This window comes from Calypte anna, chromosome 7 (assembly GCF_003957555.1).
Source record: "Calypte anna isolate BGI_N300 chromosome 7, bCalAnn1_v1.p, whole genome shotgun sequence".
Classification (NCBI taxonomy): Eukaryota; Metazoa; Chordata; class Aves; order Apodiformes; family Trochilidae; genus Calypte; species Calypte anna.
This window is the reverse complement of record NC_044253.1, coordinates 22,099,402-22,170,165: the sequence shown is the minus strand read 5'-3', so window position 1 is coordinate 22,170,165 and position 70,764 is coordinate 22,099,402. Positions and strand designations below refer to the sequence as shown.

The window sequence follows — 70,764 nt, the reverse complement described above, 5'->3', positions numbered from 1 at the left end:
CATAATAAGAATGTCTTCCAATGACAGAGGAAGGCCAGTTTAATTTTCTTATCCTGAAAGATAAGGTAGAAAATATCTTATGATTGAGTGGAAATTTTTTCAGCCTAGAGAGTGAACACTTCAAAGCTATAAATCAATAAAAGCAAAATGTAATGAATACACTTGTGTAACTTGGCAATAATTACTAATCCTTCTACTATCCCACTGAACTGCTATGACAGGTGTCTTGTTGCAAATTCTCAGGTCTGTCCTTGCCAGGAAGTTTTTTACTGCCACCTAGAGGAAGATGCTCAGAATTCCTTAGAACTCTGTAGCTGGAAGACAGGCTCTTTGGACCGATAGAATTATGGGTGTTTTGATATACAAGGTTAAAAATGCAGTCACAGAACTGAGATTGATTTGGTTGATTGTCTGATCTGGAGCTCTGCAAGTGCTGAGATACAGAGTAAAAACGTTAGAGCTGATGAAAATAAGTTTAAAGTTGGCTCTGAGTAATGGCTATTTTTTAATTGAGTCTTGATGTGTTTTCTAATGTTAACCACAACTTAAGTTTGCGTGCAATATTTGAAAGAAGAGTTGCAAAAAGTTTAATTCATTTTAGGAGCTTATGGAAACTGCTGTTTCATTTGAGAAGAGATATCTGAACATTTTATTGTCAAAGCTAATATTAAACTGTGTGTGTGACTTCAGTACAGGTATTTACAAGGTAATTTGACTCAGCAAATTACATTAACATGGTTGCTCATGGAGTTCATAATTTAGGAGCCTGATGAAAAATTCTGGTTTGTTTTTCAGCTGATCAGTGTGTGAATCATTGCAGTGCTCAAACCTGTGTATTGGCTCAGGAAGAACAGATTCTACAGACCAGAGACAAGCAGCTGGCCAGACATGTGCTGCTGTGCTTACTTCTTATTGTTGGCCTGTTTGCTGTAAGTATTTTTTTCTCTCCCTGTTGTTTAACTCATAGAGACAGAATGATTTTTATGAAAACTATGTGGACAGTCTAGTAAAGATCTTCTAATCCCTCATAATAAAAAAAAGTTTCATTTTGGTTCTTTACTGAAAAGAAGGCTTCATAAAATTAATATTTTCTGTGCCATATCATAAATTAAAGGCACATTAAGATTGATGATGTTAGGATCAAGACATACTGGGAAGCCCTAGAGGGGAAAAAAAAGAATTTTATCATCTAGTAATTAATTCATTACTACTCACATTTTTGTCAAGAGCCAGTGTTCTTACCTAGAGAATAATCAATGAAAAATATGAAGTGAATTCTGCATCTGAAGGGGACTGCACAAAAATTGTTCCATATGATTGTTCTTGTATTTTGAACCTGGATTTCTCTGAGGTGCTTTAATAATGAAGAATAGTGTCAGGCTTTATTTGAAATGGGGAAATACAATTTTATTGCTTTTAGCAGTGGTTTGGAGGCAACATAGGTAAGTTGGTGTTGCCAAGCAGTGTTATTGAATAGACAAGCTGTGAAGGTGGCTGCTTCTGTGTTAAAGTGTGAAATACTACAATGTAGTGCATTAGGGAGAAAATGTGAATTTTTAGCTGTGATGAAGATGTGAGACAACTCTCTGAGTGTTATGCTTAAAGTTGAGCTTCTTGTGGATGACAATTAGGGTGGGAGTATTTTTGTTTGAAAAGGAAAGTACTTGGGTACAAATATGTAATACTGCAAAAAAAGGGCAGTGTAGCACAGTTATGTAGTGTAGTAGCCATTACTGTTTCTTCTCAGGGTCATAAAAAATGGAAGTTTTCCCTCTTGCAAATTTCCTGTGTCAACTGCTCCATACTTTTTTATTATTATTATTATTTTAAATCTTCTCCATTTAAGAGATGTCCCCAAATGGTATCCTCTATTTCAGTTGTATCTAAATGATTACATAGTTACAATGAAATGAGACCAGTGAAATTAACTACAGCCTTTACACCCAAGGGTTTTTCTCTTTGAAAGTGTTTTCCTTCTGTTAGGCAAATAGCTGAAGTGGTATGTGCTTCAGCTTAATGCAATCTTAACTATGCAGAAAATATGTAGAAAGCACTGGTCTCAGTTAAGCTTAAAGACAAATACTGCAAATCTGTCTGGGCTAATATTGTCTGTGTTAAGTTGAATACCTAAGTAAATTCCTTACCTAAACATGTAAAGGGGCAGGACCTCTACATTGGTATGTTTTGCATTATTTTTTAAAAAAGAAAAAAGCTCCCTGACTATTACACTTAACTGAACCAATATTGTAAGTTGTTTTTTCTCTGTTATTTGTCTTTATCTAAATCATTTAATACAGTGAAAATTGTGCAATCATCTATTAGTATGTGGAAAGCAAGAAAGTGCTTTTGATTTTTAAGTCAGGTTAAATTTGTCATTTCTATTGTGTTTGGTTTTGGTTTTTTTTAACAGAATCTTTCCAGTTGTTTATGGTGGCTGTTCAACCAAGAGCCTGGAAGGCTGTATGTGGAATTGCAGTTCTTCTGTGCAGCATTTAATTTTGGTCAGGTACTTACCAATGTTTGTTCTGAAAATGACTGTTAGTGGGTGTTGTAGCAGATGCTGTTACAAGCACTCTAAGATGAAATCCTCAAAAAATTCTGAAGTCTCCAGTTCCTTCTGTTGTTTTGCCTTTATTGCTCAAGCTTTTTCTTATTCTTTAATAGTTTTCTTCTCGTAATGCATGTCTTTTATGTGAACTTTTTAATGTTTTTGTATATGAACTGAATGCCAAATGCTTGTTGAAGTTGAGTAGGATTTTATCCTTATTTATACCAAAAGCTTCACCAGCAGTGCTTCTGTGGAATTACACCAGTATAACTAAATAGCTGCAAGATGGCTACATGGATACTTTCACTATGAGACTTCAAGTTATTATCTCTTAGGTTTCAATTACAGCACCACTAATTAATAGCTGACAGTTAGGTGTATTTTCCAGCCTATTTCAGTGCAAAGTGGCACAAGGTAGCTCTGGTATCTGAAGGTGAAAGCAAGGCAGTTCTAGCACACACACTAGAAGAATGTACAGTGCAGTAGCAAGTAAGGATAATAGTTTTGGTACAAAAGCAACCCAGTAAAATGAATTTACTTGAGAGTATTCTAGTGTTCAAATCACAGTAAGATTATTCTTTTTTTGACATTAACAAAGACAGATTTAAATAACTGGCTATCTAGGGTTAGCCATTTATCCTGCTAGTTTCAGATGGCATATCACAGCATTAGGTTTGCTAAATTGTTTCTTGAAGAGTTTCTTTGTTGGAGTGGTATATGTTAATCTGTCTTTCTAAGGCCTGAATGAAAAATGAAAGCAGAAACATGATGCATTTTGAATGGTATCCAGAGAAAAGTGATACTTTTCACATGTGATTTGGCAACAAGTTTTTAACATTTTATGTCTGTTCTTTAGAAACCAAATATTTTGCTTAATGTTGCTTTTTCTGTATTTTTTTTTCTCCAGGGCTTCATTTGCTTTGGTATTTTTGGCTTAGATAAGCATTTAATCATTCTACCATTCAAGAGAAGGTAAATAGAATCTTTAAACTTACACCTAAGAACTTAATAATTAAAGATAATAGTTTTTAAAGGGCATTGAGTGCTTAATGCCATTGAATTCCATTTCCTATTTTTTTTTCAATCTTATATATTTCTTTTCTCTCCAAGTCATGGAGAGCTAATTCCAGTTCACTGTGTGTCAGTTTTTACTGCTGTCCTAATGACATTCCCAAAGGCAAAAATCCTATGGGCTCCCTGTATTGAAAAATCTTTGGCAGATGATGGTGAAGTATGTGACTGGATCAGTAAGATGATGGATCTTCAGAAATAATTCCAGCTGATAAATTAAAACTTAGATCTGAGCACTCAGGCAGGTTCTGTCATCACTGTTTTAGAGTCCTGTATTTGTAACTTCATTAAAGTGCCTTGTGTGGGTAGACACTGTTGTTGTGGAGGTGTAAGTTGAACAAAGACATCTTTAACTTGGGGCCAGCTGGCTGTGGTGTGAATCCAGGAGCTAAAGCTGTCTCCCAGCTCCCCTCTCCTTCCTTCTGCCTGAGCCTACAGTAAAGCCTCTTGGTGCTCAAAGGTGATACAAGTATATTAGGAAGATTGTATATAAACTAATGTGCACAAAACAGTAGAACAGTTGTGAAAAGCTTCCTCTATGAGTTCTATTCTATTGTATGCAATTTCCTTTCAAAATGCTTCTGGGTGATTCACCGTTTTCCTTTTTTTTCTTTTTTCTTTTTCTTTATTTTTTCTTTAAGACTTGAATTTTTATGGGGAGGAAGAGAAGCTGCAGGGCATACAGATCCCTCTGTACCCGAGGAAATCAGGATGACCTGTCAACAGTTTGTTCGTTATCACAGAGATCACTGTGTCAAAAGTATTGTCAGAGGCAGAAGGTAAGGATCTTCTCTACACATAGAACCTGTTACAAAGGTCATAGCTCGCCGTTTGGAAACAAAAAAATTCAGTTTAATCTGTCCATGGGCAATTCCTGTTGTGGCATTTATCCGAACCTCCAGGTGACAGTTAGGAACACAGCAGTAACAGGGAAATACTTCTGGTGTCACTCTGAAATACTGAGATACAAGTCAATACATTATCTGATCTAGGTTTTGTATGAATTATTAAAAAAAAAATTATATCTTCAAAGCATTACCCTAGTTTTTGCTTTTTGCTGGAATTAAGGAGAAAAAATTGTTCTGAGAAAATTTACAGAATAATGCTTGTAATGGAGTGTGTATGTCTGAGTTTTGCCAAACCAGACACTTTTTGCTTTGAGATTAAGAAGATGTAGGTATTTATATGACTGAATGTTTACTAATAAGGAGCTTTTACAGGAGGCAAAACTGTTGCAACAATGTCAGTATATATTCAGAGGCCACTCAGTATGTGAGATGATAGTGGTGTCAGCACCTTTAAACTTTTTAAGTTCATAAAATTTCTTTTGTTCATTCTTATATGGAGACCTAAACCCCAATTTATGACATCAGTAAAGCTTTCAGAGGCAAATGATGATGCTCAAATCAGGTATTATGTATTCAGGTATGTGTAGGTGGTTGAGGTGGAGTACAGACAAAAGCAGCAGAAACAAGAAAAAGATTCTATGTTTATTTAAATATTCAGTGTATTAAAAGGAGGCATAAATTGTTCTTACACGACACTTCTACTTTTCTTATCATGTGAGCTTTCAAGTAGGACCATTTGGTGGATGGCATGGCCTTTCAGTGGTCAGTCTGAAACCCTCTCCCACAACTTTTTGACAGCATCATGGTTTCATTCAGTTTCCTCAGAAGTCAGTACTGTTCCATGAGCAATAGTATAATTTCCCATTTGTGAAAAAAGAACTATGGCAGTTCAAGGAATTGCTTCTTTCATGACAGACAGAAAAGATGTATCACAAATGTTTGTTTTGAAATAGGAGAAGTTTTTCAGCTGCTTCCTGTGCTTCTGTTGCTATTGTGGTTTCCTGGGCCTTGGGCTGTTTGTTTGGGTTTTGTGGTTTTTATTAGTCATGAGATTGAGATGAGAATGCATCAAAATCTGACATTTATAGCTTCATTGTTTTAATACTAGCTTTGTGTGGAACTAGTTTTATGTCTTCTCCTTGCAAGGTAAAGCACTTCTCATATTAAATGTTCATCTAACTTGATCTTACTCTCTTTGATGTAAACATACTTTAAGACCTTGTAAGCATGGGTTTTTATTTATTTTAATTTTTGCTTCACTGATAACAGACATTAACACTTGCTCTATGTTACTGATGCTTTTAACTTTAAAAAATATAGAGAAAGAAGTTTGCGTTTTGCTCTCTTATGTAGCTGTTAATCATCTTCAGAAACCCTGCACTTGGGTTCCATAGAGCAGATTTTAGATAACCAGACACATTCTTTCCCGCAGGTAAACTTTTTGAACTGTTATTTTTTACTGCAACTAGGGAGATGGGCATTGCCTCATAAATAAGTAAAAGAAAATTAGTTTAGTCTTGTTGTAAAGGCTTTGCTTATTCATAGCACTGCCTGTGTGGTAAATATTACCACTTGCAGATACGCAAGTTAAGTGGTTTCTGTTTACAATATATGTAAACAGCGTCCCTTTAAAGCTCTAAGTCATAAAGCGGAGTTAAAAGTGCAGATTGAGTCTCTTACTGTGGGCATGTGGCAAGCAAATCAGATGCTTTGTTGCACAAATTGTCATGCTAATAAGTACATGGAAAGTAAGTATCCAATAAATAGCATAACATTAAGTGTTCTTTAGCGAAGTACTAAGTTGCTACTTACTTTTACTGAAGTTTATTTGTACAAGCCTTAAATAACTTTGTTCAGCCATTTTGATTCTCATTGAAGCTCTATAGGAGAATGTAGTGAGTGAACATTGGCATGTCCCTAATATAGAAAACTTGCAGATTCTCTTCTAACATGCTCTTAACTGTCATGATGTCTTTCCTTGTTTCCTGCTATTTTTCCTTGCCTTTCCCCGTCGTGCAGTGGTGATACCAGATTTACAGAACATGTGGGTGAATCATTCCTTTGACATACAGGTGTGGTGCCAAGATCTCCACTGGCATCTTCTTTGGCTGTGACCTGGTGAACTGGCTCATGCAAGTTGGCCTTGCCTCTGACCGTGGTGAAGCTGTGATGTATGGAGACAGACTGATGAAAGGAGGCATCATCCAGCACATCACGAATGAATTTGAATTCCGGGATGAATATTTGTATTACCGCTTCATTCCCAAGAGAGCAGCGGCAGCTGAGAGCCACTGACAGCAGCACTGTAGGCAGAGGGCAGGCAGCCAGGGGTGAATGTGACCACCTCCTCCACTGAAACTGGAAGTATTTCTTTCTCAGGACTCTCAGAGAATTGTTATTCTCTCTGCTAAAGTTTAAGAGATGTGGTTCTGCTTCTGTCTGTTCTGAAGGAAATTATATTTAGTGAGCATTCCAAGCCGAATGCAACTTGAACAAGACAAGGTGCTCTGGATTTAGAGCATTTTTTCCATTTTGAGCAAAACAAATAGTAAAATAATACATGTAACTGTGGTATTATAGAGCCATTATAAAAGCAGTTTTAGTGACTGGTGCCACAATGAAAAAAATACAGTGAATGGGAGGTACTTTTCATGTTAAGGTATGTTTTCCATATTTTAGTGTGATGAAATACTGATTACTGTTTAAGGTCAGGCTTCTACCTGACATCACAGAAGTAGGTTTTCTTCTTTTGTACCCCTTTTTTACCACTCTGCTCTTGTCCAACACCAGGAACTTTTTCTAGCTGTTTACAACTCAGATCAGGTGGTTTTCTCCCTTAAAGATAAGTTCCTCTGTTTTTAGAAGTAGAACTGTTGTGAAGTTTATTTCAGTATCAGAGGATTAAAGGTGAGGAAGTACTGAGTGGAATAAGTAATAGGTTTGTACAAATTTACCAAATCTTTGAACATATATAAAAATACCCACCACCTTGCCAAAGTAGGAAATGATCCAGTGTCTTGTAAACAATTGGTTCTGAAGTGTTGCCTTATGGTGGTAGTAACAGCTTTGTCAAGTGTAGAGTTTTTAATCTTTTGGAATGAGCCTTTCCAGTATAATTCAGAAGTGCCAGCCTCAAATAAAGATGTTATTTTATCAAATCAAATTTTAAAATATGATTACTTTTAAATCTTATTATATAAAGAATCCTAACTGAACATCCAAGTTAGGGTTTACAGTACCTAAAGATCATAAAATTATAGCATTGGTTGCCTAAGGCAGGTTTCTAATAAGCCTCAGGTTCCCTCCTACGACCTTTAAATAGTTACTTTGGTATCATTCAGATTCCTGTGCACTGAAGGCAGAACCTGAGAATCTGCGTGTCCTACTGCAGTATTTTGAAACTGTTAAAAACAAACTGTGGTATCCAATAGCCATTATGCTGCCCTTTTAACCCTGCAAGAACAAAACTTGTAAGTCTATATAAAGATTTTATACAGTGTGTGAAAGGAAACCAACTATTTAAAAAAAATATTTGCTCAAGCATATGAATAACTCTTCTCAATCTTTTTTTAAGTCTTTTTTTTTAGTAGATTTTTATTTTAGCTACTTATGCATCTACTTTGTATGAATGATTAAAAAGTATTTTATCAGCATAAACTACTATTCAAGAAACAGCAAGTTTATAGTAGCTGTAAGACCACTTGAGACTTACATTGGAAAAATAATTCCTTTTACTGCACTTCTGCATTATGCACATAACTGCATCTTAATGCATATGTATGGCATACAAACTGACATACTTTAATGTCTCCCAGCAACAAGATAACTGACATTTGTATCTGCCTGTGACCACAAAGGAAAACAAAAGCATATTTCCCTTTCAACTACTGATGACAGCTACACCAAATGTTTTCGAATAATTAAATATCTGTGACTTAAAAAGAGAAGCCATGAGTATGTCTGCCTTCTAAATTCTGTAACTTGTCAATAAATCTGCTAATTGATTTCAGAGTTGTGTGATATGTGGGGGGGCTATGTGTGCACGTCAAAAATTATGATGAATTTTTTCGGAGTGGCTCTTGGGTTTCAGATTTGGTGTTTTATAAATCTGCTGTTGATTCTTTTAAAGTAGGCAGATGACTTGTTAAGGGGTGTTCACACAAAGATATGAGTTTCTTTAACATCCTAAGCAGATCTTTAGAAACATTTCACTTTATCATCTACTACCAAACATTTTTTTTTTCTTTTTTCAGGAGGGGGTTTGGAGGGGTGGGAATTCTTCAAGTATTCAAGAAGTTGATCTTAGGGCAGCCTTATGATTATATGCATAGTGACAGTTCTTGCACTCCTGTCTTTCTCACTTTCACCATGAAGTCCTGCCCTCGTCTCCTGTTAATAATGGCTCTTCAATTCCCTACATTTTAACACAATGGTTCTGTTTAAAGTAAGAAGCTGCTCAGAATTTCTGATTTGGAAAGGCTCCCTGTCACAAACCTGATGAAAAGAACACCTTTAACAACTGACACCAAGTTCTGTTAGATTGACTGTTACAGCTTTGTGACTGCTGGTACCATACACAGTACTCCAATGAGAGTCTGTGATAGTTAATAAATAAATTAAAGAAATTAGGAATGAAATATGAGAAAATAATCTATTTCTATTCTATATTCTATTTCTAAGTCACTGGTAGTTCTGGAAGGTAAGAATAGACTTGGAATATCTTTAGAAGGTTAAGTAAATCTTTATCAGATAAATATTTGCTTCTGCCAAGGAGAAGTGGCAAGTTTTAAAATTGTTGACAACTTAGTGTGTATCAGTAGTTGTTATACTGAAGTGTGAATTTTTGGTGGTCAGTGGTGCAATGTATTTGGGATGAATCTCAGTTAACTCTGAAGTTAGTTCCATGAAAACATCCACTGAGCAAATAATTTCAGAGAAGACTGAAGTGAAACATGGGATTTTTTTTCTAGCACTAATCTCAGAATAATTGTGATAATGGAAAGAGATGGATATAAAACTTCTTGTTTTCTACATAGCAATTGTAGTACTTTTTTTTTTTTTTTTAACAACGATCCTTCTTAAGCTGTAGACCTTTAAAAATAACAGTGTAAGATGTGTTCCTAGATGAAATATATGTAAAGGTTGCCCTCTAGAGGACTTTCTGATTATTTTTTTTTTAGTGTATGGTTGTGGGAGTGAGGGTTATTTATTCCAGCTGATCTCATCTTTATTTCTATTTTTACACTGTATGTGTTTCTAGGGTGAAATCCCAGGGAACAAAAGAGACCAAAATGTCCTGTATGCTGTTGGCCATTACTTCATCTATATGTAACAGTGTTTTTACTTTGTATCCTATATTCCATTACGGATAGCCAGCAGAAACTAGAGGAACAGTTGGAATCTATCTGCCTGTGTTACACACACTTGTAACAAGTGTGTTATGAGCTCAACCTGGTTTGTTGCCATCCCATTGTGGCCAAGTTCACTCTAACACCTGCTAAACCACCTGCTCTGTTTTCATTCCCCTGTAACCTCACTGCATTTGCATTGCAGTATAAAATTGTTTCTTTTGCTTTGCTATACTGCCTGTAAACTTGACTCACACCTTGGTTTCCAGCACAGTTTAAGTGGTATTTATTGATGCTTTGAAGTTATCAAAAAGCTAGTGTGGAACAGCTGACGACTGAAAAAAGGACAAAGATGCACATGACTGCCAGACCTCCATGAGGAAACCAGGTAAACAGAGCAAAAATCAATGAAATACATTAATGAACAGTACTACTGAACTTCTAAGAAATTTTGTTGGCAACACAAAAAAGCACAAGAGGTTCCCAGTCACCTCAAGCTTACTTTCAATCTAAGCTGCTGCTCAGTCTCACTTGCTACTGCCACTTGGTACATGTAGGATCACTAGAACTAGAAGCACAGGAACTTTTCCTGACCTGTTTGTTTCTTGCTGTCAATCTGAACACAGTATCCCAAATTAACTTCTACTTTAACATTAGGATTAGGAAGAAGAAGTTCTGCCAAGCTCTTAATTTTCCTACTCATTTTGCAAACTTAATAGTATATCTGTTTCTTCTGTTTGCCTATACTTACCTTTTTTACCAGCAAGGGGGACAGAATAGTTTACAAAATGAGAGAACTGCACGTGTGTAGCCCCATCTTTAGCATGAGATGATTCTAGAAACTCAACAGAGGAAAATCATCAAAGTCTTTCTGTGGGGGTGCTGTGTTACATATTGCTACTTTGGCTCTAATGCTCCGTTTCATGTTAAATGCTCTCTTCTGAAGGTTTGCAGAAGTGCTCATTGTTGGCTTTTTTTTTTTTTTTCCTTTTTTTCCTCCCATACTTTTTATGCTGTTTGATCATAGAGTAAAGCCAGAATCTTCTCTGTTGTTTGCTCTGTTGCTTGCCACAGATAATAAGTGGTGCCACATATTGATTGTTACTTTTAAATGGTATCAGTGAGAAAGAGTTCCTGGCAGGGCAAAAACCTTGATTACATTAACTCCCCTGTCTAGTCATTTTAGCAAGGCAAGTCATAGTTAAAACGCATTATTTGAAGTGAAAAAAATTTAGAAGTCCCTGTTATAAAATGTATTGCAGAATTAACTGGACAATAATCATATTGTATGTAAATAAATTAATTTATTTTTCAGTATTAGGGTGGGGAAAATAGACAAGGAAGTGAAAATTATGTGGTAACTTGCAGGATGCTTGCCCTGAATTTCATATGGCCAGTTTTCACAACAAATCATGGTAAACTTGTAGCTTTGATTTATGTTTGTCTACCTTGAACTCTTAGCCTCATTTTACATTGACGGAGTAGAAGGTTCATACATGAAATGTATCTTAGAATGGTCTTATCAAACAGCTGAATATCAGTCTTACTAGACTTGTGTATCACTTGCTTTTTATTCAGTGCAAGTCGTGGTATCTACATTTTACAGAGTCCTTCAGCATGGCCATTTCAATTCAGGCAATGTGAAACTCTGTTACATTTATCTTTACTTTAAAAGCTGTGTGTGTGTGTGTACACTACTACAAAGTTCCCCAAATCTGCATTTGTGTTCTTCATTCAGAGACAGTGTTTTTTAGCAGTGGAATCAAGCCATTACATCCTCATTGCATCTGTTTGTCAGCAAAATCAATCTCTGCTAAAAGCTTTATGCCTTACAGACAAAGCCACTGCCAAGCTCTTAAGAGCCTTTTCAGCATTGCTTCATACAACTAAAAGCTGTTTGGCCTCAATATGAATCCAAATCTTTAAAACTATCCATATAAACTGGAATATTGAAAATAAGATGTAATCTGTAGAGCCACTTCATTAGAAAAGTTAATCATTAAAATTACCTTTTCCAGATTCAACTACTACTTTTAGCTATATATTTTGAGTTCTTCTTCTACAGACTGTGAAAAAAGGTTAACCATTTGGTTAATGTCAAGACATCCATTTTGCAGGATTGATTCAGTTTCACTTATCTTCTGTTTCTCCAACTTCTGTATCTCTTTCAGCATCTCTTTACCTTTGCCCTGCAGAAAAAAAAATCTGTATTTCACTAAAAACTGTACAGAGTAAGCAGTGTCCAAACTAACAAAATTCTGTTCTATTGTCCTTATTTTAACCTCTCAAGAGTTTCTAGGGTACAAGTCTGTGTTGGTAGATTTAGGTTTCCTTAGCTGTCTTTATCTTACACTCACTTTATCTCCCTTCATACTTGTCCAATAGCCTGAAAATAAAATTAAAGCTGCTCTAGTTATTTATGCTACCAACCTTAAGTATGTGTATGCCTTGTTTTTTTACAACACATACGTGGAAATAAGAGACACTACTGTTAAAAGTTAAGCAACTACTTGCCTGTTTCCCCTTTGTGCCCACTTATCTTTGTGATCTTATTCCCTTTCTTGTCCATACCAAGCAATGATGAAAGGCATCATCACCCTCCTCACTGCCTGAGACCAGGGCCTGAAGAGTTTTAAGTACTCCTAGCAGGAACTGTGTAGTTGCCCGTGGCTGATCAAGCATTTCCCCAGTATCTGACTGGCACAGGAGTACGTGTGGCCTGCTGCTCTGCAAGGTGAGCAGTACAGATGCTTCTCTGGGGCTAGGCCTGGGAGTACAGTAAAGTTCTAGTTGCAGTCCTCAGTGTTTCAAACGTATGCCTGCCAGACACCAAGGTGATGGGCTTCTGGTGCACTGCAACATTCTTCACAATCCTTCACAGGGCATTAAATATTATCACATTAACAAAGTGTGAGCAAGGAGCTTATATAAACCACCTGCTTGGATTGAAACCTTGTTTAGGCCGCATACCTCCATAGTTTCCATAACTACAGCAGCATGTTCATGTTTCTTATAAAGCTCATGTCTCCGATCTGGCTTATTCTGGAAACGTGGTTGCTTCTTAACTGGATCATCCTGGCCAAATGTAGGGGAGCTAGTTTTTAATAACTGAGTGATATTGGGCACAAAAATGAAAGGCTTGAATACAGACCTAGAAAAAGAAAACGTTAACAGAGACACGTTACTGATACAGTTTTGTTAAATTTGTCAGTAAACTGCAGTATTTCCCCCCCCATTCTTCTAGTTCCTTATTTTAAAAAAGAAATCTTAAAAAAAAAAAAAAATAGAATCTCCTGATGACTGATGTTTAAATCAGTGTCATAGCAGTGTTTCACTAGGTAGGCTGGTAGATGGCATTAATGCACATAATGTACAGTACGTTCCTCCTACTTTTTGATTGTGATATTTTCTGGGGGGAGGAGGTACAAAAAAAAAAACCAACAAACCTCACACAAAGTGAAATATAACTAGACAAACTTTTCATTTAGATATTTGCAAGTTTTTATCATAATTGCTTGCTGCTACATCACCTCGCAGGATCTGGAGTTCCTGTAAAGAAGTGGATACATGGGAGATCAGCCTGCTGAGGCAGGACAGACACCATGCTTCCAGTTGTCATAAATCCACCTTCCATATTAATGCCACTCTCTTTGTCACGAAGAATTTCCATCATTATTTCAGAAGTGATAGATCCTATTTAAGATACAATACAATTATTTGCAAACAGCGCTACTTGTAAGACCAGCTAAATAGCATGTTTAATATTGCATATTTTCCACTAGACTTTTTTATTATTTTGTATTGCCTGATTTTTAAAATATAAATAATGTTCATCTAAAAATGATCTTTATGTGGTAGGCAGCCTGTAATGCCACGGAGATAAACTGGGAAGGGCAGATGAAACCAGTGATTTTAGTGATGCTGTAAACCAAATAGCTTTTAGTTAGGGCACCTATTTAAAATAAATCTCAACAAACTGAAACCATATGAGGTTGATAACCTGAACACCTAGTGTGATTTTTAAAATGACTCAGGTAAATGCCTGAAAATGGGGATTTATAATGAAAACACCTATAGACTCTCAGCATTGTTATAATACAAGTAAATACAGGTATTATGAAAATTCTTTCAGTATTCAGAACCTGCAATTCCCAAAAAGAATGTAGGATTTACATGAGCAGGATAGCAAAAGGTAATTCATTCTGACACACTAAATAAATGCTAAACCCAGTCTGGCAGAGCTCAGCCAAATAAATAAAAAAACACAGGGGTGCAATGCAATTTTGGTTCAGATTAATTACTTCAAAGGAGCAAGTGAATACAGATGCAGCAAAAAACTGGCAGGTGGATGCAGTTAAAAGAGAAGTAATAGTTTCTTTTTATAAAGGTCTGAAAAATAAATGAATAAGTTGATGATTAGGAACACCTGCTTATGGTACAGAAAATAATTTTATTCTGCTATGTTTTATTACACTACACAAGGTTAGAGTAGCAGTTATAGTGAAACTACAAAGATTTTAAAAACAATCTCAAAAAACAAATGCAAGATATATGCACCTGAATGCTGTGCTGTTGTCTTAGGTCTATATGAATGGTACAAGACTGAAGTTGTGCATAAGGTTCTGGTTTTGGCTGCAAACTACTGGGAGTCTGTTTTAGCCTCTGATTTATTTTTTTTTTTAGAGATATAGTAATAACACACAGCCTATCAAATTGTTTCAGAGATAGGTTCTATGGAGCACGTAGTGGTATGGTCATAATGTGACCTCTCAGTGTGTAGCTGCATGTGTTTGAAATATATAAGAAATGATACCTTTGTGTTTGTTCAGAAGTTTGTAGCCTTCACAATATCGGCCTCTGGATGTGGTCATTCTGGCAGTGTTTACGTAAGAATATGTGGCAGCAAAATCAAATTCCTTTTTCCCATCCCACCAACCCTGGCTTTTGGCATAGTTCTTCAATTCTGGGTGTTCTCTGTCAATCTTGGTTGTGATAGAGAGCTGGTTGGAAATATTCCGTACACCTCCTGTTTGTAAGGTGATGAAAAAATAATTTTAATACATTGAATGCTTTTTCTTCTTTGTCTTGTTTTTGTTTACATGTAGCTTACTAAAGCAATTTGTGCACTGAAGAGTTTCCCCCAAGATCTGAGTCCCTGTGGTTTATTTTTGGTCCTCTCTCCCTGGCTGTACGTATCCTTGGTAATTCCATTGCCACTCAGTTCTGATTCTTTTCTTTCTATTTACGGTACCATATTTCAGGTTCTGCCCTGATTATTTCCAATTTACATTCTTCTTAGACCTCCAAAAACAAAGCTTGTCCTAAGTCCACTGGAGGAATCAGCCTCTCCAGGGTTCACTGCACTAACCCTGTCAGTATCACCCCCTATCCAAATGGAATTGTCATCAATTGCCACCAGTCTTAAAACCACACATACTCCTGTCATTCTCATGCTGACCTTAGAATCATACAATAATTTTGGTAGGAAGGAACTTCTAAAGGTCATCTAGTCCAACCCCTCTGCAGAAAGTAGGGACATCCTTAACTATATCACGTTGTTCAGAGCCTTGTCAAGCCTCACCTTGAATATCTCCAGTGATGAGGCCTCAGCTGGGTAATCTGTTCCATTTTTCCACTGCCCTCATGGTAAAGAACTTTTTTCTAACATCCAGTCTAAATCTTCTCTAGCATGAAAGCATTCCTATCACTATAGGCCTTTGTAAACAGTCCATTTCCAGCATTCAGATACTGGAAGGTCACTATTAGGTCTCCCAGGAGCCTTCTTTTCTTCAGGCTGAACAACCTCAGCACCCTCAGCCTGTCTTTGTATGATAGGTGTTCCAGTCCCCTGATCATTCCAAGTGCAAAAGTGGTCATCTCTGACTCTGAAAAGGCTCCCTGTGACTCAGATCCCATGTGAAACTGCTACTCACTCGACACTGATGCCCTAGGAAGCAACTCCTGTTCTTTACAGGTATGTTTATATACCTGGAGGTTAGTCTGATGCCTTCATGAAATGATAAATGAAAAGTGGGTAACTGCTAATTGTCATTGCATTTAACATGTTTAAAGCATAGAGCACCATCCATACCTTCTATTTTTTCTGCTGCCCAGTATTTTCCTGATGTCTCCAGCACCCATGCTTCCTTTCTGTCGGCTATCAGAAAACTGTTATGGTATGTAAATGCCATTTGGCTCTCCATACAGTTTCCTCCCTGTCCATATTTTTCTAGCAAATCAACTATGACGGTAAGAGCCTTCTCAGCTGTGTCTGCCCTCTCAAGTCCAAGCCTAAAACAAAAGGAAGGTATTATTTTGGGGGCCATAAACTTTCCATGCAATTATTCAGCCTGAGTATTACAAGTGAATTGGAATGCTGTTTCTGTATGTACCTGATGCTTGTATGATCTGGTAAGAGAAAGAAGCAAGTAATTTAAAGGGCTTGTTTGAAGTAGGTCCTTTATGTCCTTGACATGGGGAAAACCAACCAGAAATACAGAAAGACAGGAAGCGGGCTCCTAGGAAATGCTTCCAGGTCCTGTGGTGTGTTAGACTAGGAGAAAAGAGTACCAATATACTGACTGCTGTAGGTTTATCAGTTACATGGGCACCCCATAAGGCAGCCAAAATAAGCTGTCATTATTTACATGGAACATATGGCTAAGACTGCAACTTAAAAAAAAAAAATATGCATGGAAAAGATGGGGAAAATGGGAAATGAGAACCAACCCTAGAAAAAGGCTAATGCTAGTTCTTGAAGCACCACTGTGCTCTAGTGAAGAGTCTTGGTTTAGTTCAGTATAAACTTTGTAGAGAGAGAGAAATACTGATGATTTCTCCGACAGATTCTGTTCTAGCACTGGATACCTCTCACAGGCTCCTGGCAGAGACCTAATGCCTGTGGTGAGAAATACATATTATTAACCAGGGACAGACCAGCAGAAGAGACAGACATGTCTTTCGAAAGTGAAAGGAAGCATTTCCCCATATAACTCAACCCAATTTTTAAAAAAATTACGTTCCAAATTCAGTAGCATTTACCAAAATAGCCTGTGCAAACCTGACGAGGTCCATGCCGAGGAGAGCTTCACCGTCGCAGATCTCCTCTCTCCCCCAGACGGCTTCGTTCCCGATGCAGACGCCGTGCTCGTTGGCGCCCATCTCTGCCCCCCAGAGCCAGGCGGGGCGGCTCAGCACCACGGCGTGGGTCCGCTCCGCTTGATCGATTTGGATGTACGTGCACTGCAAGGAGCACACCACAAATTACCTCACACGACACCGCCTGGCAGACATCTCTCCTTAATTAATCGGCCCAATCGCGGGGTAAAAATACACAGAAAAACAGGACGAAAGGGTTGTTAGGTTGTTGGTTTTTTTAATCGCCGCAGCGGGCCCGGCCCCCGCGTCCTCACCTCCAGCACGGCGCCGGGCGGGTGGGAGGCAGCCGGGAAGAACACAATCTCCTGCACCTCGTCCGCAGGCCGGTCCGAGTTCTTCCCGAAGACCACCCGATCCCCCGCCGCGGCGGGCGGCAGCGCCACGAAGGTGTCACAGGAGCAGGGCGGCAGCTGGGGCAGCATCCTGGCGGATGGCGGACACCGCTCCCCTAGGCCCGACGGTGGCGGCGGCGGTCGGGGCGGTGCTGTCCCGCAGGAAGGCCCCGCCCTCCGACCCGGAAGGCCCGGCGGAGGCAGCCGGCTGAGGAACCGGGGCTGTGCGGGTCTGCGGTGGATCACCCCCGGCCGCCGCCATGGGGAAGTCGTTCGCTAACTTCATGTGCAAGAAGGATTTTCACCCCGCCTCCAAGTCCAACATCAAAAAGGTGAGGGAAGCCTGGGCCGCCGCGGCCCCGCAGCCAGCCGGTCAGTCAGTCAGTCAGTCAGGCCGCGTCCCGGGGGCCGGTACCCCGGTGTCCAGGGGGGCGTGAGGGGTCGCGTCCGGACTTCCCGTGGTGGTAGCGGGATCGGGGCAAGGATTAGGCAGGGAAAAAAAGTAAAGAAGTACTCGAAGTTTCAAGTTTATTTGCTGCCGGGTGTTTTAACTGTCGCCTTTTTCTGTCTCCGGCTTTTCAGCCTCTGGTTCCCTGGGTAAATAGTGTCTGTTTGACACCATGAGCCCTCCAGGAACCTGGCTCAGTGTGCTCACGTTTTCCCAGCACCTCACACCTGCCCTGACCCAGTTCCAGATCTCTTCCCCAGGCCATGCCATTCCAACAGCTCCCGAGAGAACCTGGAATATGGGGTCTGGGGAGACCTGGGTTGGCAATGCCACTGCTGGGCGACAGTGATGCAACAGTGATGCACACAGGGTGTTTTCCAAGCCTGCTTTTCTATTTGAATGACTAAACGTTTTCTTGTCTTTTCAGTTATTAAACGTTGTTGAAGTTATAGTGTATCAAAATTACTTCTTGAATGAAATTAATTTGTGGAAGTCCTGGATGAAAATAAAAAGTTGAATGGGATTAGAATGGGAATTTTCACTTGTTAAGTATTTTTAATCACAGAATTATCAGAGCTGAAAGGGACCTCTAGAGATCATCTAGTCCAACTCTCTACTAAAGCAGGATCACCTACAGCATATTCCACAGGACTGCATTCAGGCAGGTTTTGAATATCTCTGGAGAAGGGGACTCCACAACAGCCAGTGCTTTGTCACCTTCATAGTAAATAAGTTTTTTCTTATGTTTAGATGGAATTCCCTATGTTCCAGCTTGTGCCCCTTGTCCTGCCACCAGGAAGTCCTGAGAAGAGCCTGGCTCCATCTTCCTTGCAGCCACCCTTTAGACACTTGCAGACTTTAACAAGGTCTCCCCTCAGCCTTCTCTTCTCCAGGCTAAAGAGCCCCAGCTCTCTCAGCCTTTCCTCCTAAGAAAGATACTTCAAACCCCCCATCATCTCTTCAGCAGATTCCTGTCTCCCTTGAACTGGGGAGCCCAAACCTGGCTGCAGTGTTCCAGCTGTGGCCTCACCAGGGCAGAGCAGTGGGAGAGTGACTTCTCTCAGCCTTCTGTCCACACTCTGCTTAATGCAGCCCAGGGTTCTTTTGGCCATCTTGACATCTGCTGGATCATGGATAATTTACTGTCTATCAGGGCCCCCAGATCCTTCTCCTCAAATCTGCTTTCCAGCAGGTCTACCCCTAACCTACACTGATGCTTGGGATTCTTCCTCCCCAGGTGCAGGACCCTACACTTGCTCTTGTTAAACCTCATCAGGTTTTTCTCTGCCCAGCTCTCCAGCCTGTCCAGCATATGCTGGATGGCAGCTCAGCCCTCCAGAGTGTTGGCCACCTCTCCCAGCTTTCTAGCTTTTTTTTCAATAGATTAAGCCAGTAAACCATTTACATTTATAGATCTTTTAGTACAAATGTATATTTTGTAGTAGTTTTTTTATATTTGTTTAAAGTAGAAACATTTTTTTACTAGGTATGGATGGCAGAACAGAAAATATCATATGATAAGAAGAAACAAGAAGAATTAATGCAGCAGTATCTGAAAGAACAGGAATCCTATGATAATAGGTGAGAACTGGCATAAGATCACTCTTCTTTGTACTGCCTCTTGCTTGCATGGCAGTGAAGAAGGTATCACTGCATTGAAATGCTGTCTCCTACTGACAGTAGAAGAGCACAGTGGGAGAGCACAGTGATTCATAAATTGGTGTCTGATTAAGCAGAGGTCACAAGAACTTTAAATTGGCTTGTGTATGTCCTCTAATTAGTTTCAAACAATGTTGCCTTCCACACAACACAAGTAGCTTTGTGTAACAATCTATTTGTATCACACAGAGACTTGTCTTTCATAATGCTATGACACAGTTATGTTTCTGTTGTGATTGAATGTGTGATTTTAGTACACAGCAGAGCATACAAAGTATTGATGGTTTTTTAATACTTTTGTTACTGAAATTCACAAATGAGGAAATACCAGTTGCTATAATAATTTTCTATTGCACATTATGTGTGTGTATATGTATATATATGTGTGTGTATGTATATACATACAAATATGTATATATTTACCTGTGTGTGTGTCTGTACAAGTAACACCACAAGTAACACTGACTGTTTTGACACCAAACACTGTCTTGTTTTCTTTAGATTGCTTATGGGTGATGAACGTGTGAAGAATGGTCTTAATTTCATGTATGAGGCCCCACCTGGAGCAAAGAAAGGTACAGCAGTTTCCTGATCATGAGCAGAACGTACAGCAAAGCTAAAAACCTGAAGAAATAATCACAGTGTCTTGTATTTTAAAATGATGTGTTCATAGTGAGGTAAAGCTAAAAAGTATTATTTTTAGTTCTTTCTTTGGAAATATGCAGTGTAGTAAGAGGTTTTTTAACGAATGTAATACTTTTTACTTTAAAAATAAGTGTGTAATAATTTTTAAAAGTTTAAAGTTTTTTTTGTATTTGTAGATCAGATCAATGTAGTTTTAAAAGATTATTCTGGCTTTATAGCATTTGTAATCGTATATTTGGGGCTGATGAGCCATAAGTGCCCTCTGTTTAAGTAAAGTTACTCTCTGAGTATTTGTACTATTATATTGGTATAAACTATCAAATATTTTGTCTCCAGCCTAGAAACTGCATCTTACATGTATAATTAATGTATTGTTTCTTTTCTTTCCATGATTTCTGAAAATTCAGAGGAAACTAAAGAGGTATTTCATTACATCATTTGTTTTCTTCCTACTTACTTAAAATTTATTAAAAAGAAAAAAATTAAGCCTAACATATTTTCTATTTTATAGCAAGAAGGAGAAACTGAATACAAATTTGAATGGCAAAAAGTCGCCCCTCGAGAAAAGTAAGATGTCTGGATTTTATCCAAATATTTTTTTTTCTTCTTGCTTAGCTTTCATATACTTTTATCTTTTAAGTTCTTTCTTTTTTTCCCTTCCTGTTTTATTTTTCAGCAAGTCACTTGTGTGATCCTGTCATGTCCTGATCATTTATTAGTAAAATCTGTAAACCTGGAATTGTTTCCTTGATTAGCTTAGTTTGTGTTTGAATTTTACTTCCATATCTGAAAACACAAATTAAAAGTAATATTTACTGGAAGTGTATCTCTGGAATGGATGCACACTTTACAAGAAAAGGTAGTTTTGAAAATGATAGGGTTTTTTTTAAGATAATTAACTGAGTATTTGTTTTCTTTCGTGTTTGTGTAACAGATATGCTAAGGATGATATGAATATCAGAGATCAGCCATTTGGTATCCAGGCAAGTTACATAAATTTCACTCTATGGATGTCTTGGGTATATGTCAAATATTATCTAACTGCAGAACATTCACATGGACTCTCTTAATTTTATCATCTGTTTCTCAGTGAGTTTAAATGCTTCTCTTATGCCTAATAACATAGACATTTCTGTCAATGTTAAGCTATATTGTTAACTTAAAATTATGTCATTTTTTTTTAATTCTCCTAGGTGCGGAATGTGAGATGTATTAAATGCCACAAGTGGGGTCATGTAAACACTGATCGAGAATGTCCCTTATTTGGCCTTTCTGGAATAAATGCCAGTTCAGTCTCCAGTGATGGCTCAGGTATGCACTGAATGTCTTGTGAAGGTGCAGCTTAGAAATTTTGAGGGAACTCACAGTGTTTAATTTTAGAAGGTTTGTCATATTTCATAGAAGAAATAGAGAAAACCTTTGTTAGTCCACATGCAGGACCTGCAATTTCAATTTTTTCAAATAGCAGGGATCTAATTTTCTAAATAGTAACATACTTTTAAAAGATTCCATAGTGTCTATTGGTTTGATTCATTTTGTGGCAAAAGTTCAGAAGCTACAGTGAGATTGTTTATATTAGAATGTCAGTATTTGTATCACCTCAAAACAAGTAATGGATTGTCAAAGGCTGTTGTAGTTCAGATACAGCTAAACTGCTTGGAAAAGCTGGCATCTGTCAGTATGTGTTTGTTAATCACATGGAGAAAATGTAAGATCTGTGGGGTTTTTCATATATGTAATTGTGCTTCTATGAGTGGATAAGGGATTGAAACCCAGATTTCCAAATGCCTCCTTTCTTCTCAACTGGCTTGTTGTTGCTTCTTGAATTATAATTTTTTTTTTGTAGTTTTATTAGATATTTAGCCTACCAACAATCTTGCTTTTCAGAATTAGATCATCTAGATAATGTCATTTCTTTGAGATGAGGCTTGGAATACTTAAGCTGAAGGATATGTTCCCTCTTACACTCCTCTGGTTGTAGGCAATGTCTGATGATTAAACCATTGTATTTTCCATCTGGTAGTTGACATCTTCAGGCTTTCTATTAGATTTTAACATTACATCAATTTCTTGCCTCCTTTTTTCCTTAGAAGTTGTGCTTGGATGCTTTAGTGGTGATAGAATTATATTGTGCAGCTCTTAGATGTCAGATTTGCTTTTGTGTTTTAGGACTCACTCCTCCCCTCCCAACCTCCTCCCAGTTGTGGGTAAACTTTAGGAGTGATTGGGAAAGAGAAAAGTGTTTGTATGTGCTTGTGCAAACGTGCAGATGGACTCTTCATTACTCATGACAGTGTAATGTGAACACTTTACTGTGTCAGTGTAAGACTTGTTTCAAACCTAACTGAACCAAATATCTGGGTATGGGCAATGTTTGACTCCTGTGGATCTTTCCTAGTCAGAGAGATTTTCTCCAGGCAGTTTTACAAACTGTCTTTCTAAGCCTCAAGGGAGGGGTTTGGCACATACGAAATTTGCATGAGGCATTGCAGAATTACCTGTGTGTTCTCAGGCTGCACCAATGCCCTCTCGTTTTTAAATCTGTAACTGAGACAACAGTGTGCTGTGCCAAGCAGAGTGCTGGAGGCTGAGGAAGGATTTCAGGGAGCAGGGGTGGGTGACAGATCAGCGTTTGTATATATAATTTGTAAGACACTGTTCTTGGATTTGAACAGTCAGCTGTAATGATACTGCTGCTTTCTCTTTCTTTCTTTCAGGGAAACTATATGTAAAAACAATGTAGGTAAAGTTTAAAACAATTTTAAGTTCTTGATTTAATAGCAGATACAAGGCTTATAGGAAGTGGTAATATCATTAATTAGATCATCAGATAAAAGGTTGTCTGCTTTTTCTAACCTCAGGAGCACAATCCTTCTTTCCTTAACTTTTCAAAACCTTTATCTGATATAATAACAAGCTAAATTGCACTCCTTTGACAGCTCCTGAAAATTCCATGTATGCTAATGAAGCACTACAGTTAAGTTACTGAATTCATTGGTTCTTTTCAGACTCTTAATTCTTCCACATGGTATGTTAAAGCTTACATCACACATTAAAAACACCAACCAAAAATCCATTGCCACACTGTTTTTGTGGCTAGAACTGCAGGAAATACTGCTTTGTAAGGGACAGAAACTTTTTATTGTATCATCTTTTTATGAAGCCTTTTGTTTCGTGATCAGGTTTAAGAAAAAAAACCCTAAAAGCTCTTGGATGTTTTCCCATCCCCCTACATTCCCGGCATATGCCACAAATAAGTGTCTCATCATGGTGAGAAAATTGGTAAAAAACATGTAAATAGTCCAGAGTTTTCATTTATTGTGGTTGCCAGTACCAAAAAAGCACAAAACCACTTGGCTTCTAAGGTCTGAACTCCAAAGAATCTTTTTCAGAAGCTGTTTCTACAACATGGAAGAAAATGCACTCCTCTGAAGAGAGCAATGAATGGTGATTTCAAGGATAGGGAGTGATTGCTTATAGCCCACAGCAAGTCTTGGACCATGTATTTAATCTATTTGACTGGTGGTTCTAGAAGCTAAATGTGTAAAAATACATTTGCAACCAGCTCTCAAGAAAGAGCTGAAGAATGTTTGACTAAATTATTAGAACAAATAATACTTTTAAAGGTCAGGAAGTGACTTTCTATGTATGAAGTCATCTTTGAAATCTTGTTCATAGCTTGTGCATCAGGAAATTGAGATGCAAATGTCTCATAAGTGAAAGGGTACATCTGAGAAGTACAGATAAGGAATAAAGGTGAAACCAGAATAAAATTTTAGTACAATAGTCAATATTCCAGGACTACAATTAGTTTGTAAAATTAATTGTATTAGAAGGACCACATTTAGGCTATAAATCATTGAAGCTTTTTTTTTTTCTAAAAAGAGCAAATCTTTGGAAATTTTTTATAAAGTCTTTTTAAAGAGCTCTGTTGTTTTGAAGTGGTTTACTTGGTAGCACTTCATTTCCTCTGATTTGTAGTATCTTCACCCTAATAAAAGATGATCTCCCCCTTTTTTTGCAGACTGAACTGAATTATATTTTCTAGGCAGTCAGAGCTTGGGAATCCTCAGCCTCTATGGTTCTGGACCTGATATTTTAAGGACATTGGCATCAATAATTTCTGCAGAAGTAGTTTTTAAGAAATGGCCTGGTTTGCCTGTAGGATTATTTTAATATGTCTTGTTTTTCTGAACCATGCTCTTTTGCTTTAGGAAAGCATACTTACCATGCAGAAAAATTGATTACTTTTTGTTGTTCACTGATGTCTTCATGCATTTACCTAAATGTGTTCCTATCCACAGAGCAGTAGTGGTAGAAACTTCAGATGCTCTGCTGTAAAGTCGAACTGAATCATCTCGTATATGCAAGTTTAGGAAAACAGGAGAAACTTATTACATACTAGTTAGATTCATGACTGAGTTCCATCATGTAATAACTTTGAAGTGTACAAAAATCTCTAGTGTAGAGGAATAATTGGTGTAAAGAACATTATTGAACAGAGTTAACTAACCTGGAAAGGAAACAGGGTGGTTTGGGCCAGGTAGGCATCTTAGCCCCACACAGTGCTCGCTCACTTCCCCACACTAGGATGGGGTAGAGAGTCAGAAGGGTGAAAGTGAGAAAACTTGTGGGCTGAGATAGAGACAGTTTAATAGGTAAAGCAAAAAAATCATGGTTGACTAATCTGATAGCCTTCTATGATGATGTGACTGGATGGGTAGATGCAGGAAGAGCAGTGGACGTTGTCTACCTTGATTTTAGCAAGACTGTTGATGCTGTCTCCTATAATATCTTCATGGGCAAGCTCAGAAAGTGTGGGTTAGAAGAGTGGATGGTGAGATGGATTGAGAACTGGCTAAACAGTAGAGCTCCGAGAGTTGTGATCAACAGTGCAGAGTCCAGTTGGAGACCTGTGATTTACGGTGTTCCCCAGTGACCTGGATGAGTTGACAGAAAGTATCCTCAGCAAGTTTGCTGGTGATAAGAATCTGGGAGGACTGGGTGATGTACTGGAAGGCTGTGCAGCCACTTGGAGAGATCTGGAGAGCTGGACAAAGGGGAACCTAATGAGGTTCAATAAGTGTTGAGTCCTGCACCTGGGGAGGAATAACACCATGCACTAGTACAAATTAGGGGCTGACCTGCTGGAAAGCAGTCCCTGGAGAAGGACAATAAGTTGTCCATGGGGCAGTAATGTGCCCTTGTGACCAAGAAGGCCAATGGTATCCTGGGGTGTGTTAAGAAGAGTGTGTCCAAAAGTCAAGGGAGGTTCTCCTCCCCCTCTGCTATGCCCTAGTGGTACCATATCTAGAATATTGCATCTAGGTGTGGGCTCCCCAGTTCAAGAGGGACAGGGATATACTGGAGAGTCCAGCAGAGGGCTGTGAGGATCATCAGGGGACTGGAACATCTGTCATACGAGGTAAGGCTGAGAAGCCTGGGGCTGTTTAGTATGGAAAAGAGAAAACTGAGGGGAGATCTTATTAATGTTTACAGATATCTGAAGGGTGGGTGTTGAAAAGAAGGGGCCAGTCTCTTTTCAGTGCTGCCCTGTGATAGGACAAAAGGCAGCAGACGTAAACTGGAAGACAGGAAGTTCTACCTCAATATGAGGAAAAGCTTTTTTACTCTAAGGGTGACAGAGCACTGGAACAGACTGCCTGGAGAGGTTGTGGAGACTTTCAAGACCCACCTGAATGGGTTTCTGTGTGACCTGCCCTAGGTCTTGCTTTGGCAGGGCAGTTGGGCACTGTGATCTCCAGTGGTCCCTTCCAGCACCACCTTTCTATGATTCTATGAAAAGCCATGCACACAAGCAAAGCAAAATTAGGAACTGATGCCCTGCTTCCCATCAACAGGCAGGTGTTCAGCCATACCCTGGAGAGCTGGGCTCCATCACACTTAACAGTGACTTGGGAAAACAAACACCATTACTCTAAATGTTTCCCCCTTCCTCCTTCTTTCCCAAGCTTCCAATGCTGAGCACAATGTCATCCCTTTGGTCAGTTGCAATCAGCTGTCACAGCTGTGTCACCTCACAGCTTCTTGTGCTCCCCAGTCCTGCCTGCTGAATGTGGAGTGGGGTGAGGAGCAGGAAAAGCCATGACGATGCCCAAGCATTGCTCAGCAGCAACTTAAAACTTGTCTGCATTATCAACACTGTTTTGGTCACAAACCCAAAACACAGAAAATGACTACAAGAAAATTACCTATCCCAGCCAAAACCAGTGGAGGCAGTGGTAGCCATGGTATTATTAACAAATCTTTGTGCATGTGTGAAGAATTGGTACTTACCTTACTTGAGGGAAATTTTAATCTTTCCCCTTGGTCCTAAATAAAAACTTTTAACAGAAAATGGGGGTATAAAATTGTTTTATTGGGATAACAAAATTACTGAATTAAAAGCAGCAGGAGCAGCCTTTCCCCATCCTTCCTTTTCTTCTAAAAACTGGACCTTTGAAGATCCTAGCAGAGTGATGACTTCAGTTTAATTAAAGCCCAGGGAGTAATGTGTTGTGGGATTTTAATGCACAAATCAGTGAGTAGATTGTGGACTTGTTATTTGAGTGAAAAAAGTTTTAATGCAGAAGCTGAATTGAAGAGCACTTGGTACAAGTTCAGTTTGGGTTTTGTTCTGATTTTTTTCCTGCTTCAGAGAAGTAAATCAAATGTCTTATTTGGACTCCTGTCTATTTTTTAAGCCTCAGAGGAAATGTTTGAGTTAAAATGAATGAAAATTGAACTCATGCTTCATTTAGTGGCATTATCTAAAGTTCCTGCTCTGTGTCTGTGAGGAAAAAGAAGAGTTATTGATTGCCTACATAAGTTATTTTTCACACTGTAAAATAACCACCAATATAGGCTTTTTCTTTCCCGTTAATTCCCCAAGCTGTGATGCTCTTATTTCAGCAGAAGGATACTTATCCTTAAATTTCATGTGAAAACTGCATTGTAATCTTCTTTGCACATCAACTGATGGGCAACTCCTGTTTTGGATTCAGTGCTGATCATATTGTGTGCAAAGATCAGTAGTGGATTTTGGTTTATTCCAGTGGAACTGCTGCAGGGCAAAAGCATCTCTGTGGCACAGAACTGGAAAATGGCACAGCCAGAAAAAACTGCTGGCTTTCAAGGTCCAACACACACTGTAGCACTCCAGCAAACAAAAATAATTACAATCAGTACCTTAACTTAGGCATGGTGGCTTGGTTATTTTGCTTATGGGACTATTTTAGTAATCTAGCTGGTAATTCATAGAAAAAAATAATAATCTTACCATTAAAAAACACCTATTGAATAATATCTCACCAGTGAATAGAGATTATTTTTGCAATAAGGCAATTTCAGTGGATGTGGTTATCATGGGATAATCACACCCCTGGGGTACAGCCTTGTCTGTAATCTCCCAGGAGTGTAATTATTTCATGATAACTGCACCCCCTGGTGTTGCATTATTTCCATTATGAAATTCTTAGTTTTAGATATAAAGTAACTTACTTTGATCACTGGAAACTGCAAAGTAGTGATAGAATGTTCCAGCTGTGAGGTTTATAGAGACCAACTTATAAGATTTACTTCTCCTTTACAAAGCTAAATTAGGCAATCAAAATGCTTCTTTGGGCTAAACAGATTTACAGGGCTTTTTAGTGATAAAGTCCTAACTTTTCAAGTTTAGACAAGATGAAAATATTAGTTGTGGTTCAGATTTTTATGCCACTGGGTATATGTGCATGTATAAAATGTATTTACCAGCAAAAAAACCTCCAGGTCACTAGCATCTGAAAGTTTGCCTGGTTTTGCAGTCCTTTTTTTTTTTTTTTGTAATTAACCAGCAGCATCTGTTGATTTTTGTGCTTTTCAGTGCTTTTTATGTGAAGCCTGGCATTTGGCATTTGACTTTACTAAACAGAGACTATTAGGTTTTCTTTGCAAAATGTTTTGAAGTAACACTTACTTCATTGCAGGTTTCTTGGTCAGGTGAAGTCTAGACAAACTAAATACCTCATCCTTTTTGTTTTGTTTGTTTAGGTGTTTACTGGCTTTGCAGGTTTTTTAGTGGGTTTTTTGGTTTGGGGATTTTTTTGTCACTTTGGTTATTTTTTTTTTCTTGCAAGTACTCTGAAAGGTTTTCAGAGGGAATTGTCAAAAAGCTATGAAAGCTTATTTGCTTACAACTTCTATTGTAAATTTTTAGAGCAAAACACCTGCTAAAAATCTATTACTACCTTATGAAAAAAGGTACTACAATCTTAAGAAACGAGGCTAGTGTTTCAACAGAGAGGTAATTTCATGAATATTGTAGTTAAAAGAAGTAGGATGCTGAGATTTTAAAAGGGTCTTATGCTCTTGGCCTATGAAACTTGAAGAGTGCTGGGTATCCTTCTCTGTTATGGACTACTCCGAATGTTTTAGAACTGACTGACTCCATATGTGATCTGTCCAGTGAAATTACTTGCAGGAAAGAGAGTACTGTCAAGTGGTTATCATGTTGCAGAACATTCAGGTAAATAATGGTTAAAATGTAATGAAGCAATGTGTGTGTTTGTTTGTGCCCTGTCTTTTTATTGCCTGAGTGCCCTTAAAGTAATTATGGTTGTGGTTTCCATCAGTCTGTCACTTAGTGTATTCAATTCATCTTTAGCTTTTGGGTGAAATTTGTTTCCATAGTAAACATTGAAATTATCAGTCACATGTCTGTATCTCACTGCATCATTTCAGTGGCAAATATGTTTTCTTGTCTGCCTACACAGAAAACTCTGCACTGTATCAGAAATGCACGAGCTGATTTAAGTGTTCTCTTGAGTCAATAATCACAGGTATTTGAATATGTTAACTGTGAATATTTCTATGGTGGTCATCTATAGAAACATACAGTGTATGAAACCTTCCTTTGTGATCTGCAGCTGAGACCTTTGATTATGAACACTAGGAACATAAACTAAATCTTCATATAGTTTAAGAATTGTCACATTTTTAGAGTAATCCTCTATTTATGTTTCAGAAGCCTCTGTATTTGGTGTGAGTGCATGAAATACAGATTTCTGTTAGAAGTCTTGTGGTTGGCATTTAAGCGATAAATATAGATTCAGATAGCAGTTTGATAATGCTAAATGGCTTTCACTACTCAAAAAATAAAAAAGGAAATTCAGGAGTCTCTGTACTACTCTATGACAAAAGCATGGCAAATTATAATAAAATCCTGTGCTGAAGTGTTAAATTCAGTTAAAGTGCAGACCTTCAGAAGAAGAGGTAATTACAAGCCAGAGGTTTTTATTCATTGATTTCTCTTGATACCAACTGCAACAGTTGCTTTGAAGTGAAGTGATGAAAAATTTATTAGTAAAAAAAGATCAATTCTGAATTAGTGGTGCTAGCCTAAATTTGCTATGTTCTTCATGACCAGGATCATTATCACATAATTTTGAAAACAGCTCTTTGTCCTTTAGATAAACATTTACACTTAACTCTGCCACAACTGCAATAGAAGTTCAGAGATGATAGTGTCATTAGGTTCAGTCTGTCATGTTTTTCCATTTTTGTTCAATTTACTTCTCATCCTTATGAAATTAAAAGCACAAAACTCTGTGGAGGGCACAAAGAAGTATATGGATATATTGACAAAGCAGTCTATGCTGATTTTAAATTAGGTTCTTTTTTAAAGCAAAGCCTAAAAAGCTTTGTATCGCATTGCACCTTTGCTACTACTCAGAGAAGGCAGCATTCTGAATTCAGAGTATGTTCATCCTTCATGTGTGTGCTAAACTAAAACCAGAATGGTGTTCTAAAACCTAGGTAATGTGATAGAGTTGGTTTGATACTCCCTGGAGTATTCATTTATTTTTTGGCAGCAGAGTGTGGATTTTGTCGCTGTTATATAGAAAATCAAATTTCAATTTGGAAGAGTTATTGTGTTGAGGTTTTTTAACGTGTATAAGAACAAACAAAGATGATGTGCTTTAGGCCTACTTGTATAGTAAAAATTACTTAATAATAATAGTAAGCCTTGAAAATATCTTGTCCTTGATTCTTAAATTAATTTTCTAAAACATGGTAGAGTGGAGTATACCAAGTGTGATGTATTCTGACAAACTGGTAGCAGGTATGCCAGTGTGTTTTGTTTACATTTATGTTCTTGTTAATTATCTGTCTATTACAAAGCCAGGAGAAGTCTGATGGTTGATAATGGTAATATTTTAAGAATTAAAATTATCACATTTCTTAGCTAAAATATGTCCCACACCAGAACACATTCTCAGGGAAGGGAAGCTCTAGAAAAGCCCTATACTGAATATTCTGTTTTGATGATACACAAAGGAAGCATTAATTAAAATAAAAGTTTAAAAATTGTAGTTAAAATGATACCATGAAGAATCTACTGCCTTTTCCAATAGCTTTTATACTGAGTAATCTATTTCATTTTCTAATACCACATAACTGCAGCCATTACCCAAGTACAACAGGTTACTATAACTATCATTCCTACCCTGCCACAAGTGGGAGTAGTGGCTATGCTGTTACTGCTCATCTCTCTGCTTTCCATATGTATTTCATACCTAAAAAACCAAACCAAAACAACAAAACATTTAAAACTTGATTGCAAAGAATAATTCAGTTTGCTCATCTGCACTGCTGACCCAGTAGAAGCTTTTATCAATAAATCGAGGAGATACTCTCCAGACCATGTATCATGAGTAGGTAGAAGGAAAACTGCAATTTTTTATGATTCTGCCAACCATAGCATTATAGTCTGTCCTTACTGCCACTTAAACTGTTGCAGAAAAAGTGGTATTTAATCACAGTTGTTATGAGAAGAGATTTTAGCATACTATTCCCTAATATTGGATAATTTGAAAAATGTGCTTTAGACATTTTAATGGAGGCCTTCTAGATGGTGTGTAGCAGCTGGCATTGTTCTAGAAGGAGTCCTGTGCCCAGGCCTCATGGAGGAAAGGCTCTGGCAGCAACAGTGTTACACACACTGCATTTGTAGCAGGGGGTGTGTAACCTCAAGAGAAGTGCAAGACAGTGGGAAATGATTGCAGCTCCTCTTGTTTCTGTGCCAGCAGTGGGGACAGTAATGTGGGGTAGGAAAGCTTCCTCTAAACTGGGCATTTAAGTAATTAAAATTCAGAATCATATCGCCCCCACCAGTTGTTTAATAGAAGCAGAAATTATTTCAGTTGAGTGTGATAATAAATCGGAGCAAAAGCAAATTGACAATATGTTGTCATAAACCCTGGTAGGAAATCGTTCTGCAATCCAGTATAATTGATGCTCATAAAGGCTTCATAAAAATTCCATTTACAGCTCTTCTGATTATTTATGGTACAAATATTATAAAGATGTACAAACAGCTGTCAAGTAAAGGGTGCACTCAGGTTGTACTTTGTGAAGATTGAAATCTTTCTATTCACACTTTATTGAATGGTTTGTGTTTCCTGATTTTGTGCCTTAACTCTTTGAGTCAGCTGAGCTATCTGGATTTTTTCCTTGAATAGTATCTTAAACAGAAGATAACAGCGAATTAGTGCAGCAGGAACTTCTGTGGGGAGTAAGAAGCAAGAGGAAGCTGTAGTCTCTTTGCTTTATGACACTCTTGAGAATTGTAATGACCACAAAAAAAATACTTTAAAAATCCTTTAGTGGGTTTTTAACTATGGACCCTCTTTTGTGCAAGCCCTTAGTATAATTTTAAGTACCTGAAGCTATAGAAAACCTAAAAAATTGTCAGTTTTCTTGATGCATAAAAATAAGTAAGGTATCAGCATGCAGTTAATTCCACTATATGATAAAAGCCATTTCTGAGATTAATTAATTTTAAAGCAAATAAATGTTTTATCTTAAAACAAGAGTCATCTGGAAAAGTTTTAAAGGCTTTTTCTTTCTTTTTCCTATCAAAATGTAAATTCCAGAAAATAAGCTTGACAGTCATATTCAAAAATAGCAAGGTACTGCATTTGACTAGTTTCAGAAAGAATAAGAAACAGATGATAAAACATTTTAACTTCGAACTTATTTTTAGTTTGCTGGTGGATGAATGCTGAGAGACTACTTGGAAGTTGTAGCAATCAGCTATTTTTACAGGATTCCTGTATCTAATGTTCTGGAAACTCATGGCATTATGTCATTTCTAGATGTTTTTACCTGCATGAGATCACACAGGTTGCTTCTTCACAGACTGCCTCAAGTCAATACTAAAGGCAAATATGAGGACATCAGTTCCCAAAAAAAATATTTTTCTGTGCCTAATGGAGGAGTCATCTCTTGCACGTTGATGGGTGCTGTTCAAGAATACTTTGCTAATATCAGTTCCCAAGATTTCATCCAGCTGAGAGACTCTCAGCTCAATCTTACAGTCTTTTCTGCAGTTTGTAACTTAATCAGAACTTAACCAGATGAAGATATATGGCTGTTGGGTATAGTTAGTACCACTCTGTCTGAAGATCTTGGAGGGTGATGACATTAAGTGTAGTCATAAGCCAAAAACAGGCTGAAAAGATTTACCTTTTTGGCTTACCAGGCAAAGCAAACTTGATTACATTGGGCATAGTTGTGTCTCCAGCAAGCAGAATTCCAGTTGATTCAGGCCAAAGGATAAGGTACCAGCCAGTATGCTGGTGGCTCCAAGATTTAAGCTTCCAATCCTAAGTAAGGAAGCCAAAGACACATCTAAAAAGTTGAGTTTTTCAAGCCTCTGTTAAGTGAGGTTCAGTGTTTGGGGTTTCTTTTACAGTTTTTGTCTCCCTCATTTGTCTTAGCCAGGGAAACTGCTTACTTAATTTTAGAGTGGGAATGGGAATGGAATAGCTGCTCGTGCATTTAAGCATCTGTATCTTGTAATACTGTGTGAAGAAGCAGTCCAGAAAGTGAGTTACAACACTCAGTGCTGTCACAAAAACCAGATGTGCTCTGGAATCCTGGGAGACCTCAAACTGTCAGTGGTATTTCAAATAAAATCAGATCTGTTTATCCAAATCATTAAAGTATAAATCAAGAGCAGTCTGTTGAGGCATGGATGGGAAAAGAAAGTCACCAAGCATTTGACTCCTTTGATTCTTAGCAAAGGAGTTTAATTATGAGAATTAAAAATTCTTGATTTTTGTTGCTGTGTTGCAGAAAGTAGAGTAACAGAAGTTTGCTATAAGCTGTGCAACCATTGTCAAATATAGTGTTGTAATTGAACTTCTTGGCCTGGACTTGTAACCTGATAGAAAACAGTCTCTACATACCCAGATCAGGTATGGTTTTTTCTCCCTACTCTGATCTACCATTGCTACCTGTACAGAGGTAGTGATGCAGTCTTGCTGTCATTGGGCAGCAGAAGTTCAGTGGCATCAGCTGTTCAGAAAGAAGTGTGAGCAGGTTTGCCTGTGCTGCCCTCAAAAAGGTTGATGGTTTTTAAACTGCAAAGGTCTCATGCTGCAAGAGGTCCTCCATAATCAGCCACTATGGACAGCATGTTTGTGTCATGCCTGGCTGGGGTCTGCACACATAGGGGTTGTGAAATAGGACTGTTTTGTCTGTACTTGTGGTTGGTTTATTTTCTGAATTTCATTTCCTAGTGTTTTCTAAAATACAGTAACAGTCACAGTAGAAACTGTGTACATAATAAGGCTTTGTGGAGATTGTTGCATCTCCTCACAGGTGGAACCTACATTACTGTTTACCTCACAATTAAAGAGATTTTGGAAGAGGAATAATTTATTTCATGAACCACTTTAGTTCCAAAGTCCTGTAGATGCATTTGATGTAACTTGTACACATCCACAAAACAGGAATAACAGTGGTTTGTTAACTGTCCTTGTCATGGTAATACCATGCTGCGACTGAAAAATTGTAGGTGGAGCTATGAATGTTTCTTTAATGTCATTAATAAGCAAGGAAACAAAGTTCTTATGAATTTATTTTTAGCTTAGTTTTCTTGCCTTCTAAGCTTACCTGTGTGTTTGGTTTTTTAAACATAGTTTTGATTTCACCTCTGAAAAAAATACGGAAACTGACTCAAAAGTTTATGGGTGGTGGTGTGTGGGGTCCCAGCTTGAGCAGCTGCTCGGACAGGGTCTCTTGTTCGCCTCTGTTGATCTGTGTGTTACACCACAACTGGCACCTGCTGGGCACAGATGCACACAAATCAGTAGGACTGTGCATTCATTACAAGCTTTTCGTATAAAAGATAATATGATTTTGCTTAACTCTTTCCAGTGAAAGAATGCCTGGGAGGTTTGTTTCTAGAAAATGACGCTGAACTGTGCATTTAAAGGCTGATGTGCCTTCATGTCTCTCTGGTCTTAACTCTGCCTGTAGTCCTCATATGGAACCACAAAGTTAGGGCTTCTCTCTTAGTTCATTTGCAATTTTCCTGTGTAGATTTGGACAAGTTGTATTCCTCTATTTATATAATATGCTAATGAGAATAATTAGGTATCCAATACACATCAAAATGTGTACAATGCTGAGACACTAAGGGGAGAAGGTTACTTTGTTAGGCAGTGGTTCTTACTACCTTTCGGTAAGAGGGGAATTCCAGGCTTCAGTCTGGTCACATATTTTGTTTTCTTTGGTGTGGTGAAATCTTTTCTTACTTCTTTGGCTCTATTCAGCTTCCTTACACGGGGTATCAGACTGAAATGCATGGCTGGTTTATGGGGCTTTTTCAGATCAAGACTTCAGTGCCCCAAGTCTGTTGTTAGGTTTCTGTCTGATGTTGTTTCTGTTCCAGGCAGAACGTGGTTTTAAATTTGAACTAAGCAAAAATGTAGGCACTGGTGCCCATATGCATTCATTAACTATTAGTGAGCTTTACATCTACCGTAACACGTAAAAAGGCAGAACACTTTTGAGGAAATACATGGGGAGAGAGCAACAACCTAAAGTTTATATTTATTCTGTGTATGTTTTGAGTGAAGAAAAGTACCTAATCAGAGAAGGACATGAGGTTTTGTTGATCACAGGTATTCAATTAAAGCAAAAGAGAGAGTTACAGGGTTTCTAAATTGTGCAGTCAAGTCTGATTCAAAATACATCCCGTATTTTATTCCTTAGATATTTCCAAAAAAAGATAATCCCAAACACCTACTCTAATGCAATATGTAATGTGATTTTAAGCTGATAATACAGAAATCTCTGAGGAGTTAACAGTCCCAGGGTATCTGAGGGTTGCTAGAACAACTAAGGAGGTAGAACATTTTTTTCATGTATTTCTTTTCTGTATGTATACTGGGTTTCTAATAATTGTTACTTTTTACTTTTTAAGTTTAAAAAATCGTGTCATTATGAAAAATGCCTTACTACTCACATATTAGAAGTGCATTTTCCCATTGTTTTAAGGGAGAGGCAGCACTTAAAATTCATACTTCGTGTGTTTTCTTTAGGCTTCCTTTGCTTTTTTACTGCAATAAAAATATATTACTAGATATATTGTTTTCAACACGACAAAGTTACATAAGAGAATCTCCTTGTACTTAAAGAAAAATGCAATTATTTTCTATTCTGAATCTCCAGACTGCTGTTTTAGAAAATCATATCTGATTATTTGCTCAGCAGAAGATTATTGAGTTGATTTAGCTGTGATTTTACTTAACAAAGCTTCAACCGAATTCCTACTGTGGAGTCCAAAAAAAGAGAGAGAGATATAAATGATACATTCAAACTGTGATTTTTGTGAACAGGGCCATCAATGCACCCCTCGGAGCTAATAGCGGAGATGAGAAACAGTGGGTTTGCACTGAAACAAAATGTACTGGGGAGAAACTTGACCGCAAATGATCCATCACAGGTAATGATCTTTTTACCAGTAAGCTGAAAATGTCTATAAATCTAAATGTGATTGCTTGTGAATTGCTACTTAATGTTTTCAAATATGCATATCCATAGGAAAGCAGAATAGCTATACCAACTGAAAAATATCAAAAACATTTTCCAGCTTTCTTTCAGTCAGAATGGTGAATCATAAATGACTTCTTTTAAAACCACATATAATAAATTAAATCCCTTCTCTGGGTGAGTAGAAATTGAATTTTTCATCAAGAGGATGGTTAGGGGTTTTGCCACATACTTCTGATGCAATGCTAGCCTTTAGAGGAAGTTTGAGGAAGTATGCACAAGTAATTACTGCCAGGAATGCTAGATCTGAAGATGTTTTTACTTGATTGACTATTGTTACTTTTATTATTTCTGGCAGTGAAAATGTTAATTGTCCTTACTTAGGCTGCAAAAGGTACATTTCTAATTGAGGTGCTTTAATAAAAATGTAAAGTGAAAAATACATGTGCACTCTTTGAGAAAGCCACCATAAAATAACCATTGTTCATATGCCAGGATGATGATTTAAACCACCAGTAAAGAGGGGACAACAGCCATCAGCTGGCCTTGAAATCTTGAGTAAATCAGCAATTCATTCTGTCTCCACAGATGGATGTACCTTTGCATTTAAAAAAGCCATGTACCTCCGAAAAATGTAGCATATGGGCACTGTTAAATGAATCAGAGTGATACCAGTATGTTTGGTTTATGTTAGGTATGGTTGGGGTTTTTTTGGAAGAGCTTTTTAATCTTGATTTCTTCTTTCCTCTCCTGAGTGTGGCTAAAATTAAAAACATCACAGTGGAGAACTGTAGTGCACCAGATGCACATAATTTGAAGAATTCAGGGTCTTCAAAGTAGCAATGCTTTGCTGATTGCGTTACTGTATGTAGATTATGTGATTACTGTATTTTGCATTGCTAGAACACTTTATGAACATTTAAAGACTAATAACACAACAGTGAGGTAGATGTGTTAATACCCATTTTCCTAATGACTAAACCGAGACAGAAAAGTAATTTGCTTAAATTACTCTGGGTTTGAGCAGGACTAGCATCTTACTTATTCATCCAAGCATGATAACAATGGAGTGACTTATCCTGGGGAATCATGTGGGCTCCAAAATTGGCTCATTTTTATTAACTATTTCAGAAATATTTCTTTCACTAGCAGTAATTTTTTTCATATGTTACTAATAACTCCTATTGTATAACCCCCCCCATTATAACACCTACTCCGCTTTGAGACAGAAAGGGGGGGGGGTGTCACTTTGTAGCAAGTTTGCTGCTCTTTCCAAAGACTCTTCAGCTTAGTAGTGCAGAGAGATTTGTGCCTGTGAGAAATAATGTACATAGAGGCGTTGATTTTCATGCAGGAATCTGAATGAAGATACTGGCTTTATGTATAAAACTTAATGTCTTACCACATTTTCCTAGGAATTTGTTGCAAGTGAGGGAGATGATGATCCAGAAGTTGAATTTTTAAAATCACTGTCAACCAAGCAAAAACAGAAACTCCTAAGGTAAGTGTGGTACCTAGTGAAGGGGTCCTGTGTCACCAGGAGTTCTGACTCCATGACTGTCCCTGTAACACTTCTATGCCATCAAAGAATTCAGCACTATGACTTCAGAAGAAAATCAGCTTAGTTTCACATGCACTTGACCACAAATGGTATTATGCAGCATGGTTTTTTAATCCAAAGGTTTTTTTGTTTTAATCTGGCTATTCTAATCTAGTTGTGATGCCTTTACATTGGGGCTTATTTCCAGTTTAACCAGGATACTAAAATAATAATTAGCTCACTGAAGATGCGGCCGGTTGCTATTTTAAAGTATTATCTTGCACTCCATTGCTTACAGTATCTGCTTCCAGTATTAAAAAGTCTATACTCTTTTTTACTAGTTTACACCCGGGGAAAGTTTGTTGTCTTCTGTGAGGCTAAACTGAACCTGACCTTGCACCCCAGGCCTGAGGTTGGCTTTGCTCCACACTGCTCTGGGATCAGGGTTTAAAGTTTGCTGCTCCAGCAGAGGGAGCTCCCCATGGCTTTGTAGATCTAATAAAACGTCAATAAGGATTTAATTCATTGCTTCTGTCCTGCTGATTTAGTAGGTCAGGTGACTTTTTTTTCCCTCTGTTAATTTGGAACATTATCTTGAAATTACTTAAAAATATTTAAAATAAAAACTGTTAACTGCTACCTGGTAGATCCCATATAGGTATCAGTTAAAATGGCCTTTTAGGTTAGAAGAATTTCTGTGTATGGGGAGTGGGATGAGGGGAGAACAGTGAATGGCTAAGAATTAGGTATGCCCATATGGTATTTGTATTTATAATAAATCATGGAATGGTTTGGTCTGGAAAGAACCAAAGATCACCTAGTTCCAATACCCCTTCCATGGGCAGGGATACCTCCCACTGGACTAGGCTGCTCAGAATCATGCTCTTAAAACAGCTGGTGCATTTTATGTTCCTTTTAAGTAGGAAATATATATTCAGTTTGAGTAAATTTAAATTGTATTTAGTTGAACTCTTGCTGACCTAACAATGAAATTATAATACTTTATATTTTGAACGTTGAAGTTTGGTAAATATATGGGTCCTTTAGATTCCTTCTATGTTTAGTATCAGAGGTTTAAAACTTATACTTTGGTGGGAAAGGAGAGTAATTCAACATGTTTTTATGGAAAATAGTATATTTACTGTGTAGGTCATCAGAAGTAGTGATCTTTAAAAGACAACGACTTTATAACTTACTATATCTTAATGTACTTGATTGCACTGCTCTTCTATTTTGAAAATAAAAGGAAGTTGGATCGTCTGGAGAAGAAAAAGAAGAAGAAAGACAGGAAGAAGAAAAAGCAGCAAAAGAAAAAAAGCAAAAGTAAACACAAGAAACATAAGATGAGATCCTCTTCCTCATCCTCCAGTGAGACTTCAGTAAGCAGCAGTGATAGCAAGACTGACAGCAGAGATAAAGCAGCACAAAAGAAGATGTATTCTAAGAAAAGAAAAAAAGACAGGTTTTCAGAGGCTAGCAGCAGCAGCGATTCAGAAGGAAAGGCAAAGATGAGGAAGGAAAAACTTTATGAAGATCTCTCTAGTAGTCACGGTAACAAGGACAAAGATAAGGAGAAGCACAGACTTTCAAAGCACGATGGTTCTGCAGAGAACAACAAATGGAGCTCCTGTGAGGTGGAAAGAAAGTCCAAAAGCAGATACCACAGCACCAACAAGAGAGAGACTGAAAGAAAGGAGAGGGATAGGAGAAGCCAAAGCATGGATGAGGAGAGCAGGAGAAGCCCTCGCACAAGTCACAGCAGTTCCAGGCAAAGACAAATAAGAAAAAGTCCAAGTCAAAGCCCTGGTGAAGTGCGGCACAGGAAAAATGAAACCAGAAGCCCCAGTGCAGATGTGCACAGAGAGAAGGAAAAATGTAGAGAGAGCTATGGGAACAAGTGCAGCAAAGTGGAACACAAAGAAAGGAGCAGACGCAGTAGAAGCAGAAGCAGAGACAGGAAAAAAAACAGATAGTGTGAGGGACAGGTGCAAGCAAGAATGTCTCCATTTTTTTATGAATACCTTTAACAAGGGCTCAATTACACATTGCTGTTCATTTTCCAGCCTCTGTAACTAGCATTTCGTGCATAAAGCCAACAGCATCATTTCTGTGATGTTGGAATATTTGTAAATTAGGTATAAATGTTATGGTATTTTTCTTACTGTATAAATATACTTGTTGGCGAATACCTCTTGTATACATACAGTAATTCATAGACCTGATTCTAGGGTTTTAAAATATCTCAGAGCAGTATGTGATATTCTTGGTTTTGTCAATGATTTCTGTTCAGGTACAACTGAAGGGAAGCGGAGGGTAATTTGGGAAGAGTACAGGGATATGCTAAATGCTAACAAATGTTTGAGATAATTCAGGATAAAATCACTGCTTCAGATATCAACACATTGTATTGTAGAGGGTGGGTTTTTTTCAGACTGAAGCGTTTTTCCAAAAGTTCCCTGTAAGAGGTGAATTTCATGAGGTAAAACAACAGAGACATAGTTCACATAAGTGTGTAACCAACATTTTTTTGACCTCCTGCAGCGTGCAACTTGGTCAGGGCTATCTAAACATCTTGAACCCCTGTTGGTATGTGTCAGTACAATGTCAAGTTATTGTTCAGTAGTCTCTCAAGACATGAAAAGAATATTTACTGCCTCAACTATGTCAGGTATTTCATTGTTTGTGGTAGAAAGTTGATGTAAATAGTCATCCTCTTGTTTTCATGAACAAACTTTTTTGGTTTTTAAAAATTGTTGGTCATTGTCTGCACACATTGTTATGAAGATGAACTTCTTAAATAATAAAATACCTTAACCTTTAAAAGCAGTAAGAATTTCTCTCTTCTTCCAGAGTTCTACATTCGTAAAAATGGACAAGGTACTTGACCAGGTTTTTTATGGCAAAATAAATGCTTCTCTGCTGTTTTGGGGTAGCTGATGAAAAACAGAGTAGTTGGTGGATATGACCATACTCAGTATCCTGGCAAGCACTTTTCTTCCCCTCCTCACTGGCAAGACTTTATTGCCAGTGCACTTAAGGTGGTCACTGAGGAGCTTTTCAGTATCACGCAGAGTACAGCATTTGGTGGAAGTGACCCGGCTAATCTCTCAAGTACATGTGAAGGAGTTTGAAAGGGTGAGCCTAAGGGATGTTACCACCAGCTTCTTTTAAACGTGATTGCATAAGGTTGCTCCCAATGTTCTTCCTGAAGTAGCACAGTACAGTGGAGTCAGGCCCAATGTTATTGTGCCTGGAGAAACTGACTTAAGAACAGAGATGCCCAAAACACCTCTACAAACAATCTAAACAAAACCTCTTGTGAAGAGTTTATTACACTCTCTGTGAGGACAAGTGTGATAGGGGAAAAGGCATATTCTGATAGAACATTTTCATGTGAAGTGCAGCATGAAAGATACGCAGAATTACCATCCAAATAAAGGTCTCTTTGCCTACAGGTCTGATCGCTTTGGCACAGTAATCTGCCCATCAGTATCTTGCAGCTGAAATGCAGCCCACGTCTACCTGAAGAAGGAAGAATAGCTCAAAATGTACAGTTGCTAGCATTTTTGTGGGCTCTGCATTTTATTCGTTTGCACGTAGTTAAGGTGTAGGCTGTGTACACCTTGCCTTTTCGCAGAGGTAAAGACTGGAAAATGGCAAAGGTTCGTTGTGACAGATCTCAAGATCAAACCAGAATAATTGTAACATTTTGCATATATTTGCCCCAAAGAGTACCTGTTGAAGAGCTTTGAAACAAAATACTCATCCTTGCCGCACCTTTCCTGCGCTTAGTGCAGCCCTGGGGAAGGTCGGTGCAGCTTTGGATGCTCACTGCTCGCAGGACGTTCCTTAGGCCGAGTTGCCCAGTACGGGGCGGCCCTCAGCGTCCCCCCGGGCAGCTGTGTGAGGGGCGGTCCCGCTCCAGCACCCTTGGGCCTGGCAGCCCTGCGCCGGAAACAGGCGGAGGGTTTAAAACCCGGTTAGGAGTCTTTGAGCCGTTGCTTCCGCGGATTTTCCGCCACAGGCTGCGGGACTCAGGTGAGGGCCTCCACAACTTCGCTTCAGCTCTGCCCGGCAGGGCAGCCGGCCCCGGGCCCTCAGCAGAGTGCGGCAGAGCCCTGTAGGAGGTGCTGTCGGTTCACGGATGGCGGTAAGAGCAGCTTGCTTCTTTTTTCTTTCTCAATAAGCCGTTCAACAGGGCTAACGCGTTGCCGCACGGTGGGGCCGGGTGGCCGGAGGAGCACGAAGCCGTGAGGTGGGCTTTCTCAGCCTGGCGGGGAGGGACGAGGCCCGGCAGGGCAGCCCTCTGCCACTGCCAGGGCCCCTCAGGGCCTCAGAGGGAGAAGTTGGAGCCGAGGGAGAGCCGGTAGCTCCCCGCGGACGGGCGGCTCTGACGGGCTGACTCCTGCTGCATACCCCCGGCGGGCCGGGGCTTGGCCCCGCGCTGAGGGCAGGACGGCGGTGGGGCAGGGCGGGCTGCCGGCGTCGCCGAGCGGCACTCGGGTCGGCTGGGCGTCTCCTGGAGAGGGTCTGTGGAGACCCTCGGGCGAATGAGCTCCCGGGCCAGCCTTCAGTTCTGCCGCCCCGCGGAACCGGTCGTTTAAAATTAATGCTGAACCGCAAAAGATTACTGTTCCGAAAGTAAATAAACAGGTGACTTGTAGATCAGGTCCCTGCTTGGATCGTTACAATAAATACCCCCGAAGGAAGCTCTCTATTTATGTTGTCATTGATTAATTCTCGCTACCTCATTTGATTTCGATTTAGAACGATTTGATTCTAATTTAATTAGCATGTAATTTGGATGTACATAATTACTGTAATTATGACATTCAGGTAAGGCAGCTTTAGGCTGAAAGGCAATTTCAAATTTTCTAGCAACCTACTTTGTACTAGGGAACGGACAAGGACTTTGCGCCCTGCCATCCAAGTAGCAATTAGCACATCTCGAAAATAGGCACTGCCGCGGGTTTGTGTTAAAACAGCGGCGCGAAGGCGGCGGCAGCGGTGCCTCGCCCAGTGCCTGCCGGCAGCCGCGCCCGGACCGTCGGCCGGCCGCAGGTGCGGAGCCTGCCCACAGAGCCGCGCGGTGGGCGGAGGAGCACTGACCCACCTCCGGCGGGGTGCCAGGATTAATTGTTAAAATCCCACCCGCCCCGTTGTGGGACGGCCCCGCGGGAGCCGCCGAGTCCAGCCGGGCCCCCCGACACCTCCCCCTCAGGTGGGTGGGCGGGCGGGCGGGCGCGCTGCTGCCGCGGCCCCCAGGCCGCCGCTGGGACCCCGGGGCGGCCGTGCGCGGGGCTGGCCGCTAGGTGGCGCCCAGGAGCCGTGAAGCGGGGCTGGGGCCGGGGCCGGGGCAGCACCGGGAGCGATTGCAAACCTCCGTTTTCTGCCTTTTTTTTTTTTTTTTTTTTTTTTAAATATGTGTTAAGAATGTTATTCATTGAGGAAATGTGTAGCTAAGTTATTCCTACTTAAAATAAACACTTAGTGCGGCAATTACCCGAAGGGGCGGGCTTTCTGTGAGATTCCCTTCATCTGCCTTTTGGAGGGGTGGGAGCGAGTCTTGGCGAGCAGATAATGGCTGATAATGAATTACAGCTCCCTCAGATAAAGTTTCCATTTGAATCGAACGAAGCAATTAAGAAACTGTCCAGGCACGGGATCGGGTGTTTATATATTATCTCATTAGAACAAAACCATTAATGTTACCTTTTAAGTGTAAAACGAGCCGTTAGGGCTGTAATTCGCCGCGGGGGACAGGGGACAGGCTTCCTGCGGCCCGGGGACCCAGCGATCGAATGACACCGAACCATTTCTCCTGGCGTTTTACCTTTTCCCGTCGGTCGGAGGTTGCTGTCGCGGGTTGGTTTGTAGCTGTGTTTTAACGAGCTGGAGAAGCCGGCGTGAAGGTGCTGACCGAGAGGAGTGGGGGTGGGAAGCGGCAGCTGGAGCGAGTTGTGAAGGGGAGTGGGACTCAGTTCACAGGCAAGCCCTTGGCGAGTGGGACCAGGCGGCAGGGTGCCCGCCTCTCCCCTCTGCCTCCCTCCCCGCCGGAGCCCAGGAAGGAATCCCTCTCCTTCCCGGTGCTTTCTGCTCTCGGGTTAGCGTCTTCTCACTAAAGAGGTGCTGCTGAACTACGGATTCAAAGGGCGAAATCAGACGTATTTTTCTGTTCTCACACCGTCTGTTCTATAGTTTTTCTCTGTATAAAACTTCCCCAGACCATGTAATTATCGCCAACATGTACGAAAGAATGGTGTCATTTATTTTTTAAAAGGTGACATGCTTTCTATTTTCCCGGTTAAACGAACCGGCTCTGCGGCCCAGGGCTGTTCCCTTCTTCGTTTCTGGGGAGTCTGTAAGTGATGGACGTTTTCTGACCCGAAGGGGCAAAGGCAATGCAAAGAGGTCCTTGATCACTGAGCTGAGAATTGTAACCCCGGCCTGGCAGAAACTGGACCTGGATGCTTTCCTTTGATGTGTCTTATTATAAATCGAAAACAAAGCTGACTTCTGCCCAACACCCGGTGCGGGTGCATTCCTCCGCGAGTCCAGCACCACCCGGCAGGGAAGGGAGCCCCGTCCCGCCGCGCCAGGGTCCTGTTTATTTTACCTCTGCCCGAGCGCGTCCCTCTCGCCTGCTCTCTTTTCCATCATCCGCCGGGGAACCTGCCGGCACCCAGCGGGAGCAGGAGAGAAGGGACCTCGCCGGGATGCTTTCGGCCAGCCACATTGCGGGGCGGCTCTCGGGCAGGGTGCTGCCGGCAGCCAGATGCACGGGGCATCTCCCGGTGGGTGCCTGGCTCCCGCCGCCGCCCCAGGGCGCGGGTGGTGCCGGTGCTACCCGGTAGCTTTTGTGCAACAGTGGCGCCGAGGAGGAGGTGGGACGCGGTTATTAGTATTCACGGCAGATGTATTTTCTTTAACGCAACGTCTTTATTCCAGTTGGTGGCCGACAGCAGAATCCGTTTCCCGATGTTATTTGCATTCCCTGATTTATGGAGGATTAAAATATTTGTATTCTTCCAATCTGTACAGGGCAGGCTAAATTAACTTTTTTTTCTCTCCCCCAAAGCCCCCCCCCCCTTTTTTTTTTTTTTTTTTTTTTAAATAACACAATTACCTCATTTAACAATTTGCCTTAAAAAAAAATACTGTGGCTGTTAGGTTGGTGGTCAGGAGACAAAGGGAGTGAAAATAATTTTCATTTCAATAATTGCCTTCTGGTCAATTTAACTGTGCCTTATTTTGAAAGAGCCTGTCTAAATGAGATTCCTGTCCCAAATGTGTTCCCAGGCCTTAGTCCAGCCTTTAATTATTCCTGAGTTTTTTTTCTTCAGAATAAGACGCTGCACTGAGTAATCACAAAGAAGTCAGAGAGCATCCTTGAACCTTTTCAATAGCAGAGCCACTGATATTCAAATAACATGCAAGGACCATTTGACTGCATGGGGACATAAGCATTTCCAATTCACTATTTGCATAGATCAACTGTCTTTGAAAAGGAAAGGAGCAGTTGTCTTCCATAACATTAAAAAGCCTAGTTATCAAATCAAGTGCTTAGTTTGGGGCTTTTAAAACGTTTACATTTTATCTCAGGTTGCCCTTTACCGTTTGACATGCAAATTTGGTGCAGTTAATTTGGACAATTAAAAGGATCTTCAAGGGAGCTTTGTCACCGAGAATATTCGGAGTTTTCCCCGTGGACCAGCTGAGATAAAGTTGGCCAGAACAAATGATGTCTAGGAGATTAATTAGATATTTGATAAGACATGAATCCCTAATAAGGGAATACAAGGCACAGGGGGCTGCTGTGTGCTCTAAGTCAAAATTAATAACATTTAACAAGATTTTCATTTAGGCATGAAATGTCTTTTCCGGAGTATTGACTCCGGCGATTTATTCCCCCGAGATCACCTCCCAACCTAGGCAGCCTTGCGGCACTCAAGGCTTTTTAAATTAAATAGTTCCTTAGCACAGTTCTGTTTCACTCGATTTTGGGGCCAGTTCCTCCAAAGGCACTTGGAGCCCGGCGTGGTTCCCAGCTAGGGTAGCGGAGGTCGGACTGGGTTTAAATTTGATCTTAAAAAATTAAAATAATAACAAATCAAAACTAAAGCCGTTTGTGAATAGCGACTGGAGCGCTCCAGTGCTCCTGGCTCGGGCACCAGGTCCTTCCCCTCCCGGCCATCAATGCCTGCCGTCTTTTTAATCACAATCACTGTAAGGAGGACTAGGAGGGGTGCGGGGGCTCCCACTAAAAACTTGACCCCTGTGAGGGGTGGGCGGGGGTAGAGGAGAGGGCACAAAGAAGAACAAACCCGTAAGTATATTGTTGAGAGTCCTTTAATAATACCAAAATGAAAATATGTCAAGATTTTTTCCATACAGATAAACGCATTTAATTTCTTTAAGAGACCTTAACTTACGTGTTTGAGTGAAATGTTAACTCAACATTTTAAATATCTTTTACATATATACTGACTTCCACAAAGTGCATCAGAAATTTAAAATAATAATAATAAAAAGAAACCAAACCCCAAAATCTCCCTGAATTTCAGGAATTCACCAATTTAAAAAAAAAAAAAAAAGTAAAACCCCAAACCTCCCCCCCTCAGATCAACATTTACAAGAAAAATAAGCGACCACGATCTTTTCTTTTTGAACCTTATTTATACAGATGTTTATGAGATACAGAAGAACCGTCTTGGACTTGCATTTGTATTTCTCACCTCAAGCCTCTCTCTTAGGATGCTTTCTCTCCAACAGAAAGACAAGAGAAAAAGGAAATGGAAGAAAGTGTCCCTTGGTACCAACTGCCCGGGCGGGGCGGGGGGGCCTCACTCTCCGGCCCCGCCATCCGCCGGCCCGCTTCCGCGGTGGCCCCGGGCAACTTCGGAGGCAGGGCTGCTGGCATCCCTCCGGCCGGCGCGGAGCAGAGTCCGGGGGGTTCCCGGGAGTCCCCGGCGGCGGGGCCGGGGGCCGGGCGGTGCTTCCCCTAGGAGTCGCCGGGCCCCGCGGTAGGTTCCTTGCCCGGTCCGCGGGCAGCGGCGCCCACCCCTTCGTGCAGGATGAGGTCGGGGGACTCGGAGCGCGGCGTCTCCAGGTTGCTGGCGTCTGTGTCGCTGTCGCTGCCCTTTTTGCCCCCGCCGCCCCCGTTGTGCGTTTTGATGTGTTTGCTCAGGTGGTCGCTGCGCATGAAGCGCTTGTTGCAGACGGGGCAGGCAAAGCGCTTCTCGCCCGTGTGAGTCCGCAGGTGCCGCTGCAGCTCGTCGGAGCGGGTGAAGCGCTTCCCGCAGAAGAGCCAGTTGCAGACGAAGGGCCGCTCGCCCGTGTGCCAGCGCAGGTGCGCCTTCAGGTGCGAGGTCTTGCCGTACACCTTGCCGCAGCCGGGGATGTGGCAGCTGTGCAGCCCCTTGCGCCGCAGGCTGGCCCCCGCCGGCCCCAGCCTCTCGGCCTCCTGGCAGTTGGGGCAGTCGCAGGTGGCGCGGCCCGAGTAGCGCCGGGCAGAGCGGGCAGAGCCGCCCCCAGCGGCGGCAGCCGCGGCGCCCGAGATCATGGCGCTGGCCGCCGCCACCGCCGCGCTGGAGTCCGTGTAGGAGGGCAGCACAGGCTTGAAGCCCTCCTGGGTGAGCAGGTGCTGGCTGGTGGAGAGCAGGTGCGACGCGGCCGTGGAGCCCAGGCCGGTGGAGCTGAAGGCGGAGTGGGTAAGGGAACTGAAGTCGGGGTTGTAGGTGCCCAGCTGGGAGTGCAGCGAGGCCTGGGGGGCGCCCGAGTGCAGCGAGCTCTGTAGCCCCCCCGCCGGGTTCTGCACCTCCAGCCAGGAGCCCGGGTTGGTGTGCACGTCCCACCAAGAGGAGGCCGCCCCGTTGGCCACCTCACCCGCCGAGAGCGTGGAGTGGAAGCCCGACTTGTACCAGGACTCGTAGGGGTGCGCCATGCCCACTCGCGGGTAGAGACTGTCGGCCGCTGAACTGTGCACTTTGGAGATGAAGGCCGACTGCCCGCCGGGCTCCTGCGGGGACACGCCCGCCGCCGCCGCCGAGTTGGAGAAGAGGCCGCCGTAGTCGCTGCTGAAGGCCGACGAGGTGGGCGAAGTGGAGGCCAAGCAGAAGGCGCTGTTGGCGGTGCCTGTGCCGCTGGCCAGTCCGCTGGAGCCCCTACTCGTGGCCACCGTGAAGCCCGAGAGGCTGGAGCCCAGGTTGCAGCTGGAGGTGGAGCGTTTCCAGGGGTGGAAGCCCCCTTTGGCGAAGGCGCTGGACTCGGGCAGGGTGGTCAGGGGGCTGGTGTTGCCGATCTTGTTGCAGGTGGCGGCCAGCATGGCCAGGGGTGTCGTTCCGAACCTCGGCTCTTCCTGTGGGAGAGACAAAGCCGGCCCGTCAGCCTCACCCCTGCCGCCTCGCCAGGCTCCCGCGGGGACGTGGCGGCGCGGCTGGAACCGCGACGCGACGAGCGGCACCGCGGAAAACTTTCCTCTTATTTTGGAGACAAGCTTCAGCCCTGCCCCTCTCGGTACAACTCGTTTTCCGCCGGGGACCGGTCTCGGCGCCCGAGGGGTCTACATCGGAAGCGGATCCCGGCGGAGAACAGCCAAAGGCGTGTTCCGAGGAGGCGGCCCGGGACTCCCGCCCCGACAGCGCCTGGGATGCCGGAGCCTGCCTCCGGGACACCGGGAATCCCGTGGGAACGATGTGCGGCGTCTGCTCGAGCCACCGCGCCCGAGCGGGGGAAAAACGAGACGGCAGAACAGCAAGACGGAGCCCTCCGACCGGCGCCACTCGCAAAGCCGAGCCAGCAAAAACCTTTGCAAATTTTGCGTAGCACTTCCAGTGCGAGAGAAAAAAAAAAAAAAAAAAAAAAAAAAAAAAAAAAAAAAAAGCAACAAAACGCAGCCAACCAACAACAAGAAAAAAAAATAGACTAAAAGAAAGCACAAGCAGCCCAACTTCTTTCCGGCCAAGAGAGTTTTCAGGCTAAACTGTCCGCGAACGACCGGATGGGAAACCCGCAGTGAATTCCCCCGGGGCGGGCCGGGGTTACCAACCGCCCGCGGGTCAGTGCGCTTTGCACGGGGGGCAATCGCATCGCAACGACAGCAACAGTTTCTCCAGAGAAAGACGGGAATCCGCCGGGACGCGCGCGGTGCAGACTTACCCCGAGGATAGACGTAGCCATCGCAGGTGGCGGAGGGGGAAAGGGGGAGGGGGGGGAAAGGACGGCGCTCGGCGTGCGCTGCCCGCAGCACCGAGGACACTCCGGCTCGGCGGGGCTAAACTCTGCCTAAGTGCGGGCAGCGCCCGCTTTGAAGTACCGCTGGCGGCGGCGCTCGCCCAATGAGGGCGCGGGCGGAGCGGGCCGGAGCGGGCCGACAGCCAATCAGGCTGCGCGGAGGTGCCGGGCGCCGGGGCGCGGGGCGCGTGCCAGTCAGCGCGCGGGGAGAGAGAGAACTCCGGACTGCGGCGGCCGCGCCGCAATTAACGGCAGCCCCGAGGGTGCCGCCCGGTGCGGGTGACTCCCGCCGGCAGCAGCAGGGGGACGGGCGGCCCAGATGACGCTTCCCCGGCACCGGGAGGAGCGGACAGAACCGCAGAGGGCGGGGGTCACCCCTGACGCCGCTCCTCCGCCGCCGCCTGTGCAGAAGGTGTCAGGTCCCCCGCGGCTGATGCAGTCACCTGCCGGCCTTGTCTCCATCAAACCCTACCTGCGGTTTGCTTTGATTCAACAGGCCCTTTGCTTGCCTTCCAGGCCGCTGGGCAGCTGTCCCTGTGGATACAGATAACCTAAGAGTGCCTAATGACATCTTAGGAAAATGCGTTCGTTTTTTGGTTTTGCTTCGCTAAATACTACAAGTGATGCTGGGTATAACGTATTTCTTTGGAAAGGGAACTGAGGAGGATTCTTAGTTACGTAAAGCGCCAAAAAAACTCCAAAGGCAGGGAACCGACAGGCGTCCTTTGCTCTCCTACCGTGGTGAGAGGGGGGACCAGGGGCAAATGACATCCTGTCGCTTGAGAGAGGGGATTTTATTTTACAGAGTAATGCCCGACAACATACTTTGAAAGTTAAATTCGCATCCTGCAGCACGTTTTTCAAGCCTCACATAACCCTATGGAAACAGTGCTGTTAATGGCAGAAGGCTTGCTCCCACCTAGCAGTGCTAGGGCGCTGCTGGAAAAAGCCTCCCCAGCACTTTCCTGTGGCCTCTGCACTGTGAGCGACAGAGACTTTACCTGCTCTCTGCATGAGCGAAATGTAAGTCCAAATCTCGGCTTCTAAATGTCTTGCAAGCTAGTGCCTTTGATTTGTAATTATTGGAGGCTTCTCTAAGTAACTGGCGAGGACTTGCCCGTACTGTGTCCGCGGAAGATCAATAGGCGCGCAACTTTTCATCATAGCTATGGGCTCTGTCAGGCTGGGAACTGGAGCTTTCCCCTCAGCTTCTGCTGTCCCCAGTGCAGCTGGGCACAGTGCTGAACAAGAAACACGAGTGCCTTCAAGCAACGCTGGGTGCTTGCTCGGCACTTAAGTCAATATTTTCTTCTCCTCCGTGCCGCCTCAGCCATCCTAGCAAAACCTCCTAGCAGATGCAAAATAGGCATCGCTGAGTAGCAAGATGGAGAAAGCGTGAATTTGAGAGGATCCCGCTATTCTTTACTTGTTTTGATTTTTTTTTTTTTCGTGCTTAAATAAGGCGGGTATTGCATTTTGTTGCACATTGTGCTGTGCAATCTGCAGGACGCCTGCCATGCAAGGGAAGGATGTCCCTGGAGATTACCTTTTATTTAAACGCCTAAGGCTGTTTTCAAAGGGCGCTCGCCTTTTTGTCGCCGCGTACTAAAAGAGAATCGGGGCAGTAGGAGGAAATACTGTTCTGCGCTTAATTCTTTCCTCATTGACTCGCAGCCAGCGCGGGGGTCCGGGGAATGAGTGCGTTGCCAGCCTTTCGGGAAGGTCTGCCTGGAGCAGATCATAAGCGGCGGCTTTACCCAGGGGGGCTGTAGCGCTCGGCGGGTGGAGGCGATTGAAAGGCGGTGGCGGGGGGAGCGACATCACCCCCGCGGGCCAGGCGACGAGTCCGACAGGGGCACCCGGCAGCAATCGCCCAACAGGTGACTCCTTCCTTCCCCCCCCTGCCTTCCCTCCTTCCTTGCCTCCTTCCTTCCTCCGGGGGGAACCCGCTCCTTCCCAGGAGTCCGCCGAGGTGGTCGTCAAGTAGCAGCGCGGCGCCCCTGGCCAACCCCGGGGCGGCGGGGGGAGAGGCTCTTTCCCCTCTTCTCCTTGGGGAAAGTCATAAATAAAATACTGCTCGGAAGGCAGACCGAGAGCGTGACGTTTGGAAATGTCGCCTCCGCCCCAGCGAGTGAAGGCATCCGCTGCCCGCCGGAGCTCCCCCGGCCAAGCCGGGGCTCGGCGGTGCCTGGAGGCGGGCGGGCGGCTCTGCCGCCTCTCCGCTGGCTCCTCGCCGCCTTTGTAAGCGGGAAAGTCACTTAAAAACACAAGAGCGAGTCAGGCTGGGCGAATGGCGGCCAAAGGGGAATGCTGGGCAGGTCTTTAGGGGGTCAAGTATTTTCTGACAGATCTTTTTTCATACTCCAAAAATCGAGTTTTTAAACAAAGATCAATGTGTTATGCTAAAGTGTTGAGCTGACTGTTAAAACATTTGTGGGGATAATGACAATGTAACAAAGGCCTGGTTTGGAGTGAATCATCACCCTTTTAAAAGTTAAAGCAATTTTCAGGAGAATAGCTTCCAGCAAATGCTTTACATTATTCAAAACGGCCAAATAATGCTCTATTATAGCGCCTGAATGCTGCCAGTCAGCCCGTAAGTGCAATTTGTGCAAAGGCTCGGTGCCTTATCTCCACTTCTTTATAAAGAGGTGAATATAAAACAATTTCTTCTAAACCCAGACAGAGAGCACGAAAATTGCTTCCCTTTCTGCAATCAGGGCAATTTAACTGGAGTGCAATTAGCACTATTAAATGTCGATTCTGCATAAACAAATCTGACTAAGAAGCGAAAGTGGGGTGAGAACCTCATATAAACTGAAACTGATTTTTTTAAATTATGTATCCGGGTCCTTTACAATTGATCCGTGACGTTTTCGTCTCAGAATATATTTACATCATAAATACATTACTGTTAAATCAACATAAATCTTAAAAAAAAAATCTCAATATGAATACTAATAAAGAAGAGTTGCCTAATTAAATGCAACAGTTCCCTTCCTTTGAACAATATTGTTTCCCATCCTCCCTTTACGTGTTCTTTTTGATCTGTGCAACTACTAAAGTTGTTGTCTTTAGGAGGTAAAGCTGGGAAACAATTCGTTCATTTAAGCTGATTGGGAGACTCCTGGGTTCATATTCAAGAGCGTCAGATGAAATGGCTCTTCAGTTCAAAACAGAGCTCTGGGAAATCGCTGCAAAATATTTTCCATATAAATCGATTTAACAGCAGCTAGGTGTAAGGTTGCTGTACAATTTTCCCTGAATCCTAGGAGGGGCACGGAGTTTTACTCACTGGTGTTATGGTGGGAAAAGGGTAAACCCAAGTTCAAGAGAAGCAGCCTCATTTTCTATCAAACAGAAGGGACATGGGCAGGAAACAGGCAAACTGCTCGTCGCTCAGATAAATAATTGTGTCCTGCCAGATTTCTCTCTCTCTCTCTCTCTCTCTCTTTCTCTCTTTCTCTTTTTGTCTCTTTCTCTCTTTTTTTTTTATTTGTTTAGCAACAGGACTTCTGCGCAACCCACTCCCCTCTAAATGTTACTTTTCATTTATGTGATCTAGAAACCACCATTGATTATCAAAGCAATGTAGAGGGGGGACCTGGCGATAAATTAATGATTTCAGTTAAAAAAGGCTTCCTCACTAGTCTGCCCAAGAGTAGTTATTAACAGGGGCAAAGATAGATAGAGGTGATGTTAAAATACAGACTTTAGTGCCTGTTGAGCCCACTGAATTCTTTTTGCTGTGGAGTTTTTAATTTGTAGTTAAAGCTGAAGCCCAGCTTTTGATTAAAAGGAAATATTTTACAGTTAATAGTAAGGGAAAAAACACTGGGATCAAATAGATAATGGAAATTGAAATGATGACACTCTCCGGTTTTCACAGGATGTTTGTTACATAGTGCACTCCCCCCTCCTCCTGCCCCCTGCACACAGAGCCCCGAGGTGGAGCACCAGACTGGGATTTCGTCTGTTCCTCCACCTTCAAGGTGACACTATTTAAGAATACCCTACATTATCCTTTCTTTAAAAAAATCTGCGTGGTGGTTTTAGAAATCCTCTCGTCTACTAAGGGCTGTCAAAAGCGTGTCTGTGGAACTAATACTCTTCTGCTAAATTTATTTGGACCATGTACTTTAAACCTCTCTTGTTCTGTGCATCTCAGCCAAAGACACGATAACAATTCAAGGGAAGACTAGTGTCAAAGGAAGGAAGGTGACTGCAGACTGTACGATGATTTTAATTACTACAATTATTGGAAGATTATTCGAGAGCATTGCAGAGTTGTTTTCTGCCTTGGTAGGAAAGTCTGAGGAACATTGGGCGAGGATTTAGTCTCTTGGTTCACATGCTCTCCAGTGATGTTATGATACCTAGGTGAGCCATGGCAAGTTCAGCCTGCAGCAGGTTTGAAATTCAGCCAGCGCCAGCGTTCAGAATAGCTTCCTTAATCAAGGTGTTCCTAAATAGAAGGAGTTTAATTAGTCAGCGGTTGGACCCACGTTTATAGAGCGTAAAACCACCTTTTCCACACAAGTCCATTAAAGAAGCTCTGGTGACTTGGTAATTACGTCTGTATTTTAAGTAGAGGAGCAGTTTGCGATCTTCTGGCTCCTCTTCGCCGCCGTTCCCCCCGGCTGGGCTGGCCGGAGCTGAGCTGCCGCCGCTCACCGTCGCCTCCGGCCACCCCAGCCCCGGGGGGAGCCTGGTGAGGAGGGAAAGCAGGCGAGTCCCATCCCCACCTTTTCTTTTCATATCCCATTTTTAGCCAGGCGTGACTCAGACTGCTGGTTGGGATGAAGCAGGCTTGTCTATCTGCAGAAATAGAGAGGTGTGGGAGCGTAATAGGCAGGATGATTGGCATCACGAAGTTCTCTTCTGTCCGCCGTGACCGAGAAATCCTCCTGCAGGTTTCCCCCGTTAATGAATTGGTGGCTTGGAGGAGGAAAGGGGACGAGACCCCCGCCCCTCATTTGTGTGTTCCCCTCTCCCCCCTCCCCTTGTCCTGGGATCACGGGAGGAAAGACTGGGAAGCGTTCATTGTGCTCCTTCTGTGTTCTGCAATTACTGGAGCTCAGGCTTAAGGTGAATTTCAGCTCAGATCATGAACCATTTCACGTTCAAATGCAAGCTTGCGGTACTTTCCTGGTGGCAATTAGGAGCCTATTACAAGCCATTAGATTGATCAATGTACCTTAAACAATGTGAATGATTTATATGGCGAAGAAAAAAAACTTAAATCCATTGTACTGTTCCAGCAACCAACCTGGCCCTGTGGCTCCATTCATCACAGCTTTAAACAACAAAAGCGATTTATTTAGAAAACTTCCATGCAAGGAAACAGACTCAGTTCCTTCATCTGGAAGGGTATCTGAGTTTTATCTGTCTTTATTGTCAGGAGATGTGGGCTGGAAGAGTTTAGGCATGTGGGGGGAGGAGGAGAGGGGTGGATTTGCTAGTTTCCAAAGGGATTAATTTACCTTGTACCTGAACGAAGGAAACAAAGAGACTCCTGACTGCTGCCTAAACAAGCCCCTAATCCACTGTGCATCTGCAAGGCAAGGAGGAAAGCAGTGGCTTGCTTGTGTGTTTAACAGCGTTTGGATAGCTTTTTTTAGCCTTTTATTACATTGGGGCCACAGAACCAGGAGTCCTGTGAGTTTCAAGCCAGCTACAGAGCCCAGACTGGGCTGGGATGTGCTGGGATGGAGCAACGGAGTATGCACAGCTTAACAGCTATGCACAGCTTCATTCTGCAATGAAGAAATTACAAAATGCCATCTGCTATCAGAGGCAGAGCCAGTAGGCCTTGGGTCTGTTGGTATTTGTCTTCTTTCAAAAGACCCAGGGAACCTCTGGGTCTGAGATTCCTCCCAGATGCAGGCACCCCTGAAGTGAGGGTTTGGGAGAGACTGGTGGCTTTGTGCTTGCCAACAATTTGTTAGGGGTATGGAGATTCAGGTTGAAAGGACTAGGATCATGCTTTGCCATTCATTAAATGGACTGTCTCTCTTGCATCTTGCTTCCCTTTTTGCCAACCTTCTTCACTTTGCTACTTTGTGCTGCAAAATTAAAACCTTCTCTATAGCTACAAAGTGACTGAATTAATCTTTGGCTTGGTGTTAAACAGTTCTGACATGTTCTGTATTACAACTACTGAGAACTTCTCCCCCCCTGAACTAACTAATCAGTTCTTTAGAATGGGACTTTGATGGGACTAGTGATTACTGGTGACAGTGTTTGTTAGAAACACCTCCTCTCTCCCACCCCCCGAAACATTTGTAAGTCTTAAATCAGCTGGAATTCTATTTTGAGATAGCACATGAGGGAGAATATTATTAATTTAAGATCCCATTTTTAATTTGTGTTTTAGTAACAATCTGGTCTATTATATTGTATATTCTGGTCTCTGGAAATTGTTGCAATGCATATCAAAACTTGCATCAATATCAGTTCAAATAAAAGAAACCAGGGGTGGGTGACAAGTCCTACCAAGAGAAACAACCCTTTTTTTACAGAGCAAAGTTACAGCCACTTCAGTGTTTGATTTTCCAGGTTGTCTATATGGGATCTTACTAGATTCACTTACTAGATTATCAGCTGATTGCTTTCCAGATAGATCAGTAATAGTAAAAACACAGTGTCTAACATATAAACTGAAGGATAAATTCAATAGGAATAGGAGCTGTCCTCCCCCTTTCCTATAGAAAATCCCATAACAAGGGAAAGAGTGTTTCTATTGAGTCTGTCACATACTAAGTCCAGTTTTTCCCTTTTTCACAGGTCTTACACCATCAAGAGCTTAACCCATAGAATCAGGACTGTGTCCTGCTTACCTTAAACTTGTTCTTTCTCATAGAGGAGACATGAAAGAAGAATCAAAAGATTGTCCATTTAGTGACATTTAGATGTCCATTTAGTGACATTGTGTTTTGAGTCTTTATCCTTTTCCAGAGCCTTGTATTTGTCACTTTGCCCAGGAGAATTACTTTTTCAGGACAGGTTCTGTCCTTCCTTTATTTTAAGTACCTCTGCAAAGTCTGTCTACTTGAAGGACTTTCTGCAAGCCTTAACCTACACATATATACTCTCTGTACAAAAGCAGCCTATGCTCCCTAACATGCCGCTTCAGGCACTTACATTCCATCTGGGTTGCATTGCCCTTTAATTATCAGTCGTCTTATTGTGATCAAGTGAACTTTTACTAATCTCCACATTTATTGTTAAGGTAAATAGATGCTGCTTTTAATCAATATGGAGAGCCACACCAATGCAGTTCAGAGTAACTTAAGTCAACTGTAAAGAGTTCAATGTATGTGTAATTACAGAGGACGTCAACTATTCACTCCAGTCTAATTCAGTGTCTCTTCAGAGACAGACCTCTTCCTTTTCCTTGGTCCCACTCTCACCTCCTTTTCTCCCCCCGTGCCCTGCAGAGCCGGCAAGAGGGGAACAGCAGAGGCAGAGCAAGGAGCAGCCCTTTTGAACTTCAGGCTGTTTGGCAGATTGAAACTGCTAGGTAGAATATAAGCATGCAGGTACAATATAGAACCTTCTTCCAACAAAAAAGATTGATTGCATCTTAGCCCTGGTATTAAATGTGCCATTATCAGAAGAAGCTGAAATAATGCATCCAGTCACTTTATAAGAAAGCAGGTTTCCTTTGCAAACATAGCTATTATTTCAACAGTACTTAAGAACTATTTCAATAGTGGCCAGGTTGTTGCTTACTGCAATACATTTGAATTTAATACATATATATAAAATTTTTTTTTTTTATTTTGCTGTGAATTATTTCTGAAGTTCTCATTAAATTTACCATTTGTAAAGGACAGATTAAATGAAAATGGCTTTTAGAAAAATAGGGCAGGAAATTATTTTGGCCTTTCTGACCTGGAAGAGGTGATAATTTGCAGCAGCTCCAGATACTGGACATGCCTGACATTTTAGGTATTCCCTCACAGTTTCAGACCTTTGTACAGGTGAACTCCATCTGGCACAACCCAGCAGTCAACTTTTTGTTTCCTTGATGTAAATGAGAAGACTACAGCTGTCTTAGCAATGTAGGTGGACAACACCAATGGAAAATGAAACTTGGGCAAGGGTAATGCTAAGAAAGGATGTCTATTATCCACAATGAGGCTCCTAACATTTTCTAAACTGCTATTACTTGTGTCTGTCCATAATTGTCCTCGTTACAGAATGGTACAATCTTTCTTAAAAACACTTGCAGAAATCTCTCTCTCCACTGACTTTTCCTAACGTAAACAACCTATATAGCGTTTTCTAATGTAAAACAAATGTGGTAAGTAGGTCCCATGCTAAAGAATCACTTGGATGTGAATGTCTGAACTGCTCAAAGGATTTTTAGGTGGGTTAGAAAATAGAATAGAAAATAGAAAATAGAAATGCACATTCAGTTTACAGACCCGGTGCCATATGCACATACTAGTGTCAGTAGGACCTTTATATATATATATATATATATATATATATATCAGATTATTGCTGAATTTGGGCAGTGGCAGAGAGCAGATAGTTCACTTTCTGTTTTGCAAAATGTTGCAAAATAAGCTGTTGTGGGTTTTTGCTATATTTGCTAATATTTCTTGTGGCTTTTATTGTATATAGACATAACTAGATTTCAGTGCTGATGCTAACAAATATTTGTCTGTTCAGAAAACATGACTGCAAAGTTCTCAGTTACAGCAAAGCAACTAGAAGCCAACATTTATACAGTCCTATCTCCCCACCTCCCCTCAGTAATCCTGTTAGGTAAACCATGTTAGTTACTCTCATTAAAATGTGACTCTCTGTAAACACAGAGAGAGATTGAAAACAGTGAAACAAAATGCAAGTTCTGCATTTTTAAAATCTCATCACTGTGCTAAGGGATGTGATGTTCACAACTCTTTTGTGGTACTTCAAACATGCAACTTGGTTCTCCATTATGCAGTTTGAAGGATATTTAGCAAAGCCCCTAGGTTTGTTCAGCCTGAGACAAGTACCATAAAAATGTGTGCTCTTTCACTGTTTTTTGTGTAAATGGGATGGCTGAAGGCACAGGTCTAAGAGGAAGAGGTGGCAGTGTTCTCCAGCTCTTTCATATTATCAGTGTACATGCATCAGTGTGTAAAATCAAGGAGCCAGACCTTTCAGTCATTGCCCAAGTCATCGTTCATTAGCTTCAATGTAAGCTTTATCTGAGTGAGGGCTACACGCTCAGATGCAAAGTAAAATGGTGAAGTTTGTGCATGCAGAAGCTCATGCTGGTTCAGATTAAATTTTCTGAAAAAAATCTAAATGCAAAATACTTTGGAAAATGCCCAATGTTTTGTAAAAGTATGTTGCTGCATTTTGCTTTAAGTCCTCAGATTGTTTTAGAACCCTGTTTTCCCAGCAGTTGGGAAGGTGCTGATTCCCAGACCACAGAGAAGCCACACTGCACTTTTTCAGGGAGTAGACGTGGTACCCACAAAGAGACTGTCTGTATCCTGGGAAACACTAGGAGTGCAGGGACACCCCTTTGTGACAAAAGTGACGACTGGAAATGCTACAAAGTGGTTTTATTGGCATGCGAAGGAGGGACTTAGACCATATAACACTAAATGTTCTAGTGATGTGGAAGAAATCTGTGGTATCTGGGGTTTTGCAGTTTCAAAACTGAAATTCTAAAACACCATGTGCTGATGGTGCCTCACACTTGTGGCTGAATAAGGAAGAGCTTCTCTGTAAATAAACCGATTAAAAAGAAAACCAAATAGCCAAACTAGCAACTTAGTAGTTCAGAATTTGATTACCTTTTGTAAGAGTAATTTTCAAATAGCTGTTACCATAACAACATAACATATTTTTCCTTTATTTTTTTTTAGCTGTTTGGGAAAAAAAGTATTCTTGCCAGAATTCTTCCATAATAGCTTCCATTAACTTCAGTGACTTCTGGGGAGGCCAGTGCTGATGTCTCCTGCTGTCACAAGTCACTCAAATCCAGCAGTTGCTTTGTCTGATAAAGGAAATTTGAGCTTTATAAAATGTGGTTTTTCCCATTCCCAAAGAGCAAATATCAGTAAGGATGGGATTCAGAACTGATCATTTGCCAGGAGACAAGGTGCTTGGTACCTGTCAGCAGAATTGGCCCCACACTTGAAAAACTAGTTCAGACCAAACTGTAAAGATTCCCTTTTAGCATAGTCCTAGTGTACCAAATACCAAGAGATAGAGCTTATAGACATATATATTTTACAACAACAAAAAAAAAAAAAAAAAAAAAAAAAAAAAAAAAAAAAAAAAAAAAAAAAAAAAAGAAGAAGAAAGAAAAGAGATACAAGTCCTTTAGGAAGCCAGTACTTTTTCCCCTGTGCTACAGTACATGTTTTGCTAAACTCCTAAGGTAAATGCTGTAGATGGGAGTGTTTCATCACAATCAAAGAAAAGTTACTATAAAAACATTTGGAAAAGGTGAAAGAAAAGGAATCCCCTTTAAACATTGGACTCAAGTAATTTGCAACACTAAGAAATAATCACTTTTCCAGATCCTCGACACACTTGACCGTGGTAAGCATGTAAGCATGTCCAGATTGTTATATTTAATAACTGTCTGCTAATACCATCTTGTTTCTTGAAATGGGGACAAAAATATTTATTTTAGCAAGGCACGTTTTATAATCAGCATTGTATAACTTTATAATAAGCTAGAACCATGTTTTAGTGTAAGTTGTCTGAATTTTTGTTAAGCAGTTAACACAGAATAAGAAAAGGTTTCATTAATTACTTCAATGTTGTTGTCTAAAATTTCTCAGAGGATAAGAAATGGAACTACAGGTTATTTCCATATTGATTACCTGGACTGCAATGACTACCAGCTAGCCAGCCTCTACTGGTGAGCTACTTTTCTAAGGGAGATGTCCAAGTGTGAACATCCAGTGTGAGCGTGTTGACTCGTGTTTTCTTTGTAGTTGATATTGACACCAGAGAAAGTATTCTAGATTTACACAAGTGCAAATGACATTGTAAAATGGTTATCTGGCTATAAGACTTCAGTGAGACTTCTGCCATAAGACCAAATCTTCTGCTGTAGTTTGTGAAGGTATTGAACGTTTCAGAGAACCTGCAAAGTGGTGTTGAAAACAGCATCACAAATTCTGCTGCTTTTCTAAAGATTGAGAGTAAATAGCAGTTTTCTCTGGTCCAGGTTATTTTTTTTAATGTGTAGCTGAAAATATTTCTGTAAGTAAATTTATTTTACCCGCCTTTCAGGCTATTTAAAAACATGCACACAGTGAGTGTATTTCTGTTTTAAAAATTCTAATTCCACTTCGAAGACTACAGCAGGGCCAGCATTACACTGCCTGCTTGAGTATCTTTTTTTGCATTAGCAACAGAGTTGTCAGGTTGATCTAATACTCCTTGATCACACATCATTTGATATAAAAAGGTGAAAGTGGTGCTACAGATGCCTGCAATTTGATTGATAATGTTAAGAATGTTCACTCTCATGACTGTCCACTAGATTTGATTTGCCGTGGTGAGGTTACTCAGTCTGAGATAATTTCAAACAGGCAAATCATCAGTTTTGAAATTGAGTCACAAATACTAGGAGCTCTTTTATAATGTTCTGTGTTGGTTGCATGTGCATACGAAAAATGTTAATGAGATGTATTAAATTTATTAACAACCAAAGTCTCTTGCATTCATACCACTCTGCTGCAACTAGGATTGAGGTTTAAACAAAAAGGGCTTTCATACCCTGCTGCTGTGTGACCAGTCATTGTAGGTTACTCTAGAACTCATAACTACTGAGGGGACTTCTGAAATGGGCAGTATTTGAACTTCTGAGCATGGTCTATAATCTTACTTAATAATTACATCAACTGTGACAGTTTAATTCAGTGTAGGTATCCAAAACTATTCTTGAAATTAATAATAAGCATGCTTTATAGCTTATGTGTGTCTTAACTGTTTTAATATGACTTTTTAAGTAGTTCAACAATTTAGAACAATTATATAACATTTTTCTTTGCTAACTTCTAAAACAACAACAAAAATGTTTCTTTGCATTTACAGGGTTGAATATAGTTAAGTGATCTCTACAAAAGGCTTCCTCTTTGAAGTGTTCTCTGAAGAGAGCTTCAAGGCAACTGAGTGTCTCAGACTGTGATTTTGTAAGGTTTTGATGCTAGAAAATTGTTTAACAAACAGCTTCAAAATATTTAGATTTTGATTAATAACACACAGTGCCGTGGTATTTAAATAATATGAAGTATGAAATCTAACATGTGGCAGAAGAATGTGTTCCACATGCTTAGGAGAATAGGAACGGGGGGATACCAATATCTGAGCAGGAGGGAAATAGTTATACAAAGCCAATTAAACTATTCTTTAGGAATGTATTAAACTGTTGTCTCTACTCGCGCCAAAACTTTTCCTCCAGCTTTGTGGCTGGAAAGGATGCTCCTTCAGCAGTGCAGGGAGTTCTGGTTACCATTGCTTTGTTCTTCAAAAGCCCTCATTGCACATGAGAGTGCAGAACCCTGGATTTGGTTACCATGGGGTACCCAGCAGCGAACAATTTGGGGGTATTAGCCAGGATTCTTGATACAGTAATATATTAATAATACAAACTAAACCTAGAAAAGCCAGTTGTGTGCACCTGTTCAGCAGAACAATGCTCACTCTGAAATAAACCAGTCATAGGGCCTCAGAACTTCTGCTTGTGGTTAAATCCCTCTATAGTTTAACAATCTTCTAAAATGTTGGAACTTTACTGATAAAAGGAGTTTTACTCTGTAAGGAAGTACAATGCTATTGTATGTAGAGTCTTTCCAATGAAAGGACTTGAGCTGATGTGAAGACATACTGAACTGGCTGGCCTGCCCTGAAGAGTTCATTAAAAAAATTCTGCCTCGCTTATACCCTAATTACTACTAGATTAGGATTAGTAATTATATACTAGCTGTATATATTAGCTCTAGGATGAGATCTAATATTTGCATACAAGTATTTATTTTATTAAATGAAAAGGCAAAAAGACCTACCCAACTCTGGTGCCATATGCTTATACCTTAGTTGCATATATACCTTTTTAAATATCAAAACAGAAAGAACTCAAAACTTTAATTTTGATTTTGAGACAAGGCAAAGAGAAAAACAGAAGAAAAAACAAAAAACCCAAAACCAAATTAAAAAAGAAATCAGTTTTCTATGATGGAAATGAAATGTAAATTAATTAGCTATTTGCTGTGAATACATTAACACTGTTAATATGCAAGTTGTTATTTAACACGCCAGTGCAATACCACAACTGTCCAGATGTGACACTGTCAAAAGATGAGGTGTACCTGTAATTTTTTCTGATTTTAACTTTTTTGTTTGCCTGTGTAGAGTGACTGGAAGGAGTATGTAGTCACAGAGATATTTACCACTGAAACGACTCATAACCTTTGTTTGTGAGCAGCTTCAGATCTGATCTATCAGTCTGAAGAGAATTCTTCGAAGTGCAGCTCTCTGTGAGTGCTGGGTAGTGGTTACAATAAGAATGCACTTTCAGCAGTGCACTGCTGCCTAAAGTGGACATTGACAGTGAAGTGATTCTGTCTTCAGATCAGACGAGTGTTAAAAATGCAAAGAAAAGAGCTCATTCTGCAAGCCATACTAATTATATCTAGCCCACATCTGCAAATTGTTTAATTGTAAGCATTCCCAGACTGGTATTACTAAATCTCAAGGATTATTTCACAGTTGTTGGTGTCAAAATTAAAAATAGTCCCTATTTAATCTTTTTCAGAAGAGATGAAGCCAGATGAGGTGAAAACAAACCATAAATAATAAATAAAAGCCCTGCAATCAAATGTCTTGCTACCTAACAAAATTAGTATCTAATGACTGTAATCTAACTTCAGGATCAATTACAGCATTTCCTTTTTAGCGTTCATTCACACCACCACAGAGATAATATAATAAAGATTTTAATAGAATACTTTAATAAGTGGGAATGTGACAAATTTTTGTGATTCAAGGTGCTGGGACTTTAAAATACCATCTTTAACTCAGCTAAACTGAAGAGAGTCTTTCAGACTTCTTAAACAAAAACACAGTTTAGTGAGCATCCAGAAGAAACAGCATCTAGGGCTTTTTAGATCAGGAGATTTTTGTTCAGGTGCTTCTCCTGGGTGAATTTCCAGTCTGTATGTGCACACAACTACAGCAGGTCACAATGTGGCATAACTTCACATTTCAAAATGAGGTTGGCTGGTATTTCTTCAGCCAATGATGCTGAAAAGTGCATACTGAAAAGGCAAAAAAACCTTAAAGCCTTAAGATATCTGTTTTTTGAGCATGCTTGCAGTCTCTAGGAATTCCAGGAATATAAAAGCACGGTGCTGAAGTTGGTGACAAAATGCTTTTTGTTAGCGGGCTCTTTGTCAGGTACAGGCAGACTAATCAAAGCTTGAGGTTGCCTCGTTGCTGTTGTAATTTTTTATTTCCAAGAAGTCTGGTCTTCGAGATACTGGAGCATCGGTTTTTCATCTGATGGATTGTTGACTTAACCTATGAGGCTTCACAATCCAATCCTTCTGTCAGGGTGTGATTTACAGAACTGGCACTGGGCAGGTTCATGTTAAGCCATTTGTATCTATGTCACTTCGGCCGTGTCTTGTTTTGAGAGCAATTAAAACAAAGAGGTCATGTTTTGTTCTCTGGAGGTACTGCTGTTTGTGCTTCTCCCAAAATTTAAACGTTTTGCATGCTTCAGACTTTTTCAGGAAGCTGGCAGGGTAAATGGAGTCCCCTGCTGAGCAGCTAATACGGGAACTCACACTTCCAGGAAAAATGTGTCTAATGGGAGAGGATTACAATAAATCTCCTGGTTTGATGCACATTGTTTCCTAAATGTTATAGGAGTGGCTTCAGTAGCCTGCAGCTTCTGCATCCCACTTGTAGCTGGAGCCAGGCATATTTGCAAATTTTTTTAAGGCTTAAATTTGTAAAGAGGAGTTGTCAGCTCTCTTTAGAAGTGCAAAAATTAAAATAATTGGTTTATCTTTATTCCCTCCTTCAAAATGCTACGTTATTATTGTTAGGTCAAAGACACAACTATGGGTGAGTTTTGAGGTTGAACATTGAGTGCCTACATATTTATTCCACATTAAATAGAGAAACCAAAAGAAGTAGAATTACTTTTGAAACTATTTTATAAACAATCTCAGTGCATAGTAAATAATTATGTATACCTGATAATATTGATATGAAATTGACCACTGAAGTAACAAAAAAAAAAAAAAAAAAAAAATCCACAAAAAACAACAAAACCCCCCAGAATATGGGTTTTTTTTTTGTGCATGTAATGTTTACATTTATGCACAGCAAACTCTTAGTGTTTGTGATTCACAGACTACTGGGACCTTTGGATTCTTACTAAAGAAATCTGTGAAAGATGGCTGAGAAAATAATTTAACTGACAGAATTCTAACTGCAATTGTGCAATTAATGGCTTTAACTCATCTTGCAGTTTCCTGAAAAACTACAGAAGCTTTCTAGTTTGTTTTTGTTTCTTTGGTTTGGTTTTTTTATTAGCCTGGAGGGTTTATATTAGCCAAGGAGTCCTCAAGCTTTGTCCATTTCCCAAAAGCCCTTGCTTGGGTGTTTTTAAAACATCTTGATGTTTCTCAGCTGGGCAGAAGGTATTGAACAAGGCTGGGTAAGAGGCCAGTTCAGGTTTTTAATTTCCATATTCTTCTCCTCATTTTGAGGACTGGACACTGCATCACAACTGCTCTGTCATTCATACTTCCAGGTACAGTCTGGGAAGGTGGCTGGGGTTTTTATATGATCTATACAAATAGTGTGGTATGTTTTTACCAAGTGCTTTAAGAAATATGGCTAGTTGAGATATTTTTGTAGGTAGCACAGCTGATGGTCTGGCAGCTTCAGTGCTGTGGTGGTCATCTAGCTCCTCACGTTATGACAGCAGTGAGATGAAGGGCACTACTGACCATCATCTCTTCCCTGACTGAATGCTGCTCTTAGGCATTTTGTGCTTGAGAGTACACCTCTCCAGAGAAGTGGGAATCTTAAACTCGAAAAAATCCTGAGGCAAATGGTATTGCAGTCTCATCTAATTCCAGTGATATACCAAGAGCTGAACAAAAATACAGAGAAATAATGTGAGAAGCTTGAGATCACCTCTGGCCTGAACCGAGAGGAGCTCCTATTCTGCCTTGCAGATGGGTGAGTTTGCAAATGTTGCTTCTGCTATTGCTAATTCCCTTGAATATATGACCCACAAGATTGAAAGTGAGCTGATAGATCTTCTGTGTTGCCACATGCTAACAGCTCAAAAATAAAATATAGGCAGAATGTCATCATGAGTTTCCTAAAAGAAAATGTCATGAGTTGGTAAGTGCACTGAGATTTCCATTGGGGTGAACTTGGTGACTCAAAGTCTTTATTGTTGAATGCCTTTAAAAGTAAGCTGTGTTTCTGCTAGGATCAACCAGAAAGCATTATCCAACATGAAAAGTATCACAGACAGTTGCTCTGAAAATGGGTAACTTGTATCTGAGACTCACCTGTGAAGTCATCTGGGTTTCCAGTTCTACCTAGTGAAATAAGCAATGAATGTGTGAGTTCCTGGTTTTGTTCTAATGTATAGTGATTATTGAGGCAAATTCTTAATCGTTTACATGTTAATTTTTAACTGCATTTTTTTATACTGTGAGTCTCTTGCTCTTCTGTGTATTTTAATTATCATTTTGCTTTGAAAAAAAGGAGTGGTTTTGCTTTGCTCTTTGCATGACATAATCGAGACCTTCATCATGAAGTTTCTTCCCTGAGTCTGTTAAGTTAGGTGCAACTTAAATACACTTGAACCTTTTCTAGCTTTTTGGCTGAAGTAAGGAAATTGATAGAGGTAGTGGTCAAATATTACTTTTACTAGTTCTTCTTTAAAACAAATAATGATTAGGACTGAAACTTGCAGATTCAGACTGCAAGTATGTTTCCAATCTAAAGGTTAAGAAAAGAGGAGCAATCATTCAAGTGATTATTAAACAATGGACTGAAACTTCGATTTGAAAAGAGACTTCATAACTCATCCTAGGTAAAATGAAAAGAAAAATACCCTTACCTGGAAGATAAAATATACTAATATTGTTCTCAACCACCTACTTAGGAAAATTGGGTATAAATTGATTGAAACTGAGTATTGAAGCAGGGTATTGAAGCTAAACCTTGACTGATTCTGTTAAGTCTTCTTCCTCTTTGTGCTGCAAAACAATCTCTGTCTTCTTCTTAGCATGGTTGGGCACAGCCTTGTAAGTATCTGTGCAGATTTCTTCTCCAGAGGCTATAAATGTTTCAGTTGTGTCTACCAGGCCATACATCAGTTATGTTCTATCCTTAGCCAAAAATAATGACACTTCATTGATACTGAACTAAGACAACTATGCAAACCTGGCCACCTACCTGTGCATTCCAACCTAAAAAACACTGTGAGGGAAGAAAATTGGGAGTGGGATCATCATTTGGCAGATACAGATAATAAATTAGAGATCTTCCCAAGGCTTTTCACAGCACCAGCAGTGCAGCTAAATAGCTGTCACTGAGGCACTGAGTAAGAAATAATTAACACAAATGTTTAACAGGGTATGTAAAAAGACCATAAAACCAAACCAAAACAAGAACAAAATCACAAAATAACACTAAATGTTAATGGCATTGATGTACTTGGTTAGTATTTTGCAACTAAATTTTTTACTCTTTTAAAATCACTAACAGTCTTGGAGGATTAGGTTACTGTGCCACTGCTATCAAATAAGTTATGAAATATTTTATCATATTTTTATCCCTATTTTTACCCCAATTTACATTACAGCATGTTAAAGATTTCCATTGTTCAAATCAGTGAACTGACATTATTCGTTCAGATTTTAACTCTAAATGTTTTCACACTTTTGGTTTCCATCATGTATTTGACATAACTCAGATGTAACTAATTAGTACGGAAGTACAACTTTTCATTTATCACATTTTTGCAGATAGATTTTTAAAGCATTTACTCTGATTACTTGTTTGTTATGATACACTGCTTCAGATTAGAACCTTGACTTATTTTAATAAGGATTCTGAAATCTATTAATACATCCTGCATGTAAAAGGCCCAACAGGAATGCTGTTATTTCCATAACATAGTGGTATTGCAGTGAAAATCTCAGTGTGATTGTGTTTTCACCATTTTATTCAAAGATGCACAGTGCTAATACTTACTCCTCAACTTCAATATCGTTTTGGAACCACTGTCCTGAGAAGCAGAAAATGTTAGAAAGAAGACAAATTATTAATGCAGAGTGGCATAGTCATCAATAAGGTACAAAACACACTGTTAAAATCAGGCTTTTACAAACATGGCACAGTCTCTGCTATAGCACTGTATGCTCTAAAAGCTGCAGATATATTTTAGAAAACACTGATGAAGCCATTACTGTTCCATCCATTTGTTCATAGTATATATCATTATTCAAGAAATTTAAGGACTGTAATGATGGAAAATCACACAGAAAGAAAAGAAAAGGAACATGGACTTTGTCAGAAACAAGGGCTACATTTTTATTCAAGAGGCCCATAATGATGGAAAATCACAGTGAAAGGCAGAGACGAAACAGGGATCCCATAAAGGACTGACACATGACAGTGGCACAAGTAGTAGAACAGTCATAGCAAGTGGATAAAAATAAATAAAACAAAATTAACTAGAGAAGAGCTGGGCTCGGGGATGAAGCACAAAACAGAAACAAATCACAGCAAATGCTGAAGATTAATTTCAAAGAATCTGCTGAGAATGAGTGGGGAGACAAGTTGCATCAATATTAATGAAGCTGAAATAGAACTCCAAACGACCATGAGTACAAAATGGCATACAAAGCATTTTCTTTTAAATAGGTTGGAGATTGGATCACGAGACCTTCACAAACATGAAAAGAATTCACAAAAGATGGTATTATGGGAAATGTGATAAACAATCACAACATAAATCTTTAAAAATAACCGTAGAAATATTAATTAAAAGTGCACATATTTATTTTAATACAGTGGCTTATAGATTAAATATTCAGGAAAATAAGAGAAGAGTATTTTCTGATACTCAGTGTTCTATAAATGTCTTAAAGGGATCCCTTACATCTTCAGGTACCAGTCTTTGATTTTTTTTCTTTTTTTCCAAACAGTCTAAGACAACTAGGCACCTCAAATCCTTAGCAGTATATTCCACTTTAAGTTTGCATAATGTGCAAGGAAGTATTATTGCCCATCTTGTAATGAAAAAATAAGAAATGTTACATATAGGGTGGCAGCCAGAGCTTTGTGCAGGCAAGAAATAACCTTTCTTCCCAAATTACTTAAGCTACCCACTGATATTAGACAGCCATGACTACAGGCTATGGAGCTTTCAGAATCTCTGATTCTTGACATTAAAAATTTCTGCCCCACCAGCTGACAACTGTATTTACTTCTCGTCAAATAGCTTTTGGTAGAAACAAGGGGTCACACTTCAAGAACCTGATTTCTAAGAAAGACCAACACAAATGTGTAATTTCTCAGATGATGTTGTCAGGAGTCCTGAAAATTGTACCTGACATGTCAAACGTCGTGAGATCTCCCTTAGTGAGAAAGCAGGCTGAGTGAGTCCCTTTCCTGAGAAAGATGGCCCTTCCCTATGAAAATTCCTCCTGACAGGCAAATTTCAGTGTCACAGAGATGCTGTCAATTGATCTGCTTTACTTATGTGACAAATTAAACTATTAGAGGTTTTGTATCCCACACAAGACTGGCTGCATGTGTTTCCTTCCTTTCAGAGCAGGTCAGAGCTGTGACTTCAGTGTCTTCCCACGGCTGAGCAGTCACCACCTTCCCTGCTCCGGGGTGCCCTGGCTGGAAAGGCACTCACCTTTCTTTTATGTTGCAGCAAAGAAATAGCAAGGAAAGCTATTGAGTGGATGGAAAAATACTTTGTAAGCTAAAGTTTCAGTTAAAAAGGGAGACTGAGATATAAAATATCATGATGAGGATATAAATTATATATATATGTGTATAATTTGTATAAGATAGTAGATGAGATTTGCCAGAAGAATAGTTATTTGTGGCAGGCCATGCTCTGGTGTTTCTTCAGGGTGCAGGTGTTACATTGTGGCAGCCCAGAATTAAACTCTGTCTGAAAATCTCTGCACAGAATTTATTTTGGGTTCTGAAATCTGTCTTAGCAAAGTCTGCATCAAAACATCCATGCTGTTAAGTCACACTTTGGTTGTACCCACAAAACTATTAGGATTGTGAGGCAACAAGATTTCTGTCATCGTGTTTTATTCTTTAGCATGGTAATAGTAAACTTGACCACTTGATAAGTGATTTCTCAGTATTTGCAGTAGGATTTCCCTGTCTTTCCAGCACTCCTCAGCAGAGGTGTTGTCAGGCTGTCAGCAGGCTAGCAAGCACTTCTGTGTGCTCTGCTGTGTGAATCTCCCTTCCCAGCAACCAGCAGGGCAGGGCAGGACTTCTCCTATCACTGACCTGAATGTAATTCTCATTTTGGGAAAACAGGGCATGGGATACAATGGGAAGGTGACTGGTAGACATTGGTTTGTACACAGCTAGAGTGGCTGCTGGATGGTGGCAGCTGTGACTGTTCCTGACCTGGAGACAGGAGGACTTCAGGATCTCTGCCATTGCCTTGGACCCTTGTTTTATGCTGGCACCACTGATAGTGTGCATATGCCAGCTGTTTCCTAAGTTTCATTGTGACAAACCTCATGTTTACAGATCAGGGTACTGCAGTTTGGAATAGAAACTGAGGAACAACTTTGTAAGAAAATAATGGGGAAAACATTGGTGTCGAGTGAAGCTTTTCTGAGCTGCTAAGCTTTTTCAAGGTGAGAATTATGAAGTTATGAAGTAGCTAAGAGGTCCTCTCCAGAATGCTTAAATGAGGCATAATTGTATTGTGACTTTTTTTATAAATAAGGGCACTACCATGAAATTAAAGAAAAAGAATATATATATGAGCCAAGGTTTAAATTGCTTTTTAAATTGGATTTTTATAATATAGTAGCTGAATTACTAGGAAGTAATAATTGGATTCTTATCATAACCACAAGAACACAATACCAGCAGTTTGCTGTTAGTATTTACATGTAAATTGAAGCATTACACAAAACAAATCTGCGTTGTATTTACAGAGATCACTGTAATCCTAATGTAGAACAGCAACTCTTATCCACCTTCTCTAGGGGTGTGGTGCCAACACGGTGTTTCTGAATAGGTCTGGGGTATACACCTTTGCACTGGGCAATGCAACCAGAGCTGCAGCTGCTGCAGTTGCTGTGGGATCTCTAGCTGACCTGGAAAAGGCTGCAGATTTTCCAGAGCTTAAAGAATTCTTTGCTGTTTTGCTGATGGTGTCCTAACTTGCCCACAAGTAACTCCCCCAGCCTCTAGAAATGTAAATGAAGAGCATTAATCAGTTTTATCTGAACTCTTTGGGTTACAAAATATTTTGTAACCTGGAGTTTTGAAGTAAACCAAATAAAATTTAAATGAAATTTAAAACACTTCAAGGATTGTTGCATGATGTCCTTCAAAGTTTTGTTTGGTTTTCATTTCACAGTAATTTTGAAAATTGTATGTGGTGTATAAAAGTATAGTTTACATTTTACTTATGTAGCTTATTAGGTAACTTATCTTGTTCTTTCACCAAAATAGACTGTATCTAATCAGGCTAGAAAATAACTAGCTCAATATGTGTTATTCTAGGCCCAGAATGAGGTTTGTGGCTTTTTCTCTGAGAGCACATCTTTAAGTTAAATTACCAAATACCTCAATATATGAAATAAAGTCATTAAATCTATCATAAAAACATCACATTGCAAACATTTTTGTGTTCTAGAAGGGAAACATGAAATGTCTTTGAAAGCTAGCAAAAGTCTACTATTCTTGTGTGGGCATTTAGCTTCCCACAGTTAAACAAATCTAGACTAGATTCCAAGTATTATATTATTGTAGCTTAGTATCTTGTAACTTCAAACTTGCACCTCACAAAATCTAGAGGTTAGAGACAAGCTA

General features: G+C 40.6%; 4 protein-coding genes across 7 annotated transcripts in view; 2 read left to right on the top strand and 2 right to left on the bottom strand.

Annotated features, from left to right (window-relative positions):
* Positions 1–8,669, top strand: part of GPR155 (G protein-coupled receptor 155) — a 47,617-nt gene extending 38,948 nt beyond the window's left edge. For all 4 annotated transcript variants that reach the window (XM_030454008.1, XM_030454011.1, XM_030454009.1 and 1 more), the window contains 5 exons: positions 796–929; positions 2,411–2,506; positions 3,456–3,520; positions 4,261–4,398; positions 6,540–8,669. In XM_030454008.1, coding sequence (XP_030309868.1) covers positions 796–929; positions 2,411–2,506; positions 3,456–3,520; positions 4,261–4,398; positions 6,540–6,762 — 656 coding nt within the window. In that variant the 3' untranslated portion in view covers positions 6,763–8,669. The remainder of the gene's footprint in view (positions 1–795; positions 930–2,410; positions 2,507–3,455; positions 3,521–4,260; positions 4,399–6,539) is intronic.
* A 2,433-nt stretch (positions 8,670–11,102) lies between these two features.
* Positions 11,103–17,480, bottom strand: SCRN3 (secernin 3). Its single transcript, XM_030454021.1, has 7 exons — positions 17,228–17,480; positions 16,876–17,057; positions 15,907–16,106; positions 14,629–14,841; positions 13,346–13,508; positions 12,786–12,966; positions 11,103–12,004 (listed from the first exon to the last, which is right to left on the bottom strand). Exons 1-7 carry the CDS (start codon positions 17,393–17,395, stop codon positions 11,849–11,851), a joined length of 1,263 nt encoding a protein of 420 aa, XP_030309881.1. The 5' UTR covers positions 17,396–17,480; the 3' UTR covers positions 11,103–11,848.
* Positions 17,478–40,252, top strand: CIR1 (corepressor interacting with RBPJ, 1). The gene is made up of 10 exons (XM_008505151.2): positions 17,478–17,637; positions 19,240–19,334; positions 19,914–19,987; positions 20,465–20,478; positions 20,569–20,624; positions 20,992–21,040; positions 21,251–21,368; positions 35,729–35,835; positions 37,298–37,383; positions 38,669–40,252. Exons 1-10 carry the CDS (start codon positions 17,566–17,568, stop codon positions 39,393–39,395), a joined length of 1,398 nt encoding a protein of 465 aa, XP_008503373.2. The 5' UTR covers positions 17,478–17,565; the 3' UTR covers positions 39,396–40,252.
* Positions 40,253–46,423: 6,171 nt separating this feature from the next.
* SP9 (Sp9 transcription factor) lies at positions 46,424–48,600 on the bottom strand. The gene is made up of 2 exons (XM_030454498.1): positions 48,580–48,600; positions 46,424–47,779 (listed from the first exon to the last, which is right to left on the bottom strand). Exons 1-2 carry the CDS (start codon positions 48,598–48,600, stop codon positions 46,424–46,426), a joined length of 1,377 nt encoding a protein of 458 aa, XP_030310358.1.
* Positions 48,601–70,764: the final 22,164 nt, after the last annotated feature.

Excerpts from the sequence above, each read along its gene's own strand:
- SCRN3 (XM_030454021.1), bottom strand. The coding sequence starts at position 17,395 with ATGCTGCCCCAGCTGCCGCCCTGCTCCTGTGACACCTTCGTGGCGCTG. Across the intron at positions 13,509-14,628 it reads ACTTCTGAACAAACACAAAG|GATCTATCACTTCTGAAATA; the intron begins GTATCATTTCTT and ends TATCTTAAATAG. Across the intron at positions 12,005-12,785 it reads TAGTTATGGAAACTATGGAG|GGCAAAGGTAAAGAGATGCT; the intron begins GTATGCGGCCTA and ends TTTTTTCTGCAG.
- CIR1 (XM_008505151.2), top strand. The coding sequence starts at position 17,566 with ATGGGGAAGTCGTTCGCTAACTTCATGTGCAAGAAGGATTTTCACCCC. Across the intron at positions 17,638-19,239 it reads CCAAGTCCAACATCAAAAAG|GTATGGATGGCAGAACAGAA; the intron begins GTGAGGGAAGCC and ends TTTTTTTACTAG. Across the intron at positions 37,384-38,668 it reads CAAAAACAGAAACTCCTAAG|GAAGTTGGATCGTCTGGAGA; the intron begins GTAAGTGTGGTA and ends TGAAAATAAAAG.
- SP9 (XM_030454498.1), bottom strand. The coding sequence starts at position 48,600 with ATGGCTACGTCTATCCTCGGG. Across the intron at positions 47,780-48,579 it reads TGGCTACGTCTATCCTCGGG|GAAGAGCCGAGGTTCGGAAC; the intron begins GTAAGTCTGCAC and ends TCTCTCCCACAG.